At 50.8% G+C, this 68,997-nt stretch overlaps 3 protein-coding genes across 4 annotated transcripts; 2 read left to right on the top strand and 1 right to left on the bottom strand.

Annotated features, from left to right (window-relative positions):
- The first annotated feature begins 4,029 nt into the window (after nucleotides 1-4,029).
- On the top strand, nucleotides 4,030-17,704 carry DET1 (DET1 partner of COP1 E3 ubiquitin ligase). 2 transcript variants are annotated; one of them, XM_054837197.1, is made up of 5 exons: nucleotides 4,030-4,131; nucleotides 4,917-6,025; nucleotides 9,028-9,218; nucleotides 10,865-11,056; nucleotides 14,804-17,704. In XM_054837197.1, the coding sequence occupies exons 2-5, from the start codon at nucleotides 4,943-4,945 to the stop codon at nucleotides 14,991-14,993; spliced, it is 1,656 nt and encodes a 551-aa protein (XP_054693172.1). In that variant the 5' UTR covers nucleotides 4,030-4,131; nucleotides 4,917-4,942; the 3' UTR covers nucleotides 14,994-17,704. The 2 variants fall into 2 exon arrangements, with proteins under 2 accessions (XP_054693172.1, XP_054693173.1); XM_054837198.1 differs by having other exon boundaries at nucleotides 17,295-17,592.
- An 8,523-nt stretch (nucleotides 17,705-26,227) lies between these two features.
- On the bottom strand, nucleotides 26,228-30,165 carry MRPS11 (mitochondrial ribosomal protein S11). The gene is made up of 6 exons (XM_054836798.1): nucleotides 30,050-30,165; nucleotides 29,743-29,856; nucleotides 29,423-29,512; nucleotides 28,563-28,692; nucleotides 27,038-27,103; nucleotides 26,228-26,596 (listed from the first exon to the last, which is right to left on the bottom strand). Exons 1-6 carry the CDS (start codon nucleotides 30,100-30,102, stop codon nucleotides 26,489-26,491), a joined length of 561 nt encoding a protein of 186 aa, XP_054692773.1. The 5' UTR covers nucleotides 30,103-30,165; the 3' UTR covers nucleotides 26,228-26,488.
- Nucleotides 30,145-32,932, top strand: MRPL46 (mitochondrial ribosomal protein L46). The gene is made up of 4 exons (XM_054836797.1): nucleotides 30,145-30,374; nucleotides 30,882-31,074; nucleotides 31,664-31,837; nucleotides 32,500-32,932. The coding sequence occupies exons 1-4, from the start codon at nucleotides 30,165-30,167 to the stop codon at nucleotides 32,748-32,750; spliced, it is 828 nt and encodes a 275-aa protein (XP_054692772.1). The 5' UTR covers nucleotides 30,145-30,164; the 3' UTR covers nucleotides 32,751-32,932.
- Nucleotides 32,933-68,997: the final 36,065 nt, after the last annotated feature.

A 68,997-nucleotide genomic window follows, 5' to 3' on the forward strand; every position in this document is an offset into this window, starting at 1 on the left:
ACGCACCCCAGTGAGCCCCCAGCTCCTGCCCATGGGGTCCTGCCTGCGCTCTGCCCCTGCAACGGGGCTTTTGGCAAAGGCCAGGAAAGTTTCGGAAGGTGTTTGAAGCAGATCTTGCCTTCAAGTAGAGACAAGGCACCCCTGGGAGCAAGAAAAGGGGGGTCCAGTCCCTCACCCACAGACTCCAGACCCACAGACCACATCCCGATGGTGGTGATCCTGTTAACGGCCTCCAAAACAGCCTCTGGCACGAGTTAAAACCAGAGCAAGGGACGCTTTGATGGCAAAGAAAGGCTTCCTTAGTGCTGCGAAGGTCCACGGGTGTTGCAACCTGCAAACTTGACTTTGAGGGAGCCTGATTCTGGTGAGAGCTAGCCAGTGTGGGGAGAGGGGCCGCAGCTTCATGGGGTTTTGGTGGGGCTGGGGAGCTGTGAGTCCTAGCCACGGTGGACGGGACCTTTTCATCCCCTTTATAAAACCGTGTGCGAATGTGTACGTGGATACCCACGCAAGGGGAGCCCAAAACTCTGCAAACATGAATGAAGTCACCCCCCGGGCTTGGGAAATAAATATTGAATTACATCCTTGATTTCTTGGAAAAATGAGAGACATCCAAGGTCTCCCTCTGCTCCCTTTGCTCCTTCCTCATGCCAACAAGTTTTTCCCCAGCTGAAGTTTGTCACTACCATCGCTAGGATGCGTCACCCTAAAAAACCCCCCAAGGAGGCAGCCGGTTTCCGCAGAGCAGCCACACTCAGCCCCACACACGCCAGGGCTCAGGGAGGACCGAGGCACCGCTCAGGGTTGGAGCGTTCTTCCCCATGCCAGGCTCTTGTGCAAACTTCACCTTCCTTTTTTTATATTAAAAAAAATGAATTAGTTTATTTTTTTCCCAGCCCTTGGCACGATGGAGAAGTCAACAATGACTGAGCTCGTCGGTTGCGGGAGGTGGATGGCCATGTTCAGGACCCGGAGGGTTTTCTTCCTCCGCAAGCATCCCTGTGAGGAGACGGTCCAGCTTTTCCCTGCAGTGGTTTTGTGCTGGGGGATGTATCCAGCTGGCAGGAGAGGCAGGATGGGAGCAGCCCATCCCTGTGATCCCGGTAGCGCTGTCCTCCTCACACACCCTCTCTAATCCCAGGAAAGCAGCCGTGGGATCCAGAGCAGGGAGGCTCTTGGTAAACAGCCAAAGCAAGAACAGCAGAAGGGTCCTTGCTTCAGGAACCGGAGAAATCATCCAAAACACCCCAAATGGGTTGTGATTTATTTATTTGTTTTTTAACCCACCTGCTGGCTCTTGAGAAACAGGCTGGAGAGGGATGCGGTGGTGGGTTGGCAATGCTGCTCCAGCGCTGGGGCTCACTGCCAAGGCACCGAGTATCCCGCTCCTCGGCGTGCTGCTAAAGCCTAGATGACAACTGCGCCGTGTCCCCCCCGCCTGGGGAGGAATCCCTCATTGCTGGAGAAAGGGACACACTTGAGGCCATTTGGGGTGGGACAGGGGGATTTACAGAGGGGAGCAGCCGGAGCAGGGAGCAGGGAGCTGGACAAGGGATGAATTGTGCGAGGGACACCCCTGACCACCCCAGCTGCCTGGCTGCGGGCTCTGACCTGGGGAGAGCAGGGCTCCTCTTTAAACACCACTTCTTCCACCAAAACCAGCCCCATGAGACCCAAAGCCATGGACCTGCAGCTGCTCTGCGAGGCTGGAGGAGCCCAGCAGCCCCCCGGAACAGCCCCCACTAACATCTGTACCCATTCCCAGTAACCTCTGTACCAGTGCCCTGGGCTGGGGCTTGCCATCTCCCCCCGATCTGGGGATGTGCAGACGGGCACCCCACCTCCCCGCTGTCCCCCAGCAGACGAGGATGGCATCAGTCGCATGTCCCCCAGCGCTGGACCCCCAAGGGGCACGTGAAATGCTGCGGGAGGTGGGAAATCGCAACTGGTGAAACATCCCAGGCGCCCTGAGCCTTCAGTATCCACTGGGGCGGGGGGGGGGACAGGCACCGGCCCCACAAGCCACCCAACTCCCGCCTCACCTGGGGCAAAAATAAGCAGGGAGTAACTTTGCCCCCAGCCTTTTGCCTGCGATGAGATTTATTGCACGTGATGCAAATCCCTGTTGAGGGATGAAACTGGTCCAGTGAGGGTCCCTCGACCCCCTCCCCAGCACTGGGGGGGCTGCCGCTGTGGGAAGATTGCGGTGATGAAGTTATTAGCTCCGGAAGCACTAATTGCTGCCGTATTAATGGCTCTTTTGTCCGGCGAGCTGTCTTTTGGTGTATGTGTGCCGGGCGGTTGTTTTTCTGCCAGCTGCTGTGTGGTTGGATGCTCTTTGGTATTTAGTTTGATCCTATTAAGGTGGATCTCAATTAATTAGGCAAGAGGCAGAGAGACAAAGAGGGACGCCGGGGCCATTCATTTTAGTCTTGTCATCGTGCCTTCTGCAACTGGGAGGCAGTGGGGAGAGCGGGAAGAGACACAGAATGCAGCTGCTGGGCATGAAACCACTGGGAGATGGGAACAGGGCGGGCAGGTGGGGCGGCAGCGGGTCCCCCCGAGGGTCCCCCGGTCCCCCAGGGTCCCCTGTCTGCTGCACAGGAGGGCCAGGCAGGCTGCCTTCCCAAGGCAGCTGGAGCCACCCAGGTCCCATCCCCTGGGGCAGTGGGTCCTGCTCCACCCTGCTGCCAGTGGGACCCTAAAGCATCCCCCAAAACACACGGAGGATCCCTGGGAACTACAGCAGTGAGAGCTTTGGTGCAGCGTGAGCATCCCTCCTCCATCCCGGTGTGACACTGGCTGGGTACCACTGCCACATCCCTGCGGGGCCACCCACCCCACGGGAATGGGGTGTGCCTCGGTGGGCTCCCCAGCACCCTGGTTTGAGCATGCTGCCCCACGCCCCCTGCTCCCAGCTCCCGTGCCTGCCGGTGGAGTAGCTCCAAGCGCCAGCGTGGCGGCTCCGTCTTGGTGAGAGGCCGGCAAATGGATCTCAAGGGCCCCCCTGACATTCCTCCTTCCCTCCCTTTGAAGGACAAGTGCCCCTCGCTGCTAATGCACGGGGCGGGAGGGGGGATGCTGCTAAAAGCCTGGGCAAGCAAAAAGCTTTCAAGCCCCTTGGAAAGCCCAAAGGGGTGCTCAGGAGTGACCCCAATCTCTGCCACCAACGCTGGGATTGAGGTGTTGGGGTGCACCCCAATACCACTGGCTGGTGGCAGGTGTGATGTCCCCTGGGGTGTCCCCATGTGGGGACTTGGGGTGCAAGGGGTGCCTGGGGATGGAGGGGTCTGGGGTGCTCAAGGTGCGATGGGTTCAGGGGCTGTCTGGGGTGCGGGGATAAGGGTGCAGGATGGTGCAAGGGGCTTGCGGGTGGTTGGATGGGGGTGCAGGGAGTGCTGGGATGGGGTGGCCGGGGTGCAGGATGCGTGCAGAGAGTGCTGGGATAGGGCATGGGATGGGTGAAGGGGGTGCAAGGGTTCAGGGGGTGTCCAGGGTGCGTGGGGTGCAGGGAAGGGGTGAAGGATGGGTGCAGGGGGTGCTGGAATAGGGTGCAGAGGGCATCCGGGGTGCAGGATAGGTGCTGAAGGTGCAGAGTGAGGGCAGGATGAGTGCAGGATGGGTGCAGAGTTTCAGGGCTGCTGGCAAGGTGAATGGAATGCAGAGCTTCAGGGGTGCACGATGGGTGCAGGTTGCAGGGGGTGCTGGGTGGGTGCCGAGTGCGTGCACGATGGGTGCAGGTTGCAGGGGGTGCCGGGTGGGTGCAGGGTGGGTGCACGATGGGTGCAGGTTGCAGGGGGTGCCGGGTGGGTGCAGGGTGGGTGCACGATGGGTGCAGGTTGCAGGGGGTGCCGGGTGGGTGCAGGGTGGGTGCACGATGGGTGCAGGTTGCAGGGGGTGCCCGGGCGTGCCCCCAGCGCTCCCTCCCGCCGCCAGGGGGCGCTGGCTCCCCGGTCTGCTGACAGTCTGGCCCGGCACCGGCCCGCCTCGCTGCCCCCCGGCCGGAAGCGGAAGTCGGGGTGTAATACCCTCCCGCAGCCGCTGTCGCGGCGCGTCGTCGTGCTGTGGCGGAAAGATGGCGGTGGCCATAGAGTGAGCGGCGGCGGCGGGACCCAGCGCCGGGCCCGAGCGGTGAGCGCAGCCGCGGCCTCCTCCCGCCCTGTGCCCCACCGGATCCTTGCCCGGCTAGGAGGCCACCGCGGCCCCCGGTTCCCCCGTGTCCCTTCACCCTCCGTGCCGGCGGGAGAGCAGTCGGGGGCCCCGCTCCCATCGGCAGGCGGGCCCGCAGCTTCCCCTAGGCTTTCCCTGGATTCCGGAGTCCCTCCACAACCCCCGGGTACCCAGGGCTCCTGCGGCTCCCCTCGGCAGGCAGGCCCGTAGGCCTCCCCTTTCCTCCCGGTGACCCCTCCGTGCTCCCCAGCTCCCTCTGTTCTTTCCAAGCTGCCCCCTGTGCCAGCCTGTCAGCGAGCAGGACTACGGATTCTTCCCGAGTCCCCGGACTCCCTGTCCGGTGTCTGGGGCCTTCCTCTGTTCCCTTGGTGCCCACCTGTGCCTGCCCCTTCCCCAGCTCCCTCCATCCCCTCCCGGTGCCCCCCTGTGTCTCTTTCTTCAGCAGACAGGCCTCCAGATCCTATCACCTCTCAGCGCACTGGGGTTCCCTCTGGGCTCCCCCTGTTCTCCTTGGTACCTCCCACTGAGGTCTTTCTCCCAGCCTCTCCACCATTCCCCACTGTCCTCCTGTGTTGTCTCCCCTTTCCAAAGGCATGTCTGCACCTTTCAGCTGCACCCCCCGGCTCCCTGAGTGCTACCGGGCTTTCCCCAGCCCCATCTCTGCAAGCAGGTCCCTCAGTACCCTGAATTCACCGCCCCTTATATCTGCGTGGTCCCAAGGCTCATGTGTGCTCTCTCCCTGACAGGGTAAAGATGAAGTAGAGCTCTGACCATGGACCATGATGCCCCCACGATCAGGCCCCGCCGCATCCAGAACCAGAATGTCATCCATCGCCTGGAGCGCCGCCGGATCAGCTCGGGCAAAGCCGGCACCCACTGGCACCAAGTCCGTGTCTTCCACCAGAACGTCTTCCCCAACTTCACCGTGGTCAACGTGGAGAAGCCGCCCTGCTTCTTGCGCAAGTTCTCCCCTGATGGCCGCTACTTCATCGCCTTCTCCTCTGACCAGACCTCTCTGGAGATATACGAGTATCAAGGCTGCCAGGCGGCAGAAGACCTCCTGCAGGGCTACGAGGGAGAGATTCTGGCCAACGGCAATGACCAAAGATCTGTCAACATCAGGGGGCGGCTCTTCGAACGCTTCTTTGTCCTGCTTCATATCACCAACGTGGCCTCCAATGGGGAGCACTTGAACCGTGAGTGCAGCTTGTTCACTGATGACTGTCGATACGTGATTGTTGGCTCTGCCGCGTACCTGCCTGAGGAGCCTCACCCTCCCTTCTTCGAGGTTTACCGCAACAGTGAGTCTGTGACCCCTAATCCCCGGTCCCCCTTGGAGGATTATTCCTTGCATATCATAGACCTCCACACGGGCAGACTCTGTGACACACGGACTTTCAAATGTGACAAAGTCATCCTGTCTCACAACCAGGGGCTGTACCTCTATAAGAACATCTTGGCCATTCTCTCTGTGCAGCAACAGACTATTCACGTCTTTCAAGTTACACCCGAGGGTACGTTCATCGACGTACGGACTATTGGCCGCTTCTGCTATGAGGACGATCTCCTGACTCTGTCTGCGGTCTATCCTGAGGTGCAGCGGGACACTCAGACAGGGATGGCCAACCCCTACAAAGAGCCCTTCATAAACTCTTTGAAGCACAGGCTGCTGGTGTATCTGTGGAGAAGGGCTGAGCAGGACGGAAGCGCTATAGCGAAAAGAAGGTTCTTCCAGTATTTTGATCAGCTGAGGCAGCTCCGCATGTGGAAGATGCAGCTTTTGGATGAGAACCATCTATTTATCAAATACACTAGTGAAGACGTGGTCACGCTGCGGGTGACAGATCCTTCCCAGGTACTGCCTGCCTCCTCAGGCTGCTTGTTGCTTTGGGGCAAGTGCTGAAGCAGGTACAATGCTATGAGCTGCGTTTCTTAGCTGAGCCTGTGAATGGTGCTTAGGATCCCCAGTACTTCATTCTTGTGTGAACATTTGAAGCCTCTGATATTCAATAACTTTTGTATCTTTTGCTCTCGTAATTTCATTGCTTCCTTCTCAACTGAAAATGAGAGCAAAAAGATCTGACGTGGTTATCAAGTCACCTTTCTCCAGGGATTGTTCCCCATGCTCATAGATGCTGTACAACCCTCTTCCCCTCCCAAATCCCCCGCTGATTTCTTTTTTTAGCTGCTATTTCATGTAGTACACTTAGATCGTATAGGTAGTCTCTCCCTTCTCTCATGCATCTTCAAGCATGTTTTTCAAATATAATAGTCTTCATTTTTCCCCTGTAGAATTACCTTTTCTATTCTGCCTACATAGTTACTCTTTCAAGCTTCAGTGAGAGATAGTATTTATGAGCTCTCCAAATTGGAGTAGCAGCTCTTAGATCTAGATAATGTGCCAATTGCTTCTTCTTTCAGTTTAGTACTAAAGAAGTCAAATAACAGCAAATGTAGCTCAGTCAGTGCTGGGTCCCTCCAGACATTTCACCATTCCACAGGTTGATGATCTTTTTTTCACTACTGTGAGAGTGGCAGTCAGGTTTTGAGCTCTGTAAGAAGGATTTTTTTTTTAACCAGTTCTATTCCTTTAATCCACTTGATTTTTATTCTAGTGAAAGTATTTAGCAAGAATTTGTAATAAATCTCCAGTGCTGTGTGTAGGTCTGGTTGTTCCCTAGATGTTTGTTTTTCTTTCATATCCTTCTTTTCTTCCCTATCTGCCAGATCCAGAACTTAGGTCCTAGAAGAGACGAACAATAGTTCTTTGTGTGTTGCCTTAGTCTAATTCTTCCTGGAAGATGACTCTGGTTTGTTTTATTTTTCTGTTGTGTGGTGTTTGTTTGGGGGAGTTACTTTGGTAGGTAATAGGTGAGGCTTAATCTAATGAATTTTACCCATTTGTGTAAAATTGAGTGGCTGTCTCAAGACCATCAAAGCTTTGTGGAAGTGGCCTGCAGCATTCTGCTTGTTGCTGGGTGCTCCTGACCCTGATGTAAATGTTTGTGGTAGGCTTGGCTCCGCTCTCTGCAGTGGTTACGGAGGCTTTTGTGCCTGGTTTGCTGCAGCATGCTCTTGACTCGCTTCACCCGAGGGTTACTTTAAGATGCAGGTTATGGCTTGTTTGCGGCGTTCCACAGGCGGTGTGTTTTCTGCTGGAGGAAAAACATTTCATTTCTCAGTTCTTTCAGGAGATAATTCCAGATGTGGAGCAGTCTCTGCAGACTTGCCTGAATGTAGGCTTTATATTAGGACTTCCTGAAGAAAACTTGGCTCACAAAATACCTACAGCTCTGATCTTTCTTTCCTCTATCAGAGAGGAACATGAGGTTTCATCCAATTTCAGGCTTCTCTCTTCTCCCTGGCTTCTCTGCCAAGGCTGAGGAAGTCGCTGTTCATGCTTGTGGGTTGCTTGTATTTTGTCAGGGTCTGTGCTGAATCATTACAGATTTTTAATTGTGTGCCATGTATATGTAGCTTGGGGTTTTTGTTGTTCTAGGCTTCTGTTGCAGACTTGTCAGCTTTGCTGCGTGCTTTTTGTGACACTTGACTTCTGCCACCCATGCTGTGATGGTGTTTTGTCTGTGTCACAGGTGCTACTAAAAAGCAGTGAGGGTAGGTCCTCTGGTCAAGGGCATACTCTAGATGTGTCTGTGTGTTAACCTGGCAAAGGAACTTTTTTATTTAAGGTTAGAGGATACTCTGTGCAATCTTCAATGATGTAAATAGTTTTTCCGTCTGTTGTCTCCACTTATTTCTCTCTGCTCCAACCCTGTATCTCAGAAGGGCTTCCCTTTCTTCAGGCAGTAGTCTAGTGAGTAACCTCATCTAGCGTGCTTAATTTTGACATGTGGGGGCTGGATTGTATTATCACAATTTATTTTGGGGCTGTAAAACAAACAAACCTTGTGATATTTGCAGGTGGGTGGGGTGGGCAGAGTGCCTGCCGTCATCCCTGAGCATTGTTTGGGAGCAGGAGGTGAAGCATGTAGAAATTGCCTTTATTGACAGAAGATTTAACCAGATATGTGCATATACCATGGGAATTAGCTACCTTTGAAGTAGAGGCAGGTTCTTACTTTGGGGTGCTGGGGTGTTAGCACTCCTGTCTCTAACGAAAGCTACCTGTGATGACCAAGGATTAAATCTGCCCCTTTCCAATGGGACAGGAATGTCCTCTCCCTTCGATGTAGCTGCGTGGACACAATGTCACCTTTTTCCCTGTTTCTTGCTTGTTTGTGCCATGAAACACTGCCATTGCCAGTCCCCATTGTGGTGCCTGGGCCTTCTTGGTGAAAGTCTGCATTAAAAAGAAGTCATTAGTGTCTTTCAGATTTTCATTTCTATGCCGGCAGGGTCCCTGGAGGGCACAACTTTATGTGGGCAATGGTGTAGTGCACAGCACACTAAAAAGGCTCATCTCTGTGTAATGGAAATATTAAGAAAGGGAAGAAAATAATGTCTCTACACAAAGGAAAAAATAATTTGTAGCCAGCTAGCACTGGATTTAAGATCATTTTGTCAGCAGGAATGAAAATTAAATTTGGCACTTTACAAAGTGTTTTGGATTTGGTGGCGGGCAGAGAGGAAGAGAAAACAGAAATATTGACATCCAGTTTGAGTTGAAAAATTGGAAACCCATTAAGTTTTCTTCATAAATAATCACCGTTAAGAGGTGGATAATTTGGTACCTGTTGAGGCATTTGAATAGCAGAATGGATTAGTGTGAGGATGTGGGATTCTCCTGCACTGCAGAGAAATTTGGATAGGGTCTGCGGTGTCATGCAGGGAGAAGGAAGGGACAGCTTCCCCACCTGTGCTCTCCTGGGTAACCGCTGCCTCTGCCTCTCTCCCCAGCCTTCATTCTTCGTTGTGTACAACATGGTGACCACAGAGGTTATTGCCGTATTTGAGAATACGTCTGATGAGCTGCTGGAGCTGTTTGAGAACTTCTGTGACCTCTTCAGGAATGCCACCCTGCACAGTGAGGCGGTCCAGTTCCCCTGCTCAGCTTCCAGCAACAACTTTGCCAGGCAGATCCAGCGCCGGTGAGCCATTCGGAGCATGCTTTATACCGTATAGACACACGCTCACCCCCGTCAGCTGAAGGCTAGTATCAAATAACGATGGCAACCCTGAGAGAACCAGTTCCTCTAGTCACTGGGTGGTGCAAGGATCTGGCTTGTACATGGTTCATCTTGCAGCCTAATGCATCTGATTTTATGTTCCGCAGCATCTGTCTTGGTACAGGAAGGAACAAAGCAGTGACAATCCAGTGCTTAGAAGAAGGAAAAGGAGTTTTGAGGGAAAGAAGTTTCTGGCTCTCCTTGAGCAGTAACTCTTCTGGAGGTTATTAAAGTGTTACTGCCCAGTAGCCTAGGTCCCTGAAGATAAGATTTGTCAAGATGTTGGCATCATCTAACTGGACATACTTTGCCAAGTGGCATTCTCTGAATTTAGTGTGCATCAAACTGGGTTCTATAGCATTTTCTCCAACATCAGTCATAAGCGTGTGGTTCTCATCAAACTGTGTTAGGAGAAAGAAAACTCATCTGCCTAGACCTATTGTGAAAGCTGAGCAAAATAGGGTTTCTAGAATGTGCTTTAACAGTCAAATGTTGTTTTAATTAGACAGAGTGTGTTATTTCTCTTGGAATATATTTTTATGTGACTCAGGGTGTTTTGTTCTTCCAGTGACTTGTTTCACATCATCCAAAGTACTTGGCAATCACTTATGGGCATGAGACTTCTGTTGATTTTAGGTTGACGTCACATAAGTAAGAGGAAGTTGACTGTGTCTATAACTTTCTAGAGCTGCCTGTCAGGAAATCCATAATGCTTAGTGGAAGAGAGAATGAGGGAGCTCGCTGCAGACACCTGAAGAACAGCTCCTGCCTTGTGTTAGAGAGGAGAATCTTTTCATCCCCTTGGCTAGAGGGGCCTGTAACAGGAGTGTTTAACTTGTATAGCAAAGTATAATAGAGCATAATCCACAGCAAGCTGGCTTTTGGCTGAGTGTTTCTGGTCAAATGGAATTGTTTTACCTTCCCTGATGTATGACATCTGTGCAGCTGATCTGTTCTTGCACATAGAAAGCTCAAATTTTACTTGGAAAAAGAAATCTAGCTTGTGTTAATCTCTCCACCAGGAAGAACTTTCAGCTTACTGTAGTTTCTGAAGTGCATTAGGCTTCTTGTCAAGTTATTTCTCATCTAAGCTTTCTCCCTTTCTGTATTTAAAACAGAGTGGCTAGAGAGAGGGGGATTCTCAAGTCAACGTTAAGGCTCAGCTGTTACTGTGTAAACCTCTGGCTTTTGCTTATGCTGTTTCCAGGCTTCATGGTAAAACTTGGATTGACTGATAAGCTGCTAATCCATCTCTCCCTGTTTCTGATCCTGTTCATTTCCTGTACTGCAGAGCAGCTGGAGCCAGACCTTGTGGGTAGGCACAGTCTTGTCCTTCTGTCAGTTTGGACTTTCAGAGCAGAAACAGTAATGATGAGGGAGGATAAAAAGGTCACCAGAACTGATTGATGCTTGAATCACTGTGATACATCTTTGGAAACGAGCTGATTTAGTTCTTACACTGCTGCTGCTGTTTTTCTTTGCCTACCAGTTTTCTTCCTTAGTTTATTTAAGCTGTGCTGTTCACCTGTGGCCTTTGTGAGTAAAACCTGTTTCTTGGTTTGCTACAGGTTCAAAGACACTATCGTGAATGCCAAGTACGGAGGGCACACGGAGGCCGTGCGGAGGCTGCTGGGCCAGCTCCCGATCAGCGCCCAGTCATACAGTGGCAGCCCCTACCTCGACCTCTCACTTTTCAGCTATGATGACAAATGGGTGTCAGTCATGGAGCGGCCCAAGACCTGCGGTGATCACCCTATAAGGTACGGAACAGGCCAAGAAGCTGTATGTGAGGAGAGCAGTGCGAGAGTAACTCTAAACCTTCCATGTGGCATCAAATGTGCAGAAAAGGGGGTCGATCGAGGCCTCTCTTTTTTGACATCCCTTATTTCAGCAGTCCCGCAAAGCTTGGCCTCTCTCCTTGCAATAAGAGTTTTATCTTATAAGTGTGGGAGGGCTCCTCAGGTTTTCTCACTGATCTGCCTTGGGGAAGGTTTGGGTAGTGAAGCCTGAGCCTTTTCCATATGAATGCTGTTGTTCCTCCTCCTCCTCCTCCTGTCTTGCAGTCCTGCCTTTGTGTTTGGGCTGTAGAGTGATGTGGTTCTGGATGCTGGCTTTCCTGTGCCGGAAGGATCCCTTTTAAGCACGTGGGTTTAGCTGGCAAGGATGATCTGGTTTATCTTGTGAATAAAATAGCAGACGAGTTAGGGGTTATTCAGAATGCTTGTGGTATTGATTTAGCTATTTTCAGACTTTCCTTGTTTACAGTTCTCACCCTGGGAGCTGTACTCCTCTTCATACCCTCCTTCTTTCTGTGATCTATAGGAAATTTGTTTCTATAGTAGGTGTAAGGGCCATTCTGTGCCTCTTCTGTCTGAGACTTCAGTACTGGCAGAAAGAATAAGTCTGAGCTTGGTAATAAGGACGTTTGCAATGTTTCTTGCAGAAAAAACACAACTATTTATTTCCTTTTTTTGTTGGCTGCAGCCATGGCTGCAAGTAGTGATGGTTAAAAATCCAACATCTCCAGCCTGAAAGGCTCAAAGAGTCTGAGTTCTCCATGCAGAATAGCCTTTCCACTTATAGTACTGCAAAAGCAAACCTATGCTCTGAAAACAAAGAGAGCCTTCAATGCCTAAGTGCTTTGTTTAGTGACTGCACACATGTTGGGGGCTCAAGCAGCCTAGGGAGACTATTCTGGCTGGTTTCCCAACTTTAGTTTCATCAGTGCATTCTCAAAAAGTGGTTTCATGTTTCCCCTGGCCCTGACTCAGGTGGCAGGGAACCTCTGATTATTCCTGCGCTCTCAATTCCCAAATTATGTATATTTAATTGATTTTTCTGCCTGTATGATTTGGTTTGATCTCTAGCTCCCATGTTATCTGCAGAGAAAAGCCTGCCCTTTCCACCTTGTCATGCTTGATGTTGGGAAAACTTGCAGGGCTGCAGTTGTCTGCCAGCGCCAACCTGCGTATGGCTCCCGCAGACAAAAGGGAGCAAAACCGCAGTCATTTGCTGCGGTTACGTCTTTGTAGTAAACAAAGTGAAGTGCCACCTTCGCTCCCTCCCCTGAGCAAACCGGCATTTCAGAGCCAGAGCTGTTAAAGCTCAAAGCTGTGCAGAGTCAATTAGGACTTGAATAGGCCCTGGGAGCAGTGGGGCTCCTGGTTTTTGGAAAGTAAGCAGAAGACGAGGTGCTAACCTTAACCATTCAGTAGCTGAAATAGTGCTGCTGTTTTTCTCACATGCAAAACAAAGGGATTAATAAAATAATGCTGCTGCCTGTTGTGGTTGGAGGGCCTGGAAATGAAGGGCCGCAGGATTTGTAATGTAAGTCCTATAATTGGCCTGAGTGCAAAACCCTTCAGCAGCTAAGGGTGTTATAATCTGTGTGCGGTTTCCTGGCACAATGTGTGAGATAGAAAAGCCTCCATACCTTTTACACATCGGTTTCAGCGCCTCTGTGCACTGTGTCCTTTTAACCCTTAGTGCCTTTCTGCATCTTGGAAGGTTCAACTCTCATCTCTGGCTACTTGAGAGACCAGCGGCTGTTTGCTCTCAGGAAGGAAGGACTTTAGGTTCCCCATCACTGCCGTCTTCCAGTATCTTTTCAGGAGGCTTGAAGAGATATTCACTGGGTGAAATGATGGCACTTGAGAGGAAGAGGCTCTAACACAGCCTTACCTGTAGTAGGGGGTCTCTAAAATCCATCTAGATGGCTAATAAGGAGCCATTTAACCAAAAAAATTGGTCTGCAGATAAATCTTCCATTTTCATACAGTTTGAAAAGGCTGGTCTTGCTGTTTCTGTTGACATACAATTTTATATTGCAGTGCCTAATTTATCCCCAGAGTGAGAGCCCATGGAAATGGCCTCTGATTGCAGAGCACTTTTAAAAATAGATTTAAAAATACCAAACTGAGCACATCTTTGAGATTACAGGGAGCTTCATCTTGAGTAGTAAATTATTGTGAATTGGGAAGAGAGAGGAGCAGACGGGGAACTGTGCTTTATTTAAAGAATGACCCTCTGCATACCCAGCCTTGTGTAGGAGGGAAAGGGCTTTTTGAAAAGCCAAATACCAAGATTGTGACTCTCTTGCTGGGTTCTTGTGTGCAATTTTCAGGCAGGGCTGGCTGGCACTTTGATTCAGAGGAAGAGAGAGGAGAGTGGCCCTCCAGGAAGAACATGAGGTTCTCAATAGGCTGTGTTTTTAAAATGTGGAGTATGTCTGCTCCTGAAACAGCATCGCCTGTATCTGTCATCACCCGTTCTTCCAGGCTGAGAGCTGAGTGCATTGTATTACTGGCGGGGGGGAAATGTGCTCTGATATTAAAAGCATTCTCTGAGTTAAAACCAGAGGAAAATGCAAAATACCCACATGTACTAAGTGATGGTGGAAAAGGAAACAGCTGGGAAGCAAAATGGCAATTCTGTGCCTGAAAGTGAAAGAGCAGACAAAATGGCCTAAGGAGCTGAGACAACTTCAGAGTGAGGACTTGAGTTAGAGCCCAGCCACTTTGTGAAGATACCACATCCCAAACCCACCCACCAAAGTCTTGGGGAGGGTGGGGTCATCACAGAGAGTCCCCTGTTCCCACAGCAGTGCAGGACAGTGGTGTTACCTTGGCTTCTGTCGGTTACACAGAGTATGCAGAGAAGGGTAAAGAAGCAAAGAGCTTCCTAGACTCGCCTGTCTCTTCAGCACTGTTTGCCTCATCCCCTCAGCAATGTTTGTTTTGTGCTGAAGCTATGTTCCAGAGCTCACCTGTTTGGAGACACTAATGAGCTTGACCCACAGGCACATTTGTGCATGACAGCAGAAGGACGCAAGGTTTTCCTTGACCTCTGCTCTTACTGTGATTGTCGAATGCTATCAACCAGGTACTTCTTGCCCAGCCTATCTTGTTAATGTTTTTGTGATGAAAATCTAAATGGAACTGCAAAACGTCGCTTGATCTGTAAAGTACAACATGGTGCCCTTGAGCAGAATTGGATCCAGCTGTTTACCTTCCTCAGCTGAATGGGGATGCAGCAATACACAAGAGCAGCAGTGTAAAGCCTACCTGGCAGCAGCAGGAGAGGAAGGGGGTGGCCTTACCCCCGGAGTGAAGGCCATTGCTAAGGGAAGTGAGCTCAGTTCTGTACAGTATATCTGCCTTAGGGATCAAGGGAAGCAGCTTGCAGCAAGAGAGGGTGGAGAGCCAGCATACGTGGGGTCTGGACCAAACTTATTCCCTCTTGTGAAGTCAGAGATGTCCACCAAAATGACAGGCAGAGTTCTGTCACTGATGATACTAAAATGAAGGCAAGCTTTTCTAGACAGTGGAAAACTAGCTGCCCCGGGAGGGACTTTCCTGTGTAGCCAAGAGCCAGACACCCAGCTGAGGACCTTCTGTCCCTGAGGGAGTACCAGCAACTGAACAAGGCACTTGTCTCTGTGTGTGAAGAGCCCAGATGGCAAAGTCAATAGTCAGGAACAGCCATAATTGACTTTCTCTTCCTTTCAGATTTTACGCTCGTGATTCTGGCCTCCTGAAGTTTGAGATCCAGGCGGGACTCCTGGGGCGACCCATCAATCACACAGTGCGACGCCTGGTTGCGTTCACCTTCCACCCCTTCGAGCCCTTTGCCATCTCAGTGCAGCGCACTAACGCAGAGTATGTGGTTAACTTCCACATGAGGCACAGCTGCACATAGTGTGACACGTAGCTGGGGCAGCTGCTCTCCTTGGGTCTGGGCCTTTGCCACAGACGCACCAAAGCCAGACACTCGCGCCTTCTAGGAAACCAAACCATCACTCATGTCAAGAAACCTGACCTGGGAGCTCCTACCAGCCGGCATCTTGCAGGGCCCTCAGCTGTGGAAAGCCAATCTGCTCAAGTTAGACCTGTGAATTTTTCTTCTGACCCTGTTTATACTGTGTAGGCCCCCGCTGCATTAAGCACTGCTGCTGTTCCCTACTCCTGTTGATGAACAAAATGTAGCTGAGGTTCCTTTCCTGGTTTCCCAGAGGTGTGTCCGGTTTTTTTTCTCCTGTTGTAGGTCTTAGGGTGGCAAAGATGGAGCCTGGCAGCACATTTATGGAGTGCTCCCATCTGCACCGGCGCTATCCTACCTTGTTGACACAAACAGCCTGTCATAGAGGGAATGGATAGAAGCCATGGGGAGGGCTTAGAAATACAGCTACTCGTGTTTGTATCTTCAGTGTTACTAGGGAAATGAAATCCTCTTCTCATCCACACAATCTACTCACGTGATTTTAATATGCAAGAGGTCAGGAAAAAAAGGTGTGAGAAATCACTGCAATTGAGAGACATGAGGTGTGTTTGTGACTCTTATGCAAGTCATTTAATCTTTGTGCCTTAGTATCTGAAAAGCTCCAAGGTGAAAGGTGATGTGTTTATACCATGAAGCCAGGGCAGCTGCTGCATGTCTAGTGCATGAGGTGGTGGGCAGAAGGAAGACGGGCGGCTGGGAAGGGTGTGGGGAGCAACTCTGTGCTCACTTTGGAGGGACTTCTGCAGCATGGGGGTGAATCTTCATGGCCATCTGCAGGTTCTGCTGCTAAGGAGAAGGGAGAACCAGCTGCGTGTTGGGACTACGAGAGTGGAGAATTAGTAGCATTTGGGTTTCCCCAGAAAGGAAGGAGGAGACCTGAATTAATGTGCATTGCAGGTTTGCAGTTAGGAGATGAGCTTGTTGACTTAGGTTGCTTACCTATCCCAGTTTGATACGCTGTTCTCTGTGAGAACCCAATTTGCTGTTCCCAGGCTTCAAAGCACAGCTGGCTGGTGTGTCGATGCTGACTGAACCACTGTGGTGTTCATGCTGCTGATAAAATAAGCTCCTGGGTGTAATATTACCTGCCACTGTGGGCTGGTAAGCATGCTGGCCTGCCCTTCTCGCTTAAAAAATGGAGGGTTTTGGTTGTAGGCTAACATTTGGGTTTTTCTGCACACAGGCTGGTTTATAACTGTGCTGCCAGGCAGTGCATCCCAGTGTTGCGAGGTGCTCCGTCGGAAGCTGGAGCCTGCTGTTGTCCCATGCCCATGGGAGGTACAGAGGGGGCATTAGAAAATTTGTGCTTATATATGGGAGACCCTGTACTTTAAAGGACCCTGTGGGTATCTTGTTTGGACCAAAATGGGCTGTGGGTGATGTGTTGTGGCCACATGCCTGTGAAGAACAGTATTGAAGTCATGCATTCATTTTGCATGGTAATGCATAGGAAAAGAATTGTGTGGGGGGTTGGTGCTTGCTTATAGCATGAATAGTGGACCTTGTAATGGAGGGTGCCCAGGTGCCCTTGAATCAGCCTTTACTCTCTGTCTCATGGTACTTCTCTCCTCTCCTGGCCTTGCTAAACTTCTTTCTACGGTAAGACATTGTATTTCACCGCTCTTTCTGGTGTTTGCCCTGTTGGTTTCTCAGGTCTGTCAGGAGCAACTTCAGGTCAGAAAGACTGCTAATAGAGGAGGTGTCAGGCCACGTGTGCTTTAGCTCCAGGTTCCTCGCCATCTAATAACACTATTTGTCAAGGTTTTAGGTTTTTATCCTGTGATCCATTCCTCAAACATTCAATTAAAGCTCCAAGTGGAGAATCATTTGCACATTGTACATCATGGATTTATTTCCTTCTGTATCACTCTCACATTTGTTCACGCTTCCAGTATGAGACTTTTTTTTTTACTTTCCCAAAGCTCTCAGCAGCTCCATCCAAGACTGGGTTTACTCCTTGGCGGCACAGCCTGGGAGGTCAGTGCTTACTAAAATAGCTGTCAGATCTCCATTTAGATTCCCCCCCCCCCCCCCCGGTGGCAAAAATATAAACTGCTTCAGCATTTCTGCAGTCAGGGCTTTAGCCAGATTCAGGCTGTCCTGTGTGAAGCAGAGAGTATGGCATGGATTGTTGGACTTGGGGCTGAGAGACCAGAGATCTGTTCTTAGCTCTGCTGTTAAATTGTTCTGTGACTGAGGGCAAATCTCTTTCTGTTCCAGATGGTGTTTTCTTCTCTGTAAATGAGGCCAAAAACATATTTTCAGCTTTTGTAAAACACTTCAAGAGTCATGGATAAAAAGTGCTGGATAAGTGCTAAGTATTTTCTTATTATGTTTGCAGACAAACTGATTGATCATTCTGGGTACTAATTGCCTTGGAGTAGCATAGCAGATCCTCCAGTCTTGGCTGCTGCATTTTATATCTACAACAGAGTTAATTTTATTACAGAAATGTATTGAAAGAAAAGTCTCTCATGCTTGAAATTTTGATTCTTTTATTTAAGAAAGAAAATGTGTGTGGTGGGGAGGGTGGGAGGAAAGGGGAGATATTTTCTACCTGATATTTTTCCTAGGCTAGGATGAAGATTTGTCAGCAACACAAGACAAAAATGGAATAAACAGAATTTGCTTTAAGAGCCTGATTTATTGTCTTTGTCTTACAAAAATCTTAATGGTGCAGATGGGAATCCCTTTGCTAAGAAGCACGGCAGGGGTGTGCCTTCACTACAGAGGTATGTTGTGTGTGAGTTTACTGCCTCTTCCTGACACTTGGAATACCAGTGTGCTCAAGGATGTTCCTACCTGAGGCATTTCTGTAGTTACTGTGGATTTCTCAAATTCTTGTCTACAGGAACTAATGCTGGGGGAGGAATTCTTGGCCTGCAGTTACGTTTTCCCCTTTATATATTATTACTAGCCCAACTTGTATACAGACACTCTTCCTTTATTCCATTTATAGCATTTGTCTAACCTTGTCGCCATTTTCTGCTGATAGTCCACGATCAAGAAGTGAAAGCTGAACACACCTTGCTTGGCAGAAGAGCCATCACCAGCCCACTGCTTTTAGGTTGGGCTGAGGCACTTGCGTTTTCGACTGCCTGCTGCTCCCAGCCGCAATGCAGCTTTGCGGAACACTGTAGCTAAGAGCATGCAGATGGGACCTTCCCAAAATCTGGGATCCTGGTGTAATCCACTGCTACTCTGCAACAACCCAGCAACATCCTTGTTTATGTTAGTTCCTCTTAAGCTTCGGCATCTTGGGCATGAAAGCCACTTTCCTTTGAACCCTTCCTCCATCTTCAGGTGTGCTTTCCTCTGGAGACCTTCAGCATGTCAGAAAGCTCTTGAGCCTGTGGCTTTTCAGATAGGCACTAAGTGACAAGGAGATGCTTGACATGGAAACCATGTTCGGCAGCAGAATCCCATCTTTTGTTACTTCTTGTGCTGCCTTTGCTTTTAAAAAAAAAAAGTAAAAGCAGGACACTTGCAATATTCTTATATAAAATGCATTAGAGAGCGAGCCACAGAAATCCCATTAGAATCAAACCTATGTATCCATTAACAGCGTGTCCCTGCTAAAGACTCTTTTCAATTAACATTCCAGAACGGAGCAGCTGGCCCTGATTTAGCTCCCTGATGTTCTCAGGGTACTTAGAGGACCTTCCTTTTGCTTGGATGCTGGCATCTATTATGCTTCCCTTGGTCCTTTTTGACCCAGCTAGGAGAATCAGATTTCTGATGCTTTAAAAAGTCTCTGTCCTTGTTTGTGTCCTCTGTTTTGCTGCTTTTCTACCAGCTTTTTCTGCAGGATGTCTCAGGGCTGTGGGCAGAGAGATGGTAAAGGCTGGATGGCAATGAGGCATGTGGCCCTCTGACAGCTTTTGTCCTTGTGTGAACCTTTATCAGGTGCACACTGCAGAGCAAATAGATGGTCCTGTGGGTAAGCAACAGGACAGAGTTTCTGGGTTTGCTTTTGCCTTGCTTTCAGAGTTTCAGAGTCCAGGCTGCTGATGTGCCCAGATCCTTGTGCTTCCCTGTCTTGTTACGTGGTAGTAAAAGCTTTTCTGGCCAAATACTCCTCAGGAGGAGGGAATGGCGAAAGGGCTTTTATTTTATTTTATCTTTTTTCTTTGCTTTGGGGCTGCGGGGGACGTGGGCTGAGCTATGCAAAGTCAGTCATTGTAACAGTAACAGCCTGGCACTACCTGCCCACCAGGCTGACTGCTCATCAGGCAGCGGTGTCCCCTGCTAGAGCCGTTTGCTGGCTAAGGTCTGATTTGCCTTTGTTTCTCTCAGGGAAGAGCTGTACTTACTGTGTAAGGAAATGAGTTCTCAGAAAAATACCGATATGGGAAAAACCCTGAATTGCACATTCTTTTCCTGATATTTTGACATAAAAATACTGCACTGGTTTTAGAGTAGCAATCTGGAAACTAGTAATTCGTGGGTAACTACTGTGGTCCTGCATGTGAGGAGAACTGAAAAGGGGCTCAGTGCCCCTGGTCCCAGCAGCTATGGGCTATGCTGCAGCACCTGGGTAATGTGTTGGCCCTCACTTGGTTAACAAGGAGTGGAGGACATCGTACAAACCCACAGGCTCTGCATTTGTGCAGAGGGAATTTTTTACTGTGTCTCTTGTTTCTTACTTTGCAGAAGTCAAATCCTTTCCCATGGCAGCTTCTAGCTGTTGCAGGTGATTGCTGCCTGTTCCTGGTTTTGTGAGGATGCCAAGTACACCTGAAAACTTGAGGGCAGTTTTAGAGGAGCATGGCAGGGAGATGCTTGGTGGGTGCCCAGGGTCCTTGGCTGGTCAGAGGGAGGAGGACTGCAGGGAGAGGTCCCTTCCAGGGGAGCTTTCCTAGAGGAGGAGCGGCAGCACAGTGCTTGGCCATTGTGGAAGAAAATCTTACAGAAACTGCAACAGGGCAATGGGAAGTTGTGGGTAACACTATGAATCCCTCAGAATTTTCTGCATTCTGCTTTGTCCAGGTACAAACTGGAGCCTTTGGAGGAGTTTATTTTCTGTGGGTGACAGAACTAGTTTGAATTCAGCCTTTTTAAAGCCAGGAGCATGCTACTTCTACCCTCCATGGCTGTCCTTCTCTTTCTTTCTCCTCAGTAGCTTTGCAACGTGCCCAGTGTGGGCCAAAGCACACTTTGGGCTTTGCCCTACGGACTCCCTGAGCCCCTGTATGTGCTGGTGGTGGCATCCAACCCTGGGCCTGAGCCCTGCCAGAGGACAGCCCAGCCCTGGGGTGCCGGAGCCAGGGGATGTGTAGGACCAGCTGTGTGTGAGGGTCTGGGAGGGCGAGAACCAGGCAGGTGGCAGGGAAGCCCTGCTGGAGCTGGCCAGCCGTTGTCCAATGTGATTTTAGGGTGTTAATAAGAGCAATGGGCAGCACCGCATCCCTCCGAGTGCCTGCTTGCTGCCGCTGAGCTGGTCATTTGATAACTCCTCTGTGCTTCTCAAAGGCGTAAAATGGAGCGATGCCGGATTAGATGTACCTGCTGCCCTTGGCGAGCGCTGGGGAGATATGGTCCTCACCCTCCCACCTCCGGCCTGCTGGTGCCCAGTGCTGTCACCATGGCAACAGGGAGAAACAGCCATCCGCATGGAAACGGCCTTGCTGTGCCCAGCAACCGATTCGGGGAAAAACGGTTCAAATGGTGAGTTTGGAGAAGCAAGGGACACTGGCAACCCTGTGGCAACCGGTAGGGAGCCCTGGCCCGCGCTGCTGGGCTGAACCCATGTCCTGCGGGATCTTGCAGCCTCAGCACAGTCCCCACGGTGGAACACCCCTCCTGAAACACCAGCATCACTCCTGTTGCAGAGCCAGCGCGCGCTCTCACATCTCCAGCTGTGAAGGATGGTTTTCATTGCTGCTGCCCTGTTTTTTTGGGGCTGGTCTCGAGGTCAGGGTAATATCCAGATTAGCTGCGCTGATACCTGCGGCAGCGTAGCTAGGTCACTGGTTCAGTCCTGACCGGTGAGTCCTTAATGCTAGCAAAATCCTCCTTTGTAAGGGAGAAGGGGCAGCTGGCAGCCAAACAAGGTCTCCAGTAACATAGGGCAGACGAATGTTGTGTCGACAGTGCAATTGTGCAGTGCAGCCCATCTGGCTTCAGGCAGCAAAGTCCTAGTTAATCTCTCCTCATCCTGCCTCCTACCCCCTATCCCTCCCCAGACAATAGCTCTGCCCACGCCAGCTTCTTCCTCGGAGAGCTCAGATTTGAAGATGTCGGTGCCAACCCACTGGCTCCAATAAGGGCTGGAGAGAGCAGCTCTGCCGTGTGGCTGCTGGAGACCCAGCAGGGTTTGTCCCAGTTTTACACTGGCCCTTTGGCTGCAGGACCACTAGGAAGGGGATCTCTCTAGCCGGCTGCGCTGCTGCTCTTGTGGGGATTTTGGGAAACAGGGCTGGTTTTATGACCATCTCCAAGGGTAGATCATTTTGGAGCATCTCCCAGTGCTGGAGCAGGCTGCTTCCCAGCTGTTGGCATTACAGAGAAGCCCTGAGGGCTGGCCTGTCTAAAGTCATTTGCATTCCTTGGTCAGTTTGACCCTGGCAGCTCAGAAAGTTGATAATTCACTTCTGTGGATTTGGCAGGGGCAAAATGAAAGGCAGCATCCAGGTTTTGGAAAGGGGCTGTGAGAGTGCCATGGCTGGCAATTAGGAGAGCAAGTTGTTTGCCTGCAGGCTGGTACTTGAAGAGATGAGAGTCCTGTTTCACCACCTTATCTTGGGACCTGCTGAAGGGGCTGGAGATGAGCGGCTGGGGGATGAAATATGTGTCTTTATCCTGCCCGGGGCCCCGAGTTTTGTTACCCGGAGTCTTGTGTGTGGTGAGAAGCCTGGCCTGCTGCACAGAGGAGCAGGCAGAGGGAGAAAGGGCCAAAAGCTGGAGTGTTTAGTAATGTGGCCGGGGGGCATGGTGGACATCAATCCCAGCCACTCTGGCTTAGAGTTTGGATTTGCAAAATGAATCGTTAAGTGGTGAAGCACAGAGGAGGGATTTTGGAGCCAGCTCAGAAGGGGAAGGAAGGTTTTGAGGACTGTCATTGCCTTAGAAAAGTTGGGGTTTTTTTTAATGTATTTTTCTGCATTTTTACCTCCATATTCTCTTTTCCGACATGCCTTTTCATTTCTCACATCTTGGTTGAGCATTCAGCCCCTCGCACCCAACCCTTTCTCCCTTCTGCCTCCTTTCTCTAGAAAAACAAGCTGTGCAGCTGCTCCTGGGAGCAGCTATCCCAAGTAACAGCTGGTAGGGCTCTGTAGCTGCCGAGAGGTTTGGGTCCAGGTCTGGATCTGTGCACAGCCTCTGACTCTTAGTAGATGTGGGCATAGGAAGAGTGTTAGGAACTCCAGAGAAAGGAAAGGACCCTGCCAAGTGGCAGTAGCGCAGGGGGAGCTTGGAGAGCACAGCAAAGGAGGATTGAGTGGTTTCAAAAAAAGGGAATAGCGTCAAGACTTGGCTCCCTTATGCATCTCCCCAAGAGGACCCTGTAGCCCTGCTTCACCATCAGCATAGGAACTTGGATGCTATTAGGCAGTTCATTAGTAAAACCTCTGAGCCGTTCCCATTGCCACTGAGTACCCATTAATGCCTCTTGAGGGGAGAGGAGAACATTGGAAAAGCACAAAAACAATCTGAGGGTCCTTGATCTCTTTTTGGTCTGAGAGGTCGTAGGCTGAGGTTGGAGGGGAAGAGGGGCTGGGGGCAGGGATGCTAGGCATGAAAGCAGCACCCGTGATTATCTGTCAAAGTGCAAAAACATAACCTGACTTGAACTGCTACTTCTCAAAGGCTCCCGAGGGGTGCTTTAGGGTTATAAACACCTACTCAGTGACCTGCTTTGTGCACATCCTCAGCCAGGTATTCCCACACCAGAGGGAAAGCCAGTAAAACCTGCACAGATGTCCCTAACAGCTGCAGCTGGGCTGTGGTAAACCACCCCTGCTGCTACAGTTTATTAGCACTGCAGGGTCTGTCCCCTTCTTGCTTGCTTGTGTATACAGTCAGCTGTTAAAGGACACTGACATCACTTAATTAATGGTTTAATTGAATCTCACAAAGGGATCGAAATTGGCTGCCTGACTCTTGTCACCGAGATGCTCACATAAGAAATAGTAAATCACCAATTCAGCAGAGAAAGCTGCAGCTCTAGGTAGAAAGTCCTCATTGCTGGGGATAGGGAAATAATTCTTTGCAGAATAATATACTGTTAGGGAGAAGGCTGGGGGAGGCTATTTTTTCCAAGCCACCAGGTGCCATCCCTATCCAAGCGAAGGGTAACTGAGTTAGACTAACCCCCCCAGGCAGTATGGCACTCATTAAGGGGTAAAGAGACCTGAGGTAGCATTTTTATCTGTAAGTCAGAAGAGTGTTTTGTGTTTCACCCCCTGTGCGATAGAGAAAGCTCCAGGTGGTATTTTAAAATGGAGGGCAAAACCCCAGAAAGGCCAGGGTTGAACCAAGATGAAGCTTTGCAGTCAGTAGCAAGCTTCTGAGCTTGTTTCACAGAAAAAGGCTTCTTTGAGAGCAGGGAATCAAAAGTTAGGAGGGAGGGGAAAGAAGAATGTCCCAAAGCAATGGGGAAGCCCAAAGGGAGAGGATGTGACCCTAATGAGGGTGCTAATGCTGTGGCTGTGCTCTTGACAAGTGAAGTAATTGCTGCTTAGGAGCAATGTGAGCCAGTAGAAAACAGTATTCCACCCAGGCGCCAAGAAAAGCAATTAGAACTGGTAAACACCAGTGGCTGACTAAAAGCAGGCCCTTAATTAATAGTTACATCTGAAGGGTAAGGAAATCATTAAGTGCTATTGGTGTCTATTAATTCCCTGCAAGACGAACAACAATAGAGTTTTAAGACTTCTTTCACCATAGAGCATGTGCAAGAAGGAACGACCGAGCCCTTGCACAAGGTGGGAGAGCTTGCTTTGTGTAACTGTGCTCTCCCACATCACTGATGAATGCCCCAGAGGCCCGGGATGTGCTGCAGAATAAACAGCTCAGACTGAGCAATAAGTTAGCACATGGCTTTGGGGGTGCTCCATTAGGGCAGGAGAGAAGGTGGGTGGAAAACGTGACTTCAACAAAAAGCTGCACAACTGAAACACTGTGCTGGAGACCTCAGGGAGGGTATGCAGAGCTGGGGGTTTGGAAGACAAATATTGCATGATACTGTACAGATTCAGCCATGGAACCATGGAGAGCAGTGTCAGTCTCTTCTGTCCAGCTCAGAGTGCTATATAAATATCAGCTGGAGGAAGAAGTAGGAATAGGGACCAGAACTAGGCAGGGCAGATCGGGTGATTAAAACTTCCCACTGTATAAGCAGTGGCAATGTATTGGTAGACTTCCTGAAAGGTTCACAGACGCTCAGAAATCAGGAGTGTTAAGGAGTGGCCTTTACAAAGGGCACAGCCTTGATTCTAAGTCTGGATTTATTCTCATTGCTTTCTGACTCTCAACTCATCCACCTACTCTTCCCTGAATTTCAGAAGGACTGCAAGTCTCTTCCCAATCTTACTTTTCAATTTATTCTATCATTTTTATCTGACATGGGCACTTCTGCTACATTGATGCAACGAGCAGCTTCCAGTAGAGAATGGTAGTGCTTGGTTTTCTCAGTGTGCTAGACAGTGAATTGCTGACAAGCCTGCCAACATGGACTGGTGCTCCTCCTTTCTCAGGGCTCGTCACTGTGCTGGGCCTAGAAACCAGTCCAGCCTTGCTGTAAGACACAGTGTGCACACATGCCTACTCCAGCTAGCTGCCTGGATGCTCAGAGCTAGTCTTTGTGGTTTATAGCTGGCCTGGTATCTTCTTAAAAAGAGGAATATGAAGTCACTAGAAGCTCAGCTGTATTTCTAGAGAGGGGGAAGCTTTTCTAGTGTGTCAAACATCTGTGTAAGAACCTCTGTTCCTCGCTGTCAAATCTGTGACAGCTCAAGGAACTTCCCTTTAAGATAACCTACCCTGTATTCAAATTCAGACAGTTGGAGTAAGGTAGGGGATTCATCTGAGTCTTGTTTTCTTCTCTTCTGTCAAATGCAACTCAACAGGCTCTTCTAAGCAGACTGATTTCTTTCAAAACCTGCCGCGTGCCACTCAGCCCCATGAAGGAGGTTCACTGCCTTGTTGCCATGGTACCCTGTCTCTAAAGAGGAAGAGAATAGTTAATTATGCAATTTAAGAAACTAAGGAGGAACAACAGAAAGCAATAATAGAAAGGAAGATTCTGGGTTTGTGATAGAACTGCTGGCTGCACTAAAATACACTTTCCAGGTGAAATATTTACCCAGCGCATGCTGTACATGGCTTGGGCTTCTCTGGCAGTGTGGATTTCCAGGAGCTGCCCTTTGCTAGGTGGTGTGCCTTTGCCATCCAGGAAATCAGTCCTGTAGTTGGTTACTGCTGTTACCTTCCCTGGTTAATGCTCCGGAGAGCTTCAGACATGTTTGCTTGGCAGAAATTCTCTCTAGATGAAGCTGGGACAGCAATAATACATCACAGACCCATGACAAGCTCGTGCTGCCTGTGGATATAGAGGTACAGTTCAAGACTTAAGTGCTTTACATCTCCTTGGCAGCATTTCATTGTTCCTCAGGCCTACTAATCCCCTGCTTGCTTTCCCCAGGACCCCAGAAAATCCACTTTGTGGTGCACAAGGCGGTACCAAAGAGACGGCAAGCATCAAACCTGGCAAGATCCCAGCCCCTTTAGGACTGGCGTTTTCCATTTGCCAGTAGCACTGGCAGGCCAGTGACAGCTTGGGTGAAACAAAGCACCACAACAGATCTTTCCAATAGCGGATCCAGACTACAGCGCTCCATCCTGTGTGAAGAGGGAGAGTTGCCTCTCGCACAGCATGCAGAGCTCTGCAAGCCAGGGGGAAGGGGAAGAGTTACCCCATGCCTTGTTTCCAAATCTGTGCAGTGAGAAAAAGAGGGAAGGAAGAGGCTGTGACCCCATGCAGTTGTTTACTACAGATGACTAGGAGGAGATCTAGACCTCAAGCTCCCTTTCAACCTAACAAGGATAATAATAGCACTGAGGGCTACAAAAGAGCCACATACAGTGGTAAGAGGAAGAGAGCAGTCGAGAGGCAGTAATAATCTAAAATACTTCTGGGAACACAGCGGGAATGGCTGTTAAAAGACCAACATTTTAATCAACAAACTTTGTACACAAGAGGCTTCCCACTAAGGCAGTACACGTATTCCTTCTTTTACCACCAGCTTCTACCACCTGGGCTTTTAAGGCTCAGGATGGTCTCTCTTCTTCAAGCTTCCCTCAAATATTTCCAGGGAGGGTGGCTTTCCAGAATCTGTCACAGCAGCAACATTCAACCCAGTCCCTGTTGCATGAACTGATGTTGAAAGCTGTGTGTCTCTTCCACTCCCCTCTCACATTCGCCTGGCTTTCCGTGGGCGGCAGCCGTTGTGTGGAACTGGGGTGTTGTCAGTGATGGAGATGACCTCCAAACCTCCCATAGTCAAACCCTTGATGGCAGCCTGGAAGAACAAGGCAGCAGATGACACACTGTTAACACCTTGAACAGCAGAGAAGGGAAGAAGCTCAGGGGAAAATAGTTTGGTCGCCCTGTCCAAAAAGCAACTTGTTCCAATGATTCTACTTTGTAATTATCTTAAGTAATTTGTATCAGAAAACCCAGTTAAACCTATCTGGTCCAGTCCTTTCATCAGCATTCTCATCAATTTTCCTACTTTAGTTGGAAAAAGTCCCAAATACAGCTTTTATTCTGCCTCCAAAGTGATATTACTCTAAAATTCTAATGATTCTAAAATTTCATTACTAGGCACTTGAGTGATGAATTCTTTACATCACCTTCAGAAACACCAAGTTAATAGGCATAGTCATGAGACCAGTCTGAATTTAAAAAACCTGTATTATGCCCAAGAGAGAAAAATATGAAAAGAAACTCTGACACCTACTTTGCGTCCTGGTCCCAGTCCTTTCACCATGACTCGTACGTGCAACACACCCTTCCCACGCGCTTTCTGTGAAAAGAACAACTGGTTAGTGATCTCTGTGATGGAACTACTGCTGCTCTGGCTCCCCTGGAGTCTTTCATTCCCTTTTGGCACGCTATCATATAGTATTCTTTAAGTAAAAATAAAAAGTAGGTAGTAATGGATACAGAAGACAAATATGGGGATTATTGCACAAAGATGCTAGGAGAAAAAGAGGCCTGGATACAGCCATGGCAATTTTGAGAGAACTTTTGTGCCAGGCTGTCAGCTCTGCATATGGAGAAAGCTTTAAGATCAAACTATCTGTGACCTAAAGCCAGGGCAGCAAATGATACATCCATGGATACGTGACTGAACTGGCAAGGGACTAACAAGGACTAACTGAAAACTGTTTTCCCTTCTCTAATGCAGCGACTTCTCTCCTGTGATCAGTGGATTCTGTCTAGAGGGTAAATGAGAAAAGCAGGCAAGCTTTATGTTTGCTGTGCAGGAGTCCGCACCTTCAGTGCAAAAATTCTAGGGGCTTGCAAATTGAAAATGAAAACCACCTGCTGTAAAGCTTAGCTGTGCTGCCACCAAGTGGATGGAGCTCCTCTGCACCTCTCGCTTTCTGTGTTCTGGTGCAATTCATGTACTAACAACTTTAACAGTGATGGAATAAATCCAGCCAAGCAAAGCTATGCAGCTATTATGAGGCTCTGATGAGCACAGATTAATAGTGAAGATGTTCTTTTATTCCTCTGAGTCAACCACAATAAGCTGTTGGCCAGCAGTGGCACCAAACACCTCTGACATGAAAGGCTGGAGCGAGTTCCACCTAATTTAGGATGAGATTTTTCAGTTTAACCTTGCCTCATTCTGCTGTAATGAGGACCGTGACACAGCCAGCCTCATCTTCTCCTGCCATCTGGACACCCACATGGTTGGGTTTTTTTTGTGTTTTTTTTTTTTTTATTTTAGGAACAATTACAGTAAACTGTATGCAGCTGGAAACTACATGTGGAAGGACATCACCTCTGACTGGAACTGCTGGCAGGAGCTCAGTTCTCCTGTGGCAGAGAGCAAATATAAAACATTCGGCCAGTAATTACAGCCACTTCTCCGTCCCCTACAGTGCAAGAACTGAACTGCTGCTGATTCAGGGGCTGTATTTCCAAAATGGCTGAGAGATGTTCACTTAGAAAAAAGGAGCTAGCAAACTGGAGCTAGAAAAGGATAGGCTCCAAGATACATTTTCGAATCACAACTTGCACAGCTAAGCTCACCCTCTGGGCAGTTGTAACTTCTTTTTCAAACACACTTTGTCTGTGTGAAGATGCATACTAAGATGAAGCTAGGGAAACTGTCAGCAAACATCAGCGTGCTGCTGGAGCGCTAAGGAACCAGCACTTGACTGCTGCCTGTGAGCGGGGCATGTACCCAGGTAGTGGGGGGATGCAGTCCGTGCTCGCCTCTGGGAGGGTGAGAATCATCAGCGTGGACTCACCACTGCTGCTGCCATGGCTGCAGTCTGTGCTGCAATGGCAGTTCCCTTCTTGGCGTTCTGGAAGCCTTCCGTGCCACAGGACGTACGGGCAAATGGCCTGTTGTCAAAGCTGACCACTTGGACGTGGGTGCTACAGAAAGAGAGGGGCAAAAGAAAGCAGCAAGCTAGAACAAAGCTTTATTCTCCAGTTTCTTCTTGCTCAGCTTGCTGGCACGGCTCACCACAGACTCCCCATCTCCCTTCTCCAAGCTACCCTAACTCAGCACTCTCTTTTGAGGTATCCCACTTGCACAAACCTGCTGCAGAGACCTCGAGCCACCTTTGAGGTGGCAAAACCTTTCTGGATAAGGTATACTTTATCCAGGTATACCTCAGATACCACTTGGCCCTTCAGACCCACCTCTCACCGAGAACATTTTAACTCTTCTGTTTATTAAAAAAATGCACAAAACATTTCTAGAACTTGAAAGAGCTTTAAGAAACAGTAAAATATCACACTAGGGATCACTAATGAAACACAGCAATCTCTCATGGAGAATATGACAATTTTTTCTACAGCTGTATAGCCATAGTGCTAGAACTGAGGGCTGGAAGTAACCTGCCATTAAAGCCATCAGCTTATTCATATCAAAATGTAGTCAAAACGTGTAGTAACAATCTTATTGCTGTTAAAGACACTCTAAAGACAGTTATGCTTCCTGAATAGCACTGAGGTTTGGATTCAATATTATCATCTTCCCAGTCAGGGACACCACTCCCTTGACTTTTTTCTTGATCAACATGCTGACTGGCCAAAGCCCAGGTATGTTATAAAGTTTCATTTTGCACAAGAGCAGGAATGGAGTGGCTCATTTGCTTACTTGTTGTAGGTAGCTTTGATGTGAGCTATTGGGATTTCTTCATAGATCTTTCCATCCCATCTCATGGAGTTTCTCTGCAGGATTAAAGGGCTGAGGAGCAAAACAAGAGTTATCAGGCCCTCACTCTTTAAATTTTGCAAAGTTTTATTTCATATTGAGAAAGAAAGAAGGGACCAAGTCTCCAAAAGACACAAGCTGCGTTTGTGATTGAGTCAAGTCACTCGCTTTCCCTCCTCGGCTGAAAAAAACGCCGAAGGCGATAAAACCTCCCAGCAAGAGGCAAATGGCAGAGCCCTCCCGGCGCGGCCCGCCCGTCTCACCTCAGGTCGGTCACGCTCTGGTTCTCCGCCTCCTTCACAGCCGCCGCCTCCGCAAGGTCCTGCAGCCTCTGAGGGCCGGTGCGCAGGCCACGGCGCAGGACGGCAGCGCAGCCCCTGCGGGAAAGAAACGGCAGCCGGCAGTGAGGATACCGGGACCTCCTCGCGGGCGTTGGCGAGCTGGGGGCCGGGCCCAGCGGGGCCTCCCATGCCGGCCGCCATCACGGGGAGGGAAGGCCTCAGCGGTCAGCTCAGACCAAGGGGGGGCTCGGCACAGTCCCCCGCCCCGCGGCCCGCTCCCGCCGCTCACCCCCAGGCCGCCCCGAGCAGCCGTTGCCAGGCGACCGCCAGCGCCGCGCTCATGGCGGCTCCTGTAGCGCGCCCGAAAAGGTCACCGCAAAGCACGATGGGAGCTGGGAGGAAAGATGGCGCCGCTCACCGCGGTGCATTGTGGACCGCGCGGCAACCTAATGGCGGCGCCCAGGCAGCGAGCGGCGAGTTGGGGTCGGTGGTTTTGTACCGCTACCGCGCCTCGACCGTGGCGGCTTTTTGGGGCGATGTGTCTGCTGCGGCTTCCCCGCATCACGCAGCCCCTTGAGAAGGAGGAGGAAGACATGATGGCCCTCATGGAGCAGGTAGAGGGGGGTGCTGGGCGTTTGCTGACAGGAAAATGGCTGCCTCAGGCCTGGAGGGGAGACCACCCTGTGGGGCTGGCAACCGCGGACAGCCCCCGGTAGCGCCTCAGGCGGTTGCCAGCCCCGGTGGGGTGACAGGCCAGGGGCTGGGAGTAGCTGATGGCCCCGCACAGCCCGGCTGGGTGCACCTGGGGTGATGTTGCTCCCCGCCATGAAGCAATGCTGGGTGCTCTGTCTGTGATTTGCTGCCTGTAACAACCTTCGTGGGTCTTGGTAGCGCTCCTGTGGTCTTTCTTGATGCTGTTGGTGTCCCTAATAGAGGTTCTTGCTGTCCCTAATAGAGGTTCTTGCTGTCCCTAATAGAGGTTCTTGCTGTGAACAGGAAAGTCCTGCTTGAGCTTTGGGAAATTCCCATCATCTTGTGTTCACTGAGGTAGAAACAATTTTGCCTGCCAAATGCAGCCTATAGTGCTGGTGCCTTTACAATTCTCTGCGTTACCCTTCTAGATAGAGCTGGAGAAAAGCCACTATTCAGATCATGAAATCCGTAAGCTGGAAGAGGAGGAGCAGCTCAGGAGGAGGAAGGAAAGCATGTATGATGATGATGAGGCACCGGGCAAAACAGTCATTATGGCTCAAGACCTGGAAGACAAGTGGGAACAGAAGTTACTGCAATTTGAAGCTGCTCCACGGATAACAGGTACAGGCTGAAGTTTGTAGTGAGTGAGAACACCCTGAGTGTTGGACACAGCTAAGTGCAAATCAGTAGAGGGAAGTAATTTGCTGAGTCTTTTGTACACAGCTGAGTGTAGTTTAGTGGAGGTCTTTTTTTGTTTTAAAGAGAATCTGTGGCAGCACTGTTAGCACACAAGGAATTAACTGGCTGATATGGGAATCGGTGTTGCTGTGCTGCAAAGATATGTGTGTGTTCAACTGTACTGGAGCAGAATGGTGAAAATGGATGCTCTTTCCATACAAGAGAAATGTTTGGTAGCTTGGTTCTCAAGCTTTGCCTAGTGCTTTTGTTGCTTTTTGTCAAGGTAGCGATCCAGGCTGCTTGCTATAAATGACTTCTGGAAATGAAGCAGAGCGCAGTCTAGCAGTGGGTTCCGGCTGAATCCTGCATTGGCTTCCAGAGTGACTGGGAGCATTTCTGTCTAGATTTTTGTCTTATTCCATGTGTCTGTGTTTATGTATTACTGCTGGAAGGGTGTGAGACAGAGAGGGGTGATGAATCAGAGCAGTGCTGCCAGGAAGCTTTGTTTCCAGCATGTGTTGTTTTTTGGCAGATGCTGATAAAAACAATATTCGAACATCGTTGGACAGGAGGCTGGACAGTAACCTGATGCTCCTGGTGAAGCAGAAAATTGGTAACCAGGAACTGTGGCTCCTGCCTCAAGTGGAATGGCAGCCTGGAGAGACGCTGCGAAGCACAGCTGAACGAGCCATGGCTACGTTTTTGGGTGTGTAGTTCGCCGTGTGCCTGGCCCTCCCTCCTCTTTGTCCCAGCGGTTTTCTTCCTGTACCCTGTCTGAGGGATATTTGCCATCTGCTGTAGTGAAATCTCCTTCCATCTGCTGGGAAAAGGCATTTCCTGGCAGAGGGACAGAGCTCAATGGGGTGGGCTTTCTGGCGAGAGCTGTGATCCTGGGTGATTGGCTCTGTAACTGCGCACCGTCACAGAGCGACTGCAGTGTGTGTGGGGCTGACTGGGCTGGCAGGCTGTGAGTTGGGTTCTCTGGCTGCCAGCAGCTGTGGTGCCTGGTCTGGCCTACGTGATCTGGTGTTGGAGCATCACCAGACATCCCCTGAACGGTCTAGGCTGGCTCCAGGTGTACAGCTTCTCTTTCCCTCTTGTTGCCCTGTGGCAGCTTTTGTGGCAGATGGGTGACAGCAAACCCATGTGTCCCTGCTGTTCGGTGTGGGTCATAAAGCGCTCTCACACCACTTGCTGGACTCCAGGACAAGGTGGTTTTTTCATGAGAAAATGTTTACAATTGGCAATATTTCTGCTGGTCTGAACCAGATACAAGGAGTGGTTTATGCTGTCTTTCAGTTACTGTTGCTCTGTGTTCTTATGTCTTGTTTTCTGTTTTCTTTCTCTTATGTTGCTGGGATCTTGCAGGAGATCGCATTCAAGCCAAAATCCTGGGGAATGCGCCATATGGGATTTACAAGTATAAATTCCCCAGGGCCATCAGGACTGAGGGTAACGTGGGAGCCAAAGTATTCTTCTTCAAAGCCTTCCTCCAAAGCAGTGATTTGTCCCAGGCAGAGCTGAAGGAAGATTACCTGTGGGTCACAAAGGATGAGCTAGGAGATTACTTGAAGGCGGAATACCTGAAAAAAGTCAATCGATTCCTTCTGGACTTATAAGCCATAGGCTGTGCTCCAGCAGGTGGGGAAGATGTGGGACGCGACTCTGGGGAAGAGCAGAGCTGCTGCTTGGCGTGGTCTGTGTGCATGGGATGTTAACTTGGGCTCTGGAGGATAATTTGCCTTTGCCTTATTTCCCAGTTCTCTTCACCGGGCCTGTACTAAATAAATATTAAAACTTATACTAGGAAGTGAAGCTCTCCTCAGGGAGTCCTTTGCTCTTGTTGAATCCTCCTCCACGTCCTCTGGAAATGCACGTTGTGATCTTTCCCTCTCCCAAGTGTGTGATTCCCTGGGGCTGTGGCACCCGGGAGTCTTGCTCTCTTCACCAGGCTCCTGTCATAGAGCTCAAGTGGTTTCTTCTAAGCAATGGCTAATGCTTGTCTGTGGCCCCTGCTTGTTAGTAAGAGCAGCACTGGAGGGTTATCTGTGCCTGGGTGGGAACAGACCCTCCTGGACACAGGGCTGGGCAAGGTGGGTTTCTGGGGAGCTGGAAGCTGTGATATTCACAGTTTATTTATGTTTAATCTGTGTTGGAGCTGCCTCTGGCCTAGAGTCCGTGATAACGCAGTGGCTGTGGAGGACATGGATACATGAGGAATAGGCAGCAGCTCTCTTTAGATGAGCGTTGCTTTCCCACCCACGCTTCCCTCCTCTTGAGCCTCAAGCTGTAGCAACAGACACGGAAGGAGGGTAACATTTGAGCAGCAGCGCTCTGTCTGGGCTGAGAGGCTGACTTTTTTTTCTGAGGGGAGAAGGCTTCTGTAGCGTTGCTGCCTCCTGGGAACAGCCTCAAAGGTGGCTCTGGGGAGTTCTCTGCTCCCATTCCTGTTGTGTTAGGCTAGCACTGTTAACCCAGCCCAGCCGGGTCTGCCTTGGGTAGCCTGACCCTGTTAGCCCAATTTCTTTATTAGAAGATCTATTCTTGGCTTATATGGTGCCGTCTCACCCCTCTGGGGCTGGTTCTGTTTCTTGGAGGGTTTTTTCTGGTTGTAAATGTTGCTGTTTGGTAGTCAGAGTGTGGCCCGTTGCTGGCTGGACCTTGCAGAGAATCGGCCTTCTTCAACTGCAGGGAGAGAGTGAGGAAATAGCTGTCGTTAATCACTGGGAGAGAGTTCGGCCTCCAGAGGTGGAACTGGAGATTGCTATATATATTTTATCAATCCTTTGGGAACTGTTGAGCTGCAGGCCTCAAATTAAAGCTATCCTTAATCACTCCACAAGCCATTGGGGTGGGGGGTAACACAGCAGCCTTCCATTTTCTAATGCTGGACAGTTTGGGAGCTGCAGCCTTGCCATAAATCACCAACAAAACAAAACTTGGTTTCTTGAAGCACGCTTGCAGGTCTGGCAGGGAGGCTGAGCCCACAACAAAGAGTACTTGCGAAGAGGAAATAAGTATGTGGCTGAAAAACTGAAGATTTTTTTATCTGCTGTCTGAGGTCAGCACTGTTGAAGGGGAGACTGTTGCCTTCTCTGCCACTCTGTTTCAGGCTGTTGCTGGGTCCAGAGCATGCAGCCCCTGAGCAGAGCTTTGTGGGTGCAGGCTTAGGACATGTTCTTTGCTGAGGTATCTTCCCTGTTTCCCATGCCAGATGCAGGTTCTGTGTTGCTGGAGTGAAACTTTCAAAGCATATAAAATGCTGTTTAATCTGTACTTATTTGTTCTCAAAATCAGGAGCACAAAAGATAGAAAGGCTGTACTGAAAGCTTGCTGATCTTCAAACCCAGGCAGTTCTTATTCTCTGGCTTGCTCAAGCTATGAGTCTTTGAGCATTGTCTGTGCTGAGAGAGGTGTAGTTCCCTCCAGCAGTGGAAAGGTCAGAATCAATAGCCTCCTTCGTTTTATTTTTTTTTAAATTTTTTAATATTACTTTTTCCTCCTCAGGCTCAGGCCTTTGTTCTTACAGATAGCAGGTGTATGAGAAGCTTTGTCTTTTCTGGAAGCTGAAATTGTTGTTTTCTCATCAGCTAAAACAAATTCCCGTTTGCAGCATGCATAGAAACAATGCCTTTTTTTTTTCCCCCTCCTGCAGTTGATTTTATTTAAAAACCCTCAGCCAGCTGCCACAAACAATCCCAGATCCTGCAACGTGGTGTGCTTTTGCTCAGTTCTTCTGTGTGGCCTGTTCTCTACCTCTCTGGCCTCGGTGAGAGGAAGGTAGAAGGATATCATGCAGGTTTCCTAGCGCAGGGGATGGTTTGTATCTTCTCATTTCCTCTCTACTCCCAGAGGTCCTGCAGTAGATCACTCAGGCTGTGATTCTCCTTTGAGAACTTGGTGGCTGCAGGCTGTCTTTCCACTCAGTACAAACCTATACCTGTACTCCTTGCAGAGTTGCAGAAGTCTGATCAGGGAGGCTGGTAGGATATATTTTGCTCCTAACTGCTGAAAGGATAGCACAAAGCCTTAAAACCTTTTCTGAGAGAGCTTTTGTCTCTCCTGGAACAGAAGAAACCTGTCGAGTCGTGGCTGGGAGAGAGAGCTGCTGCAGCCGCGGTGTGCCTCTCATGGTCCAGCACAAAGAGCAGGGGGAGCATTTCACTTGTGTTGAGCATGAAACACAAAACTCCCCTTGCAAACATGGCAGAGAACTGCATGAGTGTGTGGTTGGGTGTTGAGGGAGTCTGGGGCTTGTTTGCACCCGAAGCCTGGAGGGTTTTTTCTCCCCTTGGCAAAGGCCTTCTCACATGAGATCTCTCTGCCAGAACCTGAAGTCACAGCAAGTACCTGGGAAGGCACAGAGTTTGCTGTGGCTTTTTAGTGCAAGACACAGATCAATCGAAGAGCTCTCCCGTGAAGTGTGCACCAAGGAGTGTTTTGGAAAGGGCCTGTGACTCCTTGCTTTGAGAGCAGCAATGTGGGGCTCATCCAAAAAGTCCAACGTAAGATCAGTACTGTGGCTGCCGGGCAGTGTCTGAGTGTTGTCTTCCCCTGACTGCGCACCTTGGGGAGGAGGCTGGAGAGCGGTTAGACTACGGAGACTTTCTGGTCCTGAAAGATGTTTTCAGCATAGGATGCTTCTATTCATGAGGGTGATACACAAAAGCCAGATCCTTCTCCCCTCAAAGGGGGAAGGAGGCACATCTAGATGACCTCTCCCTGTTGTGATGCAGTCCAGGAGCTGTTACTAAAAGCCTCCAGAAACAGAAACAAATGGAAGGATCAGCTGCAGTCTAAAAATTCTGCATCTAAACCATTGCTTAAGTCACCATGTTAGAAGAGAGAGATGAAGGTTTTCTTTGTGACAAATAGGATGCTAGCACTCCCCTCCAGTGAAGGAGAGATAACAAGTCCTAATAAAACCAGTTTTCCAGCTTCATGCATACAGCTTTCCTCTACTTCCCCTACCAAATAGCTTCCCTAGCTGCTATCCCTCCCTGTCTGTGGGAGTTTTGGGGATTGGCGCACTCTAAGCAGAGCCCTGCTCACATGTTTTGTGATATGGTAACACTCTGAACTGTTCCGAACCACATGCTTTCTCACATAATAGGAAGCTGTTGTTTGTTGCTCCTCCTGGCTGGCTTCAAGCAATCAAAAGCTTCAACATTTGGAAGATAAATACATGCAGAGCCAGGAGAGGCTGCCGGAGTCAGAGACTACACCAATTCCTCCTCTCTGAAAACCTGTAGGAGAGATGCTATTGCTCCCAAATACAGCTGTGAGCTTGTTAGAGCAGGGTGAGCTGCTTTGATGCAGGGAGGGTAGGAGTTGGGCTATCCCAGGGGCAGCCTGTGGGCTCACTTCCTGTCCTGGAGGATAAGGTGTCTTCAGCAGCATCAGTCACTTGCTTTTATTCTGTTCCAGCTCCTGTGCTTGTGTTGGAAGGGATCTGTCTCTTTGGAGGGAGCTTTTTTGGCAGTGCCTAGGGTTTCTGCAAGAGCCGCCCATTCATGCTGTGCTCAGCAGCCTGTGGGAGAAGCAGCGTGGGGTGCTCTGCTTGTGGCAGCCTGGAGACCCAGCCAAAAATGGTGTGGAAAATCTGGTTGAGGTTACCAGTGATTTGACTGGGTTAGGACTTATCCTTCTGTTTTGAGGACACCTTTTTCCTCCCTTTTGTTGTGAAATCACACATGTGTTTTGACGCAACCAGCACACTGGAAGGACGCAAAGTGGGGCAGGCAGAAGGCTGCACTTGGGTGAATCTCTGCAAAGGTAAGAACAAATGTAAGAGGTGAGGGGCCTACTGGGAAACTCGGAGAGAAATTGCTCCAGAAGCTTTGCTGATAGTACCCAAATCCTTAACACCAAGACTGCAAAAAGCAAAGCCAGGAATTTGTGAAGCGAGTACAAAATGCTGACAGCAGGAAGCCCCTTCAGGTAGTTCTAGATACACCTTTGCTGTCAAGGCTACTTTTCTCCAACAGCTCTTGGGGAGGGGTATAAAATCCTTTGGCGGGACTTCATAGACAATGCTCGGAGACCCAGGGGCATTTGCCATTGAAATGTGAAGAGTTTATTCAGCAACATTAAAATGAAGCTTCGTCAAAACCCAGGCGAGGCAATAAAGGCTTTAGGACTTGCCATCACAGCCTAGTCCAGAAGCAGGACAGTATGCTAGCAGGAGCTGGCCCTTTATCTGGATACCATGAGCATCTAATCTCATAATTAACTGAGGCCAAAGTTTAGGAAAAGGTTTTACAGCTAACAATTTGCAGTTTAAGCTGATCTCTGCTGGAGATGAGGGTGAGAGCCGAAGTCAGAGGCAGGTTACTTTGTGTCCAAGGGCTGCTCTCCCTCTCAGGTGTCAGGGCAGAGGGAAGCTGGGGACATCGAGGCACGGGCCAGCACTGCTGCTGGGAGGACGGCGAGCGATGTCGGGGGAACGTGTGTGCTGCTGGCCTGCTCCCACCCCGTGCTGCCTGCTTGCACTCTGCTCTTTCTCATCTGTCAAAGTAATTATGCCCATTACATTTCTCCTTTCAGGTTTTACCCTCCCAAATGTTATTCCACAGCATTAAACCTGTGGAGGTAGTGAATTATTGGGGAAAGTAACTAGATATAATCCGGGTTTAATGGGCACATAGAAAAAGTGCACTGGGTTGGGAGGGTGGCTCAGCCAGCGTCCTGCTTCTGCAGGCAAATAGAAATTTATCTTGATGTGTGTATGTATCTAGCTTTGTGATCTGTGAGCTCTTAATAATTGGTTTGGTGACCTGCCGGCAGTGTTCTCTCTCTGTAGAGCTTTCCACAGTCCCCGGTTAATATTATGGGTCACAAATCCCATTTGCTTTTGAATTCTGAGTAATCCTTTTGTTAATGTCGCCTATTGCTTTTCTGGAAGCATTGGAGGAAATCGGAGCCATGTGCTAATCAGTAAATCTGGTTCTGTGTGTTTGTGAGCTGCTGCCCTGCCTGCCTTTTCCAAATGACCAGTGCAGCCCATTTGTGTAAGACCCAACGTGCCCCTCTGCAAAACTGCAATCGTTTCCCAAGCCGTCGTATTAGCGAATGGCACAGGCTGCGGATGTTGATGAGCTTGAGGGGTGTGATGAGGAGCGGGCAGCCAAATAAATGATAGGGGCATGGTGAGGAGGGAGGCTGGTATTTTGGGGTGCCTGATCTCACCAGGGGTGGTTGTGAGCTCACCGCTTTGTGGTGCGGGATGGGTGACTGCTGGAGGTGGCACCCATGAGGACCCGCTTTTCCACTCCCGCTCCACCAGCGCTCACAGGTCAGCATCCAGTCTTGTTCCCTGTGCAGAAGTAGGGGATGCGGCGCAGCAGAAGGTGCCAGAGGCTCCTGATCTAGCAGAGGCTGGAGGTAGTGGGCAGGATGGGCATTGCCTAACACAGACCCTTCTGGATATCATCTCCCTTAACTTCCCCTGCCTGGACACAGGACTGTGGTGAGCTGTAGCTGTCTTGCCTGCTCTCTTCTGCCTTTGCGGGTAGGTAGGTATTGGAGCCCTTTTCAGAGGGACAAGAAGCTGACAGATGACTAGCCCCTAAGGTGAGTACAGGTATATACCCCTACTGAAGGGAGGGGAGGGAGAGCATCAGCCCCCCAAATTGCCTGATGACCTGTAAAACACTCCAAATCACCTGCTGTTGGCGCTGACCCAAAGGGTACAAGTGGCTTGCAATGGTTCCTGTTCAACGGTTGTCCATGGATTGAACTGGGTGGGGAAACTCCAGCAGTGTCTCCAAGCACTGAAATATCCAAATCACAAAGTCAGTGTTTCTTGATTATTTTTGTTTCCTGATTTTCAGTAAGTTTTCAGTCTCCTGCACAGCTGATAAGCCTCAGCTGCCTTTGCCCGTTTCCCTCGTGCTTCCATTTGTCTCCCTATTTTTAGCCTGTCTGTGGCATTCTTCACGTGATGCCTGTGTGCACTGCTTTGCTTGGAGCCACTGATGACAACGACATGAAACTTGAAGGTAACAGCATGTGGTGAAGCAAGATGTGTTGCATTTAGTCAGCTTGCTGTAGCTGGGCATTGCGTTTGCAACCTGGGCAGGCACACAACATCACCTCCCCTCACTCCCGGACTGTTTTCCCTGACAGGTCCGGCCAGGATTTGGGCTGTTTGACTCCAAAACCCTCTCCTTGCCCTGGCCCAGACCAAGGAGCATGGTGGGGAACTCCCCAGTTCTGGGAGCCTGATGCACAAATGTTGCTGGCTGTAATTTAAGAGCTAAATTCCCCCAATGATGGAAGCAGACGTTGCTTGCTGCTGGTGAAGCTGCTAAGTGCTAGGCACTAGATGGCAGACAGTGACTGGCAAATCCCATCTGTGGAGCTTTCCTTCCCTTTTCCCCCTAAAATCACCTCTTGCTCTAGCTCTCACATGCTCCAGTGTGGTAGCCTGGAGCACGGAGTAAGGATCACCAGTTTTTAACCTCTGTGCCCAAGCTTGGTGCCTTGCACGTTGAAGGATCCCAGCAATTAGCAGGGGGTCGTCTTTGCTCCATGGAGACTTGACAAGGAACTGGAGGCTCAAAGGAGTCTCTCGGGCAGAAAAAAGAGGTAGGGAGCAGGCAGAAGGCATCTGAGAGTGGATGGTGGGTGGGTGCTGTGGGCTGCCCAGGGTGCTGTGCAGGGGTTAGGGAGGGATGGGGGTGCAGAAGGGGTGCTCCCATATTGGGTAGACATGGGGCAAAAAATGATCGTAGGTGTTTGACACAGGCAAGGAGAAGCAAAGAAATCCCTGAGGATGAATTCCCTATTGCCTGGTTGTGCAGTGATTGCTTTGGAGAGGGCAGTGAAGGTGTTTCCAGCAGCGTCCAGGTTTCAGCCGCATGCTGTCCCTCACCTTGCAAGAGACCGTGTGGTCACCAGACCCTGGCTGTGGGGCTCAGTCAGTGGGGAGGACCTGATCCTCTCCCTAGGGTGGCACAGCATGCCTTTGATTCATTTGGGTTCGGCTTTGGGGGTTTATCCCCAAAAGTGGGCAAAAAAGTGGGTTTACCTAGAAGAGGGGATGTATGTCCTGCCCTACCCCAGTGATGCAGCATGGGCTCCTGGGCATTGTTAGGGGACAGGAGTGGCAAAATCCCTCCTTCATCCTCCCTTATCAGCCAGGGGTCTGAGTTCAAGGTGTCCTTGGGCCCTGCTATGTCCTGAGCTTCCTAGGGGTGAGAGCAGCACAAGACAACTTCTCTGGTGCTGGGTGCCTGGTTGTCATCTTCCTAGGCACCGGCGCAGAGTCACAGCCCTTGTGCCATGCTCTGGGTGTTGTAGGTCCCCTGTAAGCACCTTCCAACAAAAAGGGGATTATCTGTAGCTTGTTAGAGTCCTTGCAGGGAGGGAGAATGAGACTCTTTGCTCTGAAACGTTCTCTTCCCTGGGATTACAAGATAATGCATATGAAACGACATTAGCTCAGCCAGGTTTATGGATTATTTGAAAATCAAATTCTTTTAATCTCATCCACCATCTGGCACCAGCGTAACAGCCAGCAGCCAGCTCGCTGCCATTTCCACCCTGACTGCGTCGAAGCGACCGGAGTGCCAGAGACAGCCAAGGGACACCAGCATCCTTGGCCACCACCGTGTGTCCCGGCACCAGTGCCCAGGCCAGCCTTGTCCTCATTTCTTCCCAAGACAGCGTGGAAGTAACACATCTCTGAGGAACTGAGGGGTCTCCTTGGTGTGCACTGGGAATGAACAGAAGGGCTGGGAACATCTCACTGCTTGTGTCTGTGTGACCATGAGACTCAAAGTCAGCAGCCAGAGGAGTCTGCAGGCCTTGGAGAAAGGTTAAGATTTGCACAGGGGACCTGCCAATCTCACTAACGTGATTTGCAGTGATCTCCTGTCTGGGCAGGCAGGGATGAGGGTGCAGGAGCTCCTTGCAGGATGCTGATGCAGAGTTTTTTCCAAGGAGGTTATGCTTTTCCCCTTGAATATTAATTGGGAGCTGCCAGGGTGCATCTGGGCTCTGGGATAGGGCTGGAGGCTCCTGTGGGTACCAGGGAGCCAGTGACAAATTGTGCTGGTTGGGGGGGGGGCAACACGAGTGGGCATGGTCTCTCCAAGGAGCAGGGCAGGGTGGAAGATCACGTCGGAGATGCAGCATGGAGCGCTTGTGAAGCATTGCCATCAGGGGCACCATGGAGGCCAACCTGGCTTGGTCTCCCTGGCTTACAGGTTGGGTAACAGACGGGACTGGTGAGCGGTCGGGGACCACCATGGGAAGTTGAAGCCACCAGAATTTGGGATGTACGAGTGTGTGAGGGCTGTGTGCTAGGCACTGGTGTCCCCACAACATGGGTACAGTTAGCACCTCCCTGGGGAGGGGACAAGGTTAGGTGATAACTTGTCCTTCCTCCAAGAGTGAGCCAAACCCCCAGCTGACTTTTTCAGATGCAAAGCCAGCCATGCTGCAGAGCTGCTTGGTTCTCATGTTTTCAGTTTCTTTGCTGAGCCTCAATAGGACCATCAGTCTTCTCCCGTCTCCTCTAGAACGCTTCTGCACCTACTGTCAAGGAGCGCTATAATCTCAGTACCCATTTAACATGAATAAAAAGCCTTCTGGGACAATAGGTCATGGTTATACAATTTAACTCAAGTAGAGAAAAGGCCTTTATAGCTATGAATACATGAATACTTAAAATATATATATAACATTGGTTAACATCAGGACATACAAGCATAATATATATATAGCACTGGGCTAACAGTCTGTTCCTTGACTCCCTCTACAGAAGGCTGTAGCTGTTCTGCCTGTCAGCTCTGTCCCAGAGGCTCTTCGTGGCTGGAGTCACAATTTGCACCGCTGCCTGCTTTTGCTGGGCTCTTGGTACAGGGAGCTGCTGTTACGGGCAGAGAGGAGCTGGGGAGCGAGGTCTGCAGTCACTCCTCGGTGGGGATCGGGATGCAAGAGGTGAGGATACGGCACCTCTGCCCACAGGTAAGGAATCGCACGCAGAGCCAGGTTGGTAGCTGACGTGCCATGCAGCAATTCGCTCCCATGATTTGTGTGCCCTGAAGACAGTTGCGTGCAAGGGGAAAAAAAAAACAAAACCAAAACACCAAGAAGAAAGATAAATAGCTTTAAAGAAAGGAAAGTGTCATTTCTGTAGGTAATTAATTACTAATGATACAATCACAGCATTGTCTGTATCATTAGAATTACTTGGTTTTTCAGTACATTGTAGTTTTAATTAAATCCTTAGATTTTTTTTTCCTACAACTTTGTAACACAAATTCATTTCTTTTATTAGTGCCAAAGAATATATTAATTGTGTAATTAGTAACTATTACTTTGTCACTCCTGGAAGGGTCATTTCCAGGTTGTATGTATGCAGTGGCTGGGGAATCGTTATGAAATGCTGTTTGATACCAGGACTCTCTGGAAGTAGCTGTCAGTGACTGGGGATGCTGGTGGAGGTGAGAATTTGGCAGTACTGGGACGCAGCTGGCAGGAAGGGGGTGAAAAACTCTGCCAGGGCTGGCTGGAGGAGGCTGTCAAAGACCAGCACATATCCCCTTGCTTACATGCACACCTGTGAGTAAACCTGTTTCATTTTGATGTAGAAATGCCCTCTAGAAGGCATCCTCAGACCCTTCCGAAGGAAGCGGTAGCAAAGCAGTGGCTGCTTCCACGTGGTCCCCTGGGTACAGGTGAGGAAGAAACCCCAGGGTGGGATTTTTCAAGCGTGCACCATCACAGTCGTCATTACAAGGGGCCGAGGGCTGGTGGGGATGGCATGTGTCCCCTCTGCCCCACCATGTGTAGGGTACGAGCAGATTCTAGGCAGGAAGAGGAGAATTTAGCATGCAGCTAGTGATAGGGTCTTAACGATCTGCAGTTATTATTTGGAAAAGAAAGAATCAGGATTACAGGCTTATGAGGGATTAGCAAGCATGAATGCGTATTTCTGCATATACTGGTCCTTTTGTAAACCCATTGTGCTGTTAGACTGATACAGAGTTATACCATTACTAGCATGACATCAGTGTATCAGACAGTCTTGATTATAAGATCTAGCGGCTGTACTAAGGAAAAAAGGGGTTTCCCACCGGCCTGCTGAGCCTTTCCTGTTTGCAGCTCACGGTTTGGCTGTGAAACCATCTTGATTTTCAGACAGCATCAACACCACCAGCAGGACAGACACCTTGTGAGCATTGGCCCACCTCCTGGGGGATCTTGATCACCTGTTGAAGTGACCAGCTTGAGGCTTTAAATATTTCAGCTGCCCTCTCCTGGGGGTTTTAAAGCAGCAGAAGGAAAAAGGATCCTCAAATGTCTATGCATTCAGTTTTAGCAGTGGAAAGCGATCTTGGAGTGCTCAGAGGAGCTCAGGTCACTTGTGGATGTATGTGCAGGGGTCTTTCAGTGTGGCTGAAACTGTGCATTTCTGGTCTTAGCTAAAGTACAAAAAGATCCTCATAAAAGTGGTGTGTCTGTTGGCTTCAAGTACTGCATGCCCTCATGGGCAGTAGCTGCGAGGTCTTGGCTCTTGGAGCCCTGGAGGTGCATGAGCTCTCTGGAAATGTTGAGAAATTGGTGCAAACATAGGCAGCTTCAAGAGCCTGCCTGTGCTTCATGGTCTGCAAGTCTTGGCCCCACGTGGCTGACCTAAGCTTTCGTTATATTTTCTCTGCCCTGCCTAGCTGAGGAAGAGGAGTGATAGAGTGGTTTTGTGGGCACCTGGACTCCAGCCAGGGTCAACCCACCACAGCTTCCCTAGAGATGGTCTTTGTAAGAGATGTGCTGAGCAGGAAACTGGGATGGAGGAGCAGGGAATTGAGTGGTTATGAAATGTCAGAGCCTCTATGTGTGTGAGTGCAAGTTTTGATTTTTACTAAATGTTTTTCTCTTTAATTTAAACCATTGTTTTGTGTGTGGTTTGTGTGTTTTTTGTGTTGTTTTTTTTTTTTTTCTTTTTCCCCAGGGAAATGTAATAATAAGAGCCCATGTGTTTCTAACTAAATGGCAGCCTGTGCTTCGTAAACAATCCGGGGTCCAGTTTGGATGGGATCCCTGCGTTGATGTTTCTGGAAATCAAATAGCAGTCGAGCTAAGGCAACTTGTGCCTGGAGCTGCCCAGAGCTGTTTGCTGCTGGATCCAAAGGGAGTGAGAGCCCCTGGAGCATCCGGGTCTGCCAGCCTCGTCGTTCCCCCCTCCTCCTCCTTTCACTGATCCCCTGCAACACCGCTGGCATTGCTGACACTGGGCACTTGGGGCTTGAACTGGGACCAGTTACCCTCTTTGTCCTGCCAGGGTCCTGGTGCTTTCAGTGCTTAGATCACTTTTGAGTGTGAGATTCCAAAATCCCTTGGAATGTTTGAAAAATGGTGTCTGTTTTTTCTCTCCATTGGAGTGTATATCTGTGGGGTTTTGTTTTGGTTTGTTGTTTTTTTGTTTGTTTTTTTTTTCTCTTGTCCATGCCTAACATTTCTTTTGGCCATAGTTCTTTTTTGTGATGTAAGTGTTCTGACAAACTTGACCCTATGCTGCAAAGCAGTTCTGCATGAATGAACCAGGTAGGTCAAGCAATCTTCCTCTCTGTTCCTTCCCCTGAAGTAAAAAATGACCCTACAATCACAAACCCGGTGCATAGAACCCAGTGCACGCAAGAAACCCTACAATAACAAACCAGTGTGCACACAGCCTGCTGCTGCTGAGTGCTGACATGGTTTCAAATGTATTGATGCTCCTGCTGATGTGTCCTTTCTGAGGGCATCAGCGTCAGCAGTCTTTTTAGCTGTGAAATGAGGAGGATGACTCATGAACCATACAGACGCAAGTGGTGTCAGTACCTCGATGGTCCATCAGGTTTCTAACCTGCGTCAGCAGAATCAGGGGTGAAGAAGGAAATGAGAATAACAACCCAACCTGAATTTGAGGGGGAGAGGGCAAGTGATATTGAAAATAAAACTCCCCCTGAGACTGTGTCCCCACTCTTTACCAGGTACGCGCAGCAGGGAGACCCAGCTCTGCAGACCTTCAGGCATGGACTGTTCCTGTCATAGATGTCAGAAACATTGACTCTTGACATGCTTTCCAACAGGCTCTAACTTTTTCCTCTGCCGATAGCCTGAGAGCTTCTTCCCTGCTTCTCTCTGCAGAGGCTTTTGGGGACTGTTTCTTGTGGGATGGTGCCTCTGTCCTCCTGAGTTTGCCATGAATATTGTGTCTGCTGGTGCAAGAAACCCTCCCTGGAGGGACACAAGCAGACCAGAAGTGCTTAATAGTCCTGAAGCTGAGAAAGCAGATGAGAAGGCTGGTAAAAGCAAACTTAAGATGCTGTGAATCCAGTTGTGATGATTAATGGTTTGTTTTATCTGAAGATGCTTAAAAACTGATGTTTTCTGAAGAAATGAGAGTGAGGTTTTTAGAATAAACTAGGAAGAGTTGGATTGGGTTTTTTGTTGTTGTTTGGTTTTTTTTAAAAGATGTTTCAGCCAATATAAGCAATTACACATTCCTAGGTGTCTCTCCCTGCTCGCGATCTGCAACAGAAGAAAAACTGTTCAGAGACAAATAGCTGAGTTTGGGTGAAAGGACAACTAGACTGGACCATCACCTGCAGCTCAGACGTGGCCTTCACAGAGTGCTGAACGGGGGCAATGAACTAGCCCCGTTCCCACTGCAGGGCGCTGCCCTGTGTGTGCCTTGACAGCTCTCAGAGCTTCCCACAGCTGCAGGCGCAGAAGATACTGAGATGCCAAGAGACAACCTCAGCTACCGGCAGCCCAGCAGGCACCTCTGCTCAGCCTGGCAGCAGCTCCCAGTCCCGCCTGCCCTCCCTGGCACACGGAGCAGGCAGCGTCGCCAGCCTCAGAACCCACCTACAGACCTGCATCCTTTGAGCCTTCTCTGTCCTTTCCTCCATCGCCGCCCAAAGTGGTGGGGAGCAGCCTGGAAATGTGGTGGGGCACATGCTCTGAGATCAACAGCACTGCCCCAAAAGCAAATCTGTTACTGCAATAGAGAGTTCTCCCAGCGGGCAAGCGAGTAATGAACTGGAGCTGGGCTGTAATGATTTTTTTAAAAAAATGTTTTTTAAGGCTGTCTGTCGATGCCCCAGCTAGATCTTAAAAAGAGTTTCATTGTTCCTAGAGCAGAAATACATGAGAGTGCTCTGCATCTATTTACCATGCAGAAGGGTCAAAAATGGCTCTTCTCCCTCCAGGGTCTCTGCAGCTTCTCTAGGAGAATTAAGAGACACATGCGGAGCTTCAGGACCAGGGTGAAGAAGAGAGGGAACAGAAGAGAGCCCTGTTTCATCCCACCTGCTCTGTGATGGTGACTTGCCCCGAAGAGTCTCAGGAAAATCCTGTGTAAATGGAACATAAATGTTTTATGAATTCAGCCCTGGTGGAGTAAATTAAAGGGTCATTAATGGCCTCATTAAAGAGCTTTGCACTTTTTTTCTGAATTATGAAAGCTATCATGCAATGTTAAACTAAATGGAGTTTTCGGCGAGATTTTAAAACTCTTTAACTAGTTCCCTCTCCCCTTCTGTCTCTCTCTATTCTTTTCTCCCTTTTTTCTTTTTTATTTCTCTCTGAGAAATGGCTTTCGAGGGAGCCGCCTGTAGTGCTACAAACTAGATTTCAATTATAAATCTTCTTATGCTCCACTAATTGCCCAGAATTTTTCTCGAGAGCTGCCTGAGGTTAATGCTGATGAAGAAAGAGCCCTTTTGTCTTTTCTTGAAATGGTGCCTCCCTCCCCCACCTCTGCTGAGATGTCAAGCAGGGAATTACCTATAATGACACCCAAACGGGATGCGGAGAGCTGCCATGTGGGAAGAAAGACAAGTTTGCAGTGGCTTTGCCTTGGCTTGCTGGGGAGAAGCCTTTGGTTCCTCTGGCGTCTCCTGGTGTGGCTCTTGGTGGAGCCCAGCAGCTCTCCCCAGCTCCATCAGCAGCGCACCACTGATCCTTCCCCTGGCTGGGAAATCACCCGGTGCTCAGCGCGGTGGAAGAGGCACATCTGGGAAGGCTAGCCCAGACACTGCGGGCTTGATAAAGCCATGTCTTAAATTGGGCTGTGTGATACAGTCCAGAGCCATTGGCAGGGCTGTTCAATGGTGTTTGGTGGGGAAGAGAAGGGGGTGACCAACTGCTGGTGTGGTCTGCATGCCCACATGTGTGTGTGCAGCTTTTTCCATCAGCCCTTTGCTCCTCAACACGCTGAAACAGCCTGTGCCAAAGGCTAGATCAGGTCTGTGTCTGTCTCTTCCACCTTGCTCATCTCTAAGTTTACCCTTAACAAATCCAGCAGAAACCAGGGGTGTAAGGACATTTCTGAGAGCTATAACCACTGGTGAGCATCCTGGCTGCTGTTGTAGGGTCCTCGTCCCCCACCCTGGTCTCAGGGATGCGGAGCGATGGTGCTTCTTCTGCAGCGTGGCAGTGACTCCACCGTAAAGACCCATTTTTAACCCTTTTAATTGTTGCTAAGAATAAACACTAATTTCCAGGTTGTTTTGGATCAGGCAGGAGCTTTCTGAAACGTTGCATGTCCTGGCCAGTTGCTTGCTGGTCAGGCTGCCCAAAGGGTCTAGGTGTGGAGGGACCAGGTCCTGCTGCTACAGCTGGGACAGGGGCGCAGGAGGTACGGGCAGGGGGAGGTACGGGCAGTCTCCCTGGGTGTACAACCCCCATGCACTTGGAGATAAAGACTTTGAAATCCATATTCAGGAGTCAGAATCTTCATTGCCATCTGGGTTTGAGTGTATGGGAATAAAGAGCTGTCCTCTGGTCACCTCCCTGCTTTTCCCCAGTGCTGGGGGGATACTGGGAGCCTCACATCCCAGTGCAAAGATGGGGAAAGGAGAGGGGAGACCTCCATGGCTGGGGCCAGCAGCATCTTGCTCGAGGCCCAGCTGCCCTGTTAGAGGGGGCAGAAATTCTTCAGCAAAACAGAAATTGTTGATTTGTCCCAACTTTTCCACTGGGACACAATCATTTCACCACCAAGATAAGCTCCTCAGGCCTAGCCTGGCAATCCTCGCTGAGGCTGGAGGCAGAGCCGGGTCTCCCCACAGGATGTGGCCGGTCATGGTGGGGACACCCTCCCCTCCCCAGCCTGCCTCTAAGGCTCATTGCTTTGACTTATTGACTTCGCTCGCCCTCTGCAAGTTCTTCACACAGCTACACAACAAATTAAACCCCTTATTAACTAATTAAGCTATTTCTCCAACCAAGCAGGAAAGAGAGAAGAGGTTGTTATTATTTCTATTTTTAAATACCTGAGAGGCACACGTGCTTGAACGGAGGCTCAGCCCAGCTGAGACATGAGTGGTGGACAGGGCCAGCCGAGAGACCCCGCTGCAGCCCCGTGGCTTTAGCAGCAAAATCCCTCAGGGGCTGAAACGTACTGCTGTAGCTGTGTAGTTTTCCACGTCTGGGACCGATTTTGGGCACAGTGCCCTGAAGTGGCCAGCCTCTGGGTGATGCAGGCTGTGATGGGGGACAGTGTGGGGTACCCTTGGGGAGGGATGCTGAGCTCCCCTCCCGGCACGATGTGCAACTCCAACAGGGAGGGCGCAGCAGCCCAGGGGACCCACCGCCTCCGACAGCGAGTGAAAACTGAGCAGCACGTTTTAACCCCCACGCATGCATCTCTGCGGGCTCAGGCCCTGCAGGCAGCGAGCTGGCGTCCCACACGTCCCCGTTGGCTGTGTGCGGACTTGCTGGAGCCAGATTTCCCCGATGCCCGGCTCCCCAGGGCCCCCATCATCCTCGTTGTCTCCAGGGACCACCCACACACTTTTTTTGGCCGGGGGGGGGGGGCTTACTCAGAGTTGAAGAGTTGCCCCACAGTAGCTGTTGATGGGACCAGTCCAGCCCTGGGACACCCTGCAGTAGCTCTCCTGGCCATCAGCCTTCCCGCAGCCAAGGGTCTACACCACTGCATGGGGCTTTGGCAGTGGATTTGTATTATTGAGGCCTGCCGGATGCTCTTTAGGAACACCCTGGCCGGCTCCTGGCAGCCTGCACCACAGTGCTTCATCACTGAGAGACTCTGTCTGCCTCACAGCTCCTTTCCTCAGAGGTGGGAACGCTGCGGCTGCTTCTGCTGCGCATCGTGCGGGAAAGGATGAGGATTTTGCAAGAGCTCTGCTCAGAAATGCTGCCACTTTCTGGCAAGCTCTGGCCTCCTTCCCTGCACTGGGGTGTGTGGCACTGGGATGGGGAGATGCCCAGGAGCTGAGGCTAGATGGTTTTTGCAGGTGAAACCACTTGATGTGAGGGCTTTTTGGATCTGGAAGGGGTCAGGAGCCACAGCTGCTCCATATCCAGTTTGATGTGGGCTCTTTAAATGGGGTGTTTGCCCTGAGGGGCTGGGAGCTGGTACTGGGCATGCTCTAGGAGAGTGGGTAGGGTATAAAAGCCCCTGGGGCAGGGGTTGTTTGGGGTTTTTGTTTTCTCCTGAGAGTACTGTGTAGCTCTTCTGTTATTTTTTTTTTCTTTTCTTCTCCTTAGGGATTTTGTTTGGGTTTTATTCCCTCTATGTGCCCTCCTGCAGGGCGTGCTCTTAGTGCCCCCCCCCCCCAGCACTGGGGGTGTGGAGGGGTTAACCTGGCTGGCTGGTGTGGGGGTTTCCTTGCTGGAAGCTGCTTGTGGTGCCTCCTGCCTGCCCCATCTATGTTAGGCAGCCCTCTGCAAGCTTTCCTTCAATGCTGTTTGCTGCTAGCGGGGATTTCCCAGCACCTCTAACCTGAGCAGCAGGTCAGGAGAGGCCGGTGCTCTTGCAAGGGACTGAGACCACGGTGCAGGGTGATTTAGAAAAGCTGACACACAGCAGTGGCAGTGCTATAAACCATGTTTATGCTGATATAATTAGTGGAGCCATCGTTGTGTTGTGCTGGAGCCCTGCAGCTGGGGTGAGCATCGGAAGGGGCGAAGCCCCATGGCAGCTCCCCTCAGCTGCCTGGCCCCACTGCGGGGGAGCTGCAGGCAGTGGGTGCCTGGAGGTTTGCAAATGGGGGGTGTGGTGGGGAGGGAGAGCTGTGGGGGCAGGTGGGAGGACGGTACGATGGGGTCTATTTGATGCCTTTGCTTGCCTGCTGGCATCTGCAGATATGGGCTCTGTGCGGCCCTGGTGTCGGCAGGGCTGTGGGCATGGACCCACCGCAGCCCAGTGCCACCATCCCCGGGGTGCATCAGGTGGCTGGGGGCTGTGCCACTGGTGGGGATGGACCTGGTGGTGGGTTTGGGGTCGGTGCTGTGGTGCGAGCGCCTGCAGAGTGTGCTGTGGCTTCAGGGATGCTGCAAGGACCTGCAGCCCCTGTCAAGTGCCAGGGACAGGAGGATTTTATGGGTTTTCTATAAAAACTCCCCACAGGTGCCATGGAGGAGGGATGCTGGGGAGCCAGAGCTGGGCTCTGCTGCCTGCAGCGTGCCTGGGGACTTGGGGGGCTCTCTTTGTCCCCAGGTAGGCTGGGGGCACTGGAGGAAGCCCAGGGGTGTCAGTCCCTGGATAAAGCAGCAATGCTGGGATGGGGAGTGTAGAAATGGCAGAGCTGGTGGTTAATGCTGCATGTGCTGCCCTCTTCCCTGGCCGCAGTCCCTCTGGGGCTGGGGGTGGTGCAGCGTGGCCCCACTGTGAGCAGGGAGGTGGGAAGAACACGGCTGGGATGCAGAAAGCATCATGTACTGCTCCTGGTCTGCACAAATGGAAGATGGAAAGGTGAAGGGAGCTTGACAGCTCCTTGGGCAGGGAGTTTGCTGCAGGCACAGCTGAAGAGCCCCAGAAATGCTTTGTGCCGTTTCCAGCAAAGTGACTGATGGGGACTGAGGGAGGAGGGAAGTATATGGGTGGGGAGCAGATTTAGAAAATGATTTCACTGTTGGTTAAACTTCCTCTGCACTAAAACATTGCAGGATTTGGGGAAAGAAGCAAAATCTGCCATGAAAAAAATCCTGCGTCCAGCTGTGGCTGGACAGTGAGGGGAAGGAGCTTGCAAAGTCATCGGTGATGCAAAGCCACACCAGGAAAGCATGGGACAGGGCATGGCAAATCCTACCTCACGCACACGCCTGAAAGAGAAATCTTTCCTCTGTCTAATCCATTACCGCATGCTTATTCCTATAACAAATAACTGAGTCAGCGGGAGAAAACCAAATTCAATTTATATCTCAATCCAAGCAAATATGAAAAGGCTGCCAAATCTGACAATAAAACCGCAGTGATCTCAGATGTTTCCCTCCTATATATTAAGAGAAAGGGGAGCAGAGGAGCTTTTGGCCTGATGGTCGTAGGTGGGGATGTGGGGGGACTAGTGGGACACGTCTGAGCTGTGTCTTCAGGTGGTGAGCAAAGCTTGTGCTCTGAGGGGCACCAGACAGATGTGCTGGTACAGATGTGGCTTTGGAGCTATCCTGGGGACAGCAAGGGGACTGGGAGGAGGCTGGCATGTTTCTGAAATTATCTGAATAATCTCTGGTGGAAAAAAGAGGAGGCTTCCTACATTGAGCTGTTCTTCCTGTGTCGCTGTGGGATTCTTGGAGGCGTCCCCCTCCCCGCTTTGCAAATGTTACAGCTGGCTCCGGCAGCCTGTGAGCACAAGGATTTTTCTTCAAAGTTTGTCAAGTTTGCCAGACTTTCAATGAAAGTGAAGCTGTGCAGTGAAATGTCCTGTGCCGGGGGATGTTCTTTCCCGGCTGGGCAGCCAGCGGCAGGAGGCACATTGCTCTGCGTGCCCTGGGGGGTCCATTTCTGCATTGCCCAGCATGCGATAAATGGGTGCAGGCAGCTAAAAGGTTGCTCTTTTCTCCTGCAGAGATGGTACGTAGTCTCTCCTCCTGCCAGAACTGCTCCAAGTGACTGGGATTTCCCTTGGAGCAAGGCAAACCTCTGTGCATGTCCTATTATTCCAATCTGAGCTGCCCCACGGCCACTCAAAGCCCCAGCTGCCCCAGAAATGGGGTGTTCGGCTTCGCTGGGGGCTGGTTTAGCTGCCTGCTGTGCAGTGGCGCTGAAGGGATGTCCACAAAGCCAGCAGTAGGTCTGGGGTTCGCACCTGGTTCACGCTCGCTGCTCCCTGCTGAACCCAGGCAATGTCCCCAAACTGAGCCGTGCCCCCGAGCCCGTCGGTGCCTGTCGGGACTCAGGCGGTGCCAGGCTTCTGGCAGCAGGAGCAGATGGGCAAGAGAGATTAAACAAAGAGTCAAAATAGACAGTTTGATGAACTATTTTCCTAGAAGAAGGCATTTAGCAAGCTCAGCTGAGCTATAAATATCCCATAATGTTCCTCTAATATGTGAGCAGAGCTGGGGAATGGGAAGGGGAGATTTTCTTTGTGTAAACAAATGCAGAGAAAATAGTGGCGGGAGGAACAAAAGGTACTAATGAATTCAAGTCAAACACCCTGGTTTGGCTCAAAGATGCAGCGTTTCTTGGGGAGCGCGTGACCACATCCAGGCAGTTCATTACCCTCTCCAAACTTGAGACTTGTTGTTCCCAAATGTTGGGGGTTTGGGGTTGATCATCTTTGTTTTTTAAAAGCTTTAAAAACCAAGTTAAGTAATGCAAGAATGAAACGAAATGTTTCATGTTGAACTGGAATGAGATTATTTGGTTTTCTCTATCCGTTCAGCCTGGAAAGTTCCCACTTTGCAGAGCTTTGCATGTGAATAAGGGTTGGATTCGCCCGCAGAGGATGGATGATGGGGGGTTCCACGCAGGGGGCAAGTGGGGACACAGGTGCCCAGGACAAGCTCTCCATTAGACCTATACTTTGCTTAGGAAAAGCTTAAGTGTTCCCCAGGCTAATTTGCTTTTTACTCACTCAAACCGCAGAACAGCAAAAGGGAGGGGAGGGAAAGGAACGCTGTTCCTGGGCTACATTAGGAACAGTTTGGTCTCATTAAAATCTGCTTTCACCTGCTACTAATTTTCCTCTGGTTATGAAGGCCTGGAATAGTTGGTTTGTTTGTTTGTCTGAATGAAGATGAGGAAAAAAAAAAAAGAGTTGTTAGATGTTGTTCACAGTGAGGAAATGACAGCACGCGCTGGTGGGGGCACGCCGGGTAACGAGCCAGCAGTGGGGAAGGGGAGAAAACTGCAGCAATGAAATCCTTCCTGGGCAGCCTGAGAAGGGTGGGGAAGATGCCGAGGTGGGAGCTGCCCTGCCTGCCTTGCCGGTGCAGGCAGCGGTGTGGGCAGCGGCTGCTCCTTGGGGCATGTAGGAGCTGGTGGGGGGGTTGAGCCTTTGGGGCAGCAGCACCATGAGGTGACCACAGCCCTACGGGAGGTTTGGTGGGGGAAGACGCACTGCTGGAGGGTCCAGAATAGGACCTGCTTGGTCCTGCTGTCCTGCCTTGCCCCTGGCTCTCCTTAGCAGGCGTTAGTGGCTCAGGGAGGGGACATTTGTGGTGGCGGAGCAGCAGCACGGTGCCAAAATGCTGCTCCCATCCCCGCAGCTGGCAAAGGGTCCCGCCGGCAACGCAGCCCGGGTGAGAGGGGCCCCTCGAGGGGTGTCTGGGCTGTTGCTTTGGGGAGCTGTGATGGGGAAATGGGAAATGGCCTCAAATGCTGGGGCTGAGGGGTGGGAATGCATGATGCCAAGTCTCCGTCCTCCCTGCAGGCTTGTGCATCCCGCTGTCTCTCCTGCCAGCCGTGCCTGCCCCTGGCCGGGCCAGGGAGCACAGCACGCGAGAGCTGTCTCTTGTTTTTGTGACAAGTAATTAGGGTGATTTGAGATGCTAAAAAATTACTTTATTGGGCAAAGGAGGCCTATAAACCTCCTGGAACAAACAGGCTTTTTAAACAACTCCAGATTGCGCGTGAAGGCGGCTGCTGTCCCTCCCGCTCTCGCAGTGCTCCTCGCCCTGCTCATCCAGACTGAAGGAAGAGCTGGGACCCGGAGAGACTTTTCCGTGCTTTGCCTTAACATCCTGCCAGCGGGTGACATCCCCACCCAAAATAGGAAATTCAGATTGCAGCAACTACCAGGGATGGGTTCAACCTCTGCTCCCCCTGATACCATCCCTTCCCTAGAAGCTCCCCAAAACCTCCCCTTGGAGCATTGCTGTGGCACGGGCACGGCCAGCAAAGCACCCGCTTGTGCCTGCTGCTAGCATCGGCCAGCAGCGGTCTGGGGATGGGATGAGCGTTAATAAATCCGCAGCACCGGTGCTGCTTTAGTGTTCCTCTAATTGGAGCTATAAAGTTAAACTCAGCCACTTAGGGTTCTGCTGGGAGCCGGGGCTTCCATTTGCAGGTTCCCCCGTGCTGCTAAAGGGCACCATGTTGGCTAATAGGTGTTAAATTGGAGCATCACTTTTTAATAAGCCTCTTAATGGCATCGTGCGGATCCTTGGCAGCTTTGGGATGATGCCTGCGTTAGGATACCCATGTGTGGGGAAGGTGGTGCCGGCAACTGGAGGGATGGGGAGGCGGGGGTGATGCAGAAAGCACAGAGGGGGACCCAGGTCCTGCTCTGCCACACGGATCCAGGTCACTGCAGAAAATCAAGAAGGTGGCCTGGTCTGAAAGCCAGGACACAGGCACAGGGACAGGCCAGGAGATTGCACTGCCCACAGCCGGTGGCATCGCACGGTGTGGCATGTCTGGTCCTACAGCGCCTGTTTTCGGTGTGACTGGGTAGTTTCTGCCCAAGGATCGGCATTGCCTGGAGCTGGAAAAAGCAATGGCACTCCTTTGTGTGATTTGTCCTGGCGGTCAATGGCAAAGCCACCAGCTGCGTTACCTTCGCGATGGTGTTGCTGAGGTGTCACCTCCAGGGCGATGCTTCTCACTGCCCCTCGTCCTGCGGGGATCACGCTGTTTCGGTGCTGTCACAGCAACCCCCTCCGCAGCGTTTCTCATTTACTGAGAAAGTTTCAGAACTTCCAAAAAAACCCAAGCTCCTCCTTCCCCCTGCCCCAAGTCAAAGGTTTCTCTCCTCCTGCTGCTCCATGTGGTTGCCCACCTAGGAGTGACAACGTGGTTGTGATCGTGAACTGTCCTGCAAAATACAGGCAGCGAAGCCATCTAGGCTGCTTTCACTTGGGTAATGCTTAGAGAAAGCGCTAAGTTCCCAAGAAACAAGCACACTATTTTTATCTAATCCCTCTGCTTTAATAACTGAGAGTTGGAGGGCTTTCATTATTCGTAATTCAGATGAGGGTGTTTTGAAAAGTCCCTGGTGGGTTTTGTCTTCTGCCTCCGGCTCTGCTCGCGCCTGGGTCTCTTCCCACCGGGCGGGACCCCGAGGAAGCCGTTTGCTGAGCCCATGACCGCATCCTAGCAGCTCCACACCGGCCTTGATCTATATTCCCACACTTGATCACTGGGCACACCGAGGTTTAACTAAGAAACACCCACCAACAGAAAGCACTTTGCCAAACTCAGCTCCCCACGGCATCATCTGCCCGGGACGGGATGGGACAGGACGGACTTGCTGTGCTCCAGGAAGGGAGATGGGGTGGGATTTGTCACCTCCAGACCAGGCAAATTTGAGGCCAAAGCAGTGGAAGGGAATGAATGCAATTTTTGTCAGCTCCATCCGCGCCAGCGAATGCAGATCATGAATTACACACCCGCCAGATGACAGGCTGACATTTTAGCTCCAAACATTCTCCTATAATTAGAGAATCTAATGCAATACAGGGAATGGCTCCATTTTACACACACATTATCGTAATGCCTTTAAATAAGATAATTGATTATGCCTCTGCATAAGAAAGTAAAATATTCGGTGTAATTAAAACCGACATTCAGATTTTGGCATGTTGACAGGTGAGGCCATGTGTCATTTTATAAATCCTTAAAGTGATATTCACACCCACATCTGAGTTCCCAAAGTTTGGGGATGAGAAAAAAAGAAACCCTTGTCACTGAGTTGCTTTTTATCCTGAGTTCAAATATGTTTTGATGAGGGATTTCTCTTTTTTTCTGCTCTCATTTATCTTCATTTCAGCCTCATATCATCAGCTGACAAAAAAACCTGCAGTCATACCGCTGTGAGCAGGGATATTGGTAGATCCCATCTGATAAGCAGGATTTGGCCAGCTTTCTGCTTGCAACAGACCCCTCTGAGGCGTTTGTACGCAGCACTGCTGAATTGGCAGGCAGCATCTTCCAGCCTGCGTCTACCCCGATGCCGAAACCGCTGCCGGGTGTTTATGGGCTCTCCTGGAATGGAGATGTTCACGTAGAAGCTGGGAAAATGCTTTGTGGTGCAGCAGCTGCCAAAAGCCTTGAGGTCTTTCCGGAAGAGGGCCGACTGGGAAATATGTCCCCAGTACGATGGATGGATGTTGTGGGGCAGCTGAGGATGGGACAGGTCGTGGTGAGCCTGGGTGCGTAAGGACCTCCACTGGAGGACTCTGGGGACATGGTGCTGGGCTGGCAGATGCTCCGTCCTTGCTGCCTGCAGTGAGGTGCTCTTTTTCCTCCTTTATGAGTGCTTTTATGCCAAAGACTGAAGAGTACTCATTGTTTCTCCTGCCCATTTTTCTGGTTGGAGGTGCCTGTGAGGACTGTGTTTCTGATCCAAACAGTAGGTGCCAAAAACTGATCAGAATCCACCATGAAACCTCCTGGTTGGGGCTCCATCCTGCTGCTAAAGGACAAGGTTCATGTGACAAATCACCATTGCTGCTAGGTAGTGAAATGTGCCTGCCACTGGTGATCACGGGGTTGATGATGGGGTTTGAGGTCTAGGAGCTTTTGCGGGGATTCTTTAGGGCTTGAGAAATCCTCTGAGTCAATGCTGATGCTGACCTGCTGCCTTGACATTTGCTGACTGTTGTGCCTTGAAACTTTGCAAACAGAGGCTCGAACACCTTCAGCATCCCTAAGTCTGTCCTTGTTGTTCCACAGTATGTTTCTGGTGAGATCTGGGCACGACCTGGATGATCTCTGCCCTCTGTGCTCTGGTCCATCCCCATCCCCATTGAAGACAACGCTCTTCTGATAAATGGGAGGTCCAAGGCTGTGACCATTGAATCTGCCTTCTGCCTGGTAACATGGACTTGGTCCAGTCTGCCCGCAGCTGCCAACAGCTGCCACTCCATTTCCTCCCAAGCAGGCAGAAGTGGTTGCTCCTCTCCAGCCCAGGTTACCTGTCAGTGAGCTGCTCCTTTCAGCATCCCCATCCAGTCTTCACAGACCCAGAATACCTGCCAGGATGAGGTGGCATTTCCAGCCCCATGCAGGGTCTGTCTGGGGACCTTTGCAGAAGGAAAGGTGCTAGAGGGTCCCATTTGATGGCTCGTACCTGCACGTGGACAAGCAGTGTGTGGAATGGCACCTGCTGCATGCAGTTTCTGTCCCACTCGCTCCATAATATTGCTACCCAGACCTTCAGCGATGACCTTCCCTGTTTTGTTCTTGCCGGTCCAGCTGCCTGCCCATCACTCTTTTCCCCATGGGCTCTATGCAGCGCACAGGTAATTAAGACCCTCAGTCAATTAAATGAAGCTGGCAGGGTGAGGGCAGGGTGGAGCCACTCGGAGCAATCCCCGGGGGATGCAGGGTGGGAGGAGAGGCTTTCCCTGGCCTCAGCCCGGTCCCGTCTCCCCATCTAGCCCCGTCGGGGTCTCAGGGCGTGGGGTATCCGTGAGGGGGAGAGAAACTCAGACCCCTGGCTCCCTGTCTGGGCAGGGCTCTGGCGAAGGGAGGAGGAAGAGGAGGGGGGCGAGGAGCCCGCGGGCAGCGCTGTCTGCTCTGCTCACATTAGCAGGCTGTTCTGGTTTTCGCCGCCGCTCTTCAGGCCATTACGCCTGGCTCGCTGGGTTGCGGTTGGCAGCGCAGGGCGCCGGAGCCCGCTGAGATGCCGGCATGGCAGCCGGCAGCTCGCCCCTTCCTCCGCTCTTAAGTGGGCTTGTAAAAAACAAAACACATGCCCGCGTGCCTGGAAAACAGAGGCATGGTTAACCGTCTTGTTTAAGAGCACTACCTGGCCTCTCACGGGATGGCCTCCCTGCGGCGGGGTGACGAGGAGGTGCACCCGGGGTGACAAGAGATGAGGGCAAAGGACCTTGCTCCCGGCTGTCCTGGCCATGCATGGGTGGTGGGCATGTGGTGGGGTGATTGAAGGTGGGCAGCTGTGGCATGAGTCCCCAAAACCAGTTTGTGGCTGCCATAAATGATAAAACACAATGGCCTGAGGAGACAGTGGACCCTGGAGATGGGGTTTTACCGTACCTGGTGTCCTGGATGCTGGGACTTATTCTGCAGCCAAAGCCTGAGATCACAGCAGCATCCCGGCCACAAACACCGTCTGCGTCCTTCTACAGAGCAAGGGCAGCCCTGGCTGGAGTCCTGCAGCCTTTGGGAGCAACAGCCAAGGTTTCCATGAGAGCACCCGTGCACAGATCAATTGCAGGTGGGCACTCAAGGCTGGCCAGGACACAGCAGGTAAGAAGAGACCTCAATGCAATGCACTTTGTCATGACTGGGTTGAGAGTTTGAATGGATCTGGCTTCCTGGGGCTGCCTCACTCAGCATCCTGCATGCCTCAGCACCCTGTGTCCCCCAGGAGCCACCAGCCAGTGCCCTGAGCAGGGAATGGGGCTAAATGGAGACTGGTGGGACTGCTGGGGGAGGGAAGGGTGCCCTAAGTGTCTGACCCAGAGCAGCTCATTTTCTTGAGGGTCTAACACTCTGTGGGTGATGGAGCAGCCCATGAAAGGGACACTGGGCAATGCTGGGCCACCCTGCTGTCTCCTTATTCCCACACATCAACCTTCACGGTCACGGCTGATGGCTCGGTGCATCATGAGCTGTGCCGTATCAAGTCCTGCAGCTGCACCATGCTGGTGAGAGAATGGCAGCCTGGGAGGCTACTTAAAAATAATGGCTGTGGCAATATTAAGTGTTGCCCAGGGGGAAACTGAGGCACGGGCATGACTTGCCTTAAGGGTCTCAGTGGCCATTCTGCCTGGCCTCCTGCTGTTTCTCATGTAAGAGAAACCCAGCAGTCCTGATCTTCCCAGTGTGCCCAGTGCTTCCAGCTCCTTCAAGTCTGTGTCCCCGCTTGCTCTGCATGAGCAAGACCTTGGGAGCAACATCCTCCTAGAAAGTGCCACCCAGATGTCCCTTCGTGTCCCCAGCTCTCACTGTGCCTTGCCAGGGAGCCTGGCTGCCCTCGTGGTCCCCAGGCTGTCCCCCCCTTCCACCGTCACACGCAGGCTCCCGTAGCCCGTCTCACACTCTCACAAGCGCGCTCCCCCCATCCTCTGCACGCTCACTCTCTCGCCCTCGCACACCCACGCGTGCCGGGATGATGCACGGCGGAGAGGAGTGTGTGCCATCAGCATTAGTCACCGGTTCCTGTAGGAGGAAGGTTGCGAGCAGAGGAGGAGGAGGAGCAGAGCCACAATGTGGAGCAAGACCACAGCCATAGGGACAGCCACTGCAGGCACAGTGTCACTGCTGACTGTCCTGCTCCTTGCGGCTGGAACTGGGGGGGACAAAATAATTGTGTGGCTGGGTTGGGGTCAGGCAGCCTTCTGGCTGGGGCCTGGGGACCGGGGGGCACCGATGCCTGCATGACTCCTACGGAGGAGAAAAACCATTCTGGGAGCATTGCAGCCCCCTGGGAGGGAAGGGGCTGGGCCACGCATGGAGCTGCTGAAGCGGGGACACGTGGCTGGGGTTAGCTCAAGAGAGGGGCAGAGCCACGGGAGTGTTTCCCTGTGATGGACCCGACACGTTTCCAAGCATCTGTATTTGGGGAGGAGGAGCTGGGTGCACAGGAGCATGAGGGCAGGTGGAGCAAAGCACCCCGGGCAGTTTGATTACCGATGTGGGTGAGAAACCAGGGCAGGGGCAGAGAAAGGCAGTTGTGAGGGGACTGAGAGCATTTTGGGGGGCTTCAAGGGGAGCGGAGCAGGGTTGAGCAAAGGGATGTTCCTCTTCAAGTAGTTTCCAAGAGGTGACGATGAGAAGGCAGCCTGGCTGGCTGTCCTGAGGAGGTCTCCCCACAGCACCAGCCTTGGCTGAGCAGCGTGGAGCAACCGCTCAGCTGGGCGAGGAGCGCTGCCTGCCAGCCCCTTCGACCTGCCACTTCCAAGTCCCGCGGAGCACGTGGGCAGCAAATTGGAGGAGAGAGGAACCACAAACGCTTACTTGCACTATCTCCTTCCCTACGAATTAGCCTCGGCCCCCCTGGTAAGTGAAAGCAGGCTGCCTTTGAACGGCAAAGCAGGCAGCTGCCCTGTTTTCAGGGCGGGTGGAAGTGAAGCCGGCAGGCGCAAAGCTCTGGCCATGGGGTGCTGGTGATTTCTGGCAACGGTGCTCGCAGAGAAGAGGTCAGAGGTGGCAGCGGCACGGCTGTCCTCGGCTGGGCAGGTACAAGCACACTAGGCTCTGCAGTCCCTCTCTGGTGATGAGCAGGTGACTGTGAACCAGTGCTGCAAGCCGACCTGGGCTCCAGGGACCTTCCCACAGCCCCTCCACATGGGTCTGTCCAAAGGCCTCCTTGGGTTTGGGCGCCTAATCCAGCCTGTGTTTTACATCCTTTTTCTCTCTCATCCCTGCTCTCCTACACACACTCCAGCCACTGTCCCCCCTCTCCTGCCCCACAGACATTCGGCTGTGAACTGCCATCCTCCACATCTCCTCCAGCCCCAGGTGGGCTTGGAGAAGGGTGGTCCTGCTCAAGTGGGACCTTTTGCTAGGAAGTGAGCTATGAGTGTACAACCCAGGAACACACCGTGTCCGGGGCTGGTCCCAGGACCTTCTGAGCATCCCTCCCCTGTGAGCTGCTGCTTCACAGCTGCCCACGTGCCACATGCCTGGACCTCCTCTGGGAACTTGTTGTCTCCATATGTGTGTGGTGCATGTCTGTGTGTCTGCATCTGAGCCTGTTCCTGCCTTGCGGGGATACTGCGCACGCCTCGCTCCATGCCTATATCTATTTTACCTTGTACATGTAGTGCACCCAGACTCCTTCTCTGTTTACAGCTGCGTGCTTCTCAATGATCAGGTTGTTGTGATTGCTTTCCCCCACGGTGGGCTGGATCATGAAGGGCTTGAAAAGATCATCTAGAGCAGAGGACAGCAACTGCATTTAGAGCATTAACTGTTGCACCAAGCACCAGCTCTGTTTTATTTCCCAACGAGGTTGGGTTGCCAGACTTCAGCTGGTCTCTTCCTTCCTGTGCACCTCTGTCTGGCCAGCAGAAGATGAGCATAGGGGAGCACCAGCTTTCGGTAAGGGCTGCCGATTTTTCTGTGGACCCTGGAACACCAATGCATTGATAGACAACTCATGAATCACGCCATCACTTATGCATTAACTTCTTTGAAATGCAAAGCACTCCCTTGATATTTCAGCATTTTCCACCTAGTCCAAAGCAAAACCCAATAGGCAGAGGAGAGATACGTGGGAAGCTAAGCAAGGTAACGTTTCCACCTTGTGTCTGTTACAACGATTGCATCAGCCTTAATTACAACGGGACTTTCTGCCCTTTAAAGCAGTTCGGCACACATTGTATTCTCAGCTTTCCTGCCTCTGGCTGGCTCTGGCTCTGAAACGGTTTCTTTCATGCATTCAAAACAGTTTGTAATTAACAATCACATTGTTTTCCTTTGAACATCGACGGAGATACAGAAAACAGAGAAACTGGGAGCTAAGATGCCGATATGACTGAGTATTATTTTGCTTCCATGAAATGACTTTTTCCATTTTACAGCAAATTTTGTGCTGATGAAAGGTTCAGGGTAGTGGAGAGACTTTGCTCACCAGTTGGTCATGAAACTTAGGAAGCTGGCTCAGACACCTGAGAAAATTCTCTCCCACATCTATGGGGAAGAAGGAAATGTGGACGCGGCTGCCCCGTTATGTTTGGCCCATGTTGACCCCAGTGGGTGCCCATGCAGAAAACATCCCTGACACCGTTCTTGCATTCACAAAACAGCCCTCGATGGGAAAACAGCAGAAAAGGATGATTAAAACCAGGAGTATCTCAGCTCTGCCGTAGGTTCCTGAGCTACCCAGCGTGTGAGACCAGAGGGGGCTTAATTTGAAGTCTTGGCTCTGTAAACAAGAACCAGATTACAAACTTCTTCAGTTCTGGTGCAAAGCTTGGATGGGAGGATTGTTCCCTCCATCTGTTCTTCTCATAGACAATCTGCCTTCGAAAGCCATTGCTGCATAAATCTGGAGGAAGCGTAAATGCAGGAGCACCTGAATATTGTTTAACAGATGGGGACACACATTTTTCAAGCAGAGATTTCCCTTACATTGCCCCATTTAGTTTAGAGGGTGTTTTTCAGGACCATCCTTGCAATGCCGTGGCTGCCAGGGAGTAAGATGGCATCGCAGTCTGAGGCTTGTGGCTAGCCGAGTTGATTTTCAGTAGCAAACTTTACTGTGTGAACACTGTTGTGACATTTCTGGTTTGCTTTCAACCCTTTCAGTGCTAATTCCCTTCCAACCAAATTCACATTTCTCATCCAAGCCTTTCAGGAGGATCTTTAGCTGTGAGCACTTGATGTCGCCTGCTCCCACCCTGGAAACAAAGTGGCTTGAGGAGTTCATCCACATACCTCACTGGAAACTCATTCATAAACAAACAAACGCACGCAGCAATAAACACAAAGTCGGGTTTTGAACCCTGTGAATCCCTCCACCTCCTTTCCAACAGGCAGTCTGGCAGCTGCCCTCCTGTTGACAGCGCTCTCTCTTGTTCTTCCACCTTTCATCCCGCAGGATCTTTAATACATTTGGTATGGTGGCTTTCAGCTTCGTCAACTCAAGGACCACTACAAATTTTCCGACAGTAACACATCCACGGACTGTTGAATGGCAGAAAGGAAATTGCTTTTCTTTGCAACCTTTTCACGACTCCCTGCAAGTAGTTGCTGGACCCCCAGGCCTCAAGGACTGCAGATTGAAAGCCACCGACTTATCAAGCTGCATATGGAGATCACTTCAGGTAACGTCTCTGGGTGGGAACGGGTTAGCCATCAAATTTAGCAAGCGGCAGCATTTCACGCGGATACAGGAGGGAATAAGAAGCTATTGAAATTGCAGTGGGAGTTTGCATATTCCTGATGGAGACGAGGAGCTCTTCCCTGCCACAATGTCCCTCCTCGTGGTCAGCAGAGCCCTGGCTGTGGAGCCACGAAGATCTGCCTAAGGAGACGAGCCTGGCTCCTTCGCCTCCTCTCCAGTGCAGAGGCACAACAGATGCTGTACCACTGACCCCAGACATTCAGAGCTTGCCAGTCTGGTCTCCAAATCCAAACAAAGATATTAAATACTGGGTTTTTTCCACTTGACTTCTGGCTCTGGAACCAGTAGGTTGCACTCAAATAACACTCACAGCTTTTATTTATTTTTTCCCCCCAGCCACAAGAACTAGAAGTTTTCTTTTTTTTTTTTTTCTCAGTATAAACCGAAAGCTGAGAGTCTCGCTGAATCATTTGTCTCCAGGAAGTGGGGCTTTAAGGAAAATATCCAGTATTGGGAAGTTTGCAGTGTATGTGTGAGACTTGGCAGTGCCACCAGGAGATGAAACCAAAAAATGATGTAATACGGCCGCATCGGGAAGGACAACACGAGGATTGTGTTTGGGGAGCATACACAACCGTGGTCAAAGGGCAGGAATCTGTGACTGTGTCCTGTGACTTGTGACAGATGAATGGCATGGGATGCCACATATCAGGTGGTGATGACAGGCAGGTATCGAGCTCAGCCCATCCTGGCCTCTCCCCTCTGCTACATCGACATCTAATGTAGCAGTCAAGGTAAAGATCATGTCTTCCAGGAGGGGTGGGCAATGCTGTGGGGCACTGGACCAGCAGCATGGGGATGTGGGGACAGAAGCTGGCTGGTGCAGGAAGGAAAAGAGAAGATGAGGGAAGGAGGGATAAGGCTCAGAAGTGGGATAAACACACATGGAACAGACAGGTTGCCCCCAGGGCAACCTGAGTTGGACCTGAGCAGCTGCTTGCTGTCACAGTGACCCTCAACCCTGCCTGTCCACAGCCCTGGACTCAGGAAAACACAGCGGGAAGCACAAGGCAGTGCATTGGTTATGTGGTGCAGCATGCCATGGGCAGAGCTCTGGCATAACCTGTTCTCCCTGGGGCATAAGATTTCAAAATCCAGCTACCAGGAGAAGTCTCAGCCTGAGAAAAAGGGAAAATAAGAAGTTAAAATATGGGTGCAGAGGATGGACCCCAAATTTCTCAGTTTTCATATCACTTTGCCTTCCTCCTTCTTCTCTGTTTCTCACTCACCATATTCTTTCTGAGAGAAAGTGGCTGTTGGAAAACAGAGAGAGAAGACGACAAACACTGCTGTGGAATTATTTAACGAGCCAGAATGAATTGCATTTGAAATCATTTAAATGGGATCTGGGAGTATTTAACTGCAGCACAGGAACTTAACAAGAGTGGGAAAGGATTTTGCGCTAATTGCTGGCAATGATATACCTACGGAGAGAGAACATGCAGCAATTAGTAAGCAAGGCTGTAATTTCAGCCTAAGGTCCCTGCCTGCCCTAGAATATGGCATGGATTATCTGCTGGAAGGAAGACAGGGGCTCTGGTCCACAGGTGACCAGAGAAAAAAGCAGATGAGGTTCTCATTAAGAAGTCATTAGCCAAGTTTTTCAAAGAGCAGGATGCAGGAGATGGGTTTGGTCAGACCCAGCCATCCCTTTGCATCACCCCAGGTTTGACTCCTGACTGCCTGTTCCCCAACCTGGTGTGACTCATTTGGCAAAAGCCAAATGAAACACAAAGCCCGTCCCAACTCATGCTGGATTGTTTTACCCCGTCCTTGCCTGCCCAGATGCAGCAGGGACTGATCCTGCAGCCAGCTTCTGCTCCAAGCCTGGGTGGTGGGGCTACAGCTTCTGGGGTGGAGGGCCTGAGGACCAATTTGGTCATTTCTTGCTGAGAACTCAGCAGCTCCAGGGCATCCTTGATGCTGCTGGATTCGAGGAACCAGCAGGACATGGCTAGAGAGCTGGGGGTGTAAAATGGCCTTGTTCATAGCCTGCACGAGGGCAGAGCTCGGGGTGAGGACCCTTGGCCTGGGGTCATACAGCGATGGTGGGAGGGTTGAGGAAAGGAGGTGAGATGAGATGGATGCTAAGGACACTTTTGCAGATACAGTGACAGACAGGAGCATGCACCCACCAGCGGGCTTGCACAGAAACACCCCAGATGGCCTCAAGCCTGAGAACAGGGACTTGCCCTTCCTATAGAAATGCCCGTATAGGCCAGACCCTATAGTCCCACTCTGCTGAGCCTGCAAAGCTGGCGTACAAACGATGCCCAGCAGCACGTCTCAAGCCCCAACCCAAGCAGAGATGAGCTGCCGCGGCTCTAGATGGGACAGTCCCTGCTAGCAGCAGCCCTGGGAGGGTGTCCTCACCGCAGGGGAAAGCAGAAAGCCACCAGCTCTCAGCTGTGCCTCTGACGCCTGGCAGCTGCAGGCAGCCTCCTCCAGCCTCTGCTCATTGTTTCCTGGTCCTGCTGCTCCCCGTCTCCATTCTCTCCCTGTGATGCCTCTGTCTTTGGGTTTTTGTCTTTCAATCAGTTTTCATCTCAGTAATTCCCATTCAATGGTTAGTCCCTGATCTTTCTAATTGAGATCAGAGCTTCATATAATAGGAAGGGGGGAGGGAAACTATTTTTAATTTGCTACATTCCCATTAATAACAAGTTCTAATTAAAAAACCTCCATCTTCCATCCTCCCAAGTTCAGAGGAAAACTCTCTGCGACTTCTGTTGGAATCTTCTCCTGATAAATTGGTACCACAGCCTCCTAGAACAGCTGGTCCTCTTTAGCAGGCATAGTAATTAATGGGAATAATAAATGCATTCAAAGCAGGTTCGTAACCCTCCTTTCTGTGCACTCAGACATCTCTTTGCATTGCAAGAGACACACATCAACATTTCCACTTACAAAACAGGCCCAAAAGAGCTGCCTACGTTTAACAAGCCCGGGTTTCATTGGCACGCTCCGTCCCATAATCAACCTTGTGATACAAAGCGTTCCCGGGGACGGGGAGTTTCCCTCTTGGCTCCGAATGAAGTGGATGCACAGAGCGGGAACTGTACCTTGGAGCATCTCTGTGGCTGTTGAGGACTTTGTGCCAGTCCTGAGTTTCATATCATGGCTCCCCAGCCTCCGTGAGGAGGAAAGCCGTGTTCTGCCCTTCACCTGGAGCCTGCCCCATGGGGAAGGGTCTCCAGTTTTATGGGGCATAGTCCCACACACATGCCCTGCTCTGATGGGTGGGGTGAACGTGGGTATGGCTCACCATCGTCCTGAGCTGCTGGCTTGTGCTGCCAGTCCAGCCAGGACCAGCCCTGCCTGTGCCTGTGCTCCTGGGCGATGCTGCCCTTGCTGCTTGGCAGGGGAAGGCAAAGTGAAAAGGCACCTCAGGGAGGGAGGTTGTTTTGCCACTTGTGCGAGAAGACAAGAGACCAGGATCTTCCTTTCTCTCCAGCTCCTGTGTCCATCGTCCTGGCTAGCATGTATTAGGGTAGACAGATGCTGCTGCCTTGCAACAGTCAACGGGGAGACTGAGAGAGAGGAAGGTGGAGTGAATGCAGAGTGAAGGCTAAGGTCACACCATGAGCTGGGGATGAGGCCCAGGTGTCCTGATTCCCCTTCCTGTCCACACAAGACCAGCGCATGGGGACAACCCTGCCCAGAGAATGAGACAGTAAGGGCCACATCCAGCCTGGCTCAGCAGACACCGCGAAGCAGAAGCATAAGGTCTGACAAGCTGCAGACCCTCTCCCCTCTTTGTGTGGATCTCCATTTACACCAGCTGCTGATGGGCTTCCTTGGATGCGCAGAGCAGCTCTGCTAGGGATGGACAGCCCCTCGCTGTCCCTCTCGCTTGCTTTTGTTCACTGCTGCTGAGTTAATGGACTCATCTCAGGAGTGGCCAAACCAGGAGCCATCAGTGCAGATATCCCCGAGCTGAGCAATCTGTCCTGAGCAGTCATTTCAATTAAAGAGTCATTAGCGTGAAATCTTATCCAGCCCAGCTCCCATTTGCCAGCAGGAGGTCCTTCTCCTCCCCGTCCCAAGCCCTGCTCTGTGGTTAGAGTAGGCTGCTCCTGCTGGAGCCCTCTAGTTTTGCTAAAACACAGCAGCTGCTGCTAATAAACAAACATATTGATCATAGAGATATGGGCTGTCAGGGACTTAATTCATGAATGAAATGTGCTTAAGAGCGCCCGGTAGGCAAAGGCTCTGCTTAAAGAGCTCGTAGCCAAGATGGTGCTTGGAGGTGGGAACCAAGAAGCCCGACAGCTGCTCAGCACTAGGATGGCACGGTCTGGGGACGGTGTAAGGATCTGGGGATGAAATTTATTTGTGGGACAGAAAGGAGCAGAGAAAATTTCCCCTTTATCATCGTAGGCCATTGCTAACAGGGATGTGGTGCAATGAAGGGCTCTGTGCTTCCCTCCTAGTGTGGCATTTAGCAAGAGGCTTTGGTTCTGTTCCATCATGTGGGGAGCATCTGGGCAACCCAAAAATTCAGGGCTAATTTAAGGAGAAAACTACCAAATACTCCCCAAAACCCAATCCCTGAAATCCTTCAGGGGTCTGAGGCTTGCAGAGTAACAGGAGCGGTACCCGTGCCTGCCTGCTGGAGTTTGTGATACCCATTGCAGGGGTAGCATCACTCAGGAACTACATCAGCACCGAGGAGGGTACAGTATCACAGCTCCAAGTTTCCAAAATTTCTGTTCTGACACCAAGCCGGTTTTCCTGATTTTGAATCAAATTTTCCCTCCACAGACAGACAGTAAAACCCTCCCTGCGCGTAAGACCGAGGCTGCTTATGTTGCTGCGACACTAATGCCTGCCATTGTTTCTAAATCATCGTCATTGTGCGGAGTCATACCTAAACAAGGTACAATCAGCTCACAAATGGACCCCGCACAGTCAGGGACTGTAATTACAACAGAAGTACATTTGAATATAGCCTTTATAGGTGCAATAAATTACACTGCAATATGCAAGGATATAGGTTGATCTGTAACAGGTTTCCATACTTTTTGGTATTGGCCACACTGAAAGCAGTTGTTAAAATAGGTCTTAGTATTTATGGTCCTGGGATGTGGAGGCCTTGCTGAGAGTTTGATGAATGAACTTTCAAGGACAGGAATAGTTGTCAGTCTGAAATATTTATCAGTCTGAAATCTTACTGCGATTCATGCCATGGTTTTGATACCTCCATTTTTTCTCCGTTTTCTAGGTTTGAAGCTGAGGTTCCCCAGGCAGAAGGAGGGCTTCTGGGTCTCTGCTGTGGGGCTGCAGTGGTTTGCATGACCCAGGGGGGATGGGCTCCCTACAGCTTGAGGATCAGTCCTTGGGGAGGTTGAGCAGCCTGGGGAGGGCAGAGAAGGGAGAGCTGCCTGCTGTTCTGCTTCAGGGCTACCGGGATGGAAAAACCACCCCAGGCTTTCTGCCTTTGTGCAAAACACCTCTGTGGGGAGGCCTGCGGATTCTTCTTCTAAAATCAATGATGTTTGTGCTCTTTGCAGAGGGAAAGAAAGATGGTGTGTGTGTGTGTTTATGGGCACTCAGTACCAGGAGGCTGCAGGGGAGGCAGGGGCCACAGGGACAGCATTTGATCTCTGAGCATTGCTGGGGGGGGCAGCAAACCCCGCTCAAGCGATGTTATCTCTTCTCCCCACGTCAGCAGCGACCGCTGTTTGAACCGGCTGTGGACCCCTGCACCAGCCGGCCTGCTGCACTGCTGGCTCCTGGGCTGCTTCTGCTGCCCTCCGCCCCAGGGGCCGTGTTTCAGGGCTTGCCAAAGCAATTCCTGCTCCGCGCTCAGCGGGAGATGGAGGCCCATGTCTGGACGGACTGCATGCATGTCTGCATGCCT

This window comes from Grus americana, chromosome 10, assembly GCF_028858705.1.
Source record: "Grus americana isolate bGruAme1 chromosome 10, bGruAme1.mat, whole genome shotgun sequence".
Lineage (NCBI taxonomy): Eukaryota > Metazoa > Chordata > Aves > Gruiformes > Gruidae > Grus > Grus americana.

Coding starts and splice junctions, on each gene's coding strand:
- DET1 (XM_054837197.1), top strand. CDS start 4,943: ATGGACCATGATGCCCCCACGATCAGGCCCCGCCGCATCCAGAACCAG. Junction 6,026..9,027: donor GGGTGACAGATCCTTCCCAG/GTACTGCCTGCC, acceptor CTCTCTCCCCAG/CCTTCATTCTTCGTTGTGTA. Junction 9,219..10,864: donor GCCAGGCAGATCCAGCGCCG/GTGAGCCATTCG, acceptor GGTTTGCTACAG/GTTCAAAGACACTATCGTGA.
- MRPS11 (XM_054836798.1), bottom strand. CDS start 30,102: ATGAGCGCGGCGCTGGCGGTCGCCTGGCAACGGCTGCTCGGGGCGGCC. Junction 29,513..29,742: donor CAGAGCGTGACCGACCTGAG/GTGAGACGGGCG, acceptor TTTGCTCCTCAG/CCCTTTAATCCTGCAGAGAA. Junction 27,104..28,562: donor CAGCCATGGCAGCAGCAGTG/GTGAGTCCACGC, acceptor TTCTTTTCACAG/AAAGCGCGTGGGAAGGGTGT.
- MRPL46 (XM_054836797.1), top strand. CDS start 30,165: ATGGCGCCGCTCACCGCGGTGCATTGTGGACCGCGCGGCAACCTAATG. Junction 31,075..31,663: donor AGCTGCTCCACGGATAACAG/GTACAGGCTGAA, acceptor GTTTTTTGGCAG/ATGCTGATAAAAACAATATT. Junction 31,838..32,499: donor AGCCATGGCTACGTTTTTGG/GTGTGTAGTTCG, acceptor GGGATCTTGCAG/GAGATCGCATTCAAGCCAAA.